The 72,089-nt window shown below is 33.8% G+C and overlaps 2 pseudogenes; both read left to right on the top strand.

Annotated features, from left to right (window-relative positions):
- The first annotated feature begins 39,556 nt into the window (after positions 1–39,556).
- LOC149555710 (putative germin-like protein 2-1) lies at positions 39,557–57,568 on the top strand (annotated as a pseudogene).
- Positions 57,569–57,680: 112 nt separating this feature from the next.
- LOC149555709 (germin-like protein 1-1) lies at positions 57,681–58,580 on the top strand (annotated as a pseudogene).
- The last annotated feature ends 13,509 nt before the right edge of the window (positions 58,581–72,089 follow it).

Genomic DNA, 72,089 nt, shown 5'->3' with positions numbered 1-72,089 from the left:
AGTCAACTGAATCCTGCAACCAAAATGGGCCACGCAGGTCAATAATTTCTTTTCATTTTTCCACCTCATAAAGTCTCCACGCGATTGACCACATCTTCTCAATTAATTGAGCCACGTTCCCAACTTAACCACGATGTCACATAACCATCGACCTTAACTGTTAATGCCTTAGTTAGGCCCATAAGGACATGTGTCCTTCAGCCACTTTCCCACATTGTTTAATTACCTTGCATCTTCATAATGTGATAAAGCGCTAATCGTTGATCTCTGTAAGATCAACGATCATGAGAGAACTTCATTATACTACACCTACCCTTAATACTTCTAGGTCCATGAACTACTCAACATACACCTTAGCATGACCTGGCCCCACCTAGCATCACCTTGCAACTTTTGAAATCAACCTGACCTCACAAAGACACATGGTAGCGAGGCTCTTGCCTACATTCCTGAACATCCTTGCATCATCATAATGCAGGGAAGCGCCCATCGTAGATCTGTTTGCATTGGATGGTGGATCTTGCTGCACAAATAGAGTATCACCTTATGAAACCCACATGCTTTGACAAGTGCCATGACAAATAATTCATTTATTACCCTTGAGAAGAATGATGTCATTATCAGCTACGTGTCATGAAGGGGCTTTCCCGCATTACTTAAAACTCATGCAGTTTCATATTATGAGCAAGTGCCAACCCTTGATCTTTGCTAAATCAACGATCATAATGCCTAAACTATAAAGTATTAATATCATTAATTGACCAACCAATGACATCGAAGGAAATTCAAAACATGCATAAGGAACACTGACAACTCTGCAACAGGTTTGACTACTTCTGACAACTAAGAACTTTCATGATGCACCGAGGTTTGAACGTTAGCAGGGGTATGTGGCGTAAAGGCACTTTCCTGCATTAGGTAAAGGTAGTGCATTTTGAGAAAGTGGGAAAGTGCTCACCATAGATCTTGAATATTTGATGGTGAGGGAATTGCAGGCAAGCAGAAAAATTAAAGTGCATAGTCACTTAGAAACAAGGAAATACATTAAGGTTTCATTTCATTTATTTTTGTATTTCCATGGCATTTTGAATACTTAAATATGGAAAGTGACCATTGGGTGGGATCAAGTATTTGAATTCAAATTTTTTGCGGGGGGAAAATATGGTTAACAGTACTCAAAATTGACCATGCAATTTTAAATCCCAACAGATTCAATGAATCTTACCTAATCCATTCGAACCAAAAATTAAAGGATGGAAGAATCGAGCAGAAAAGAGATCTCCAAAGTTCTATTTAAGGAGTCGCATGCCAAGAAGCAAGAGTTGGTGGTGTGCCAAAATTGTGAAGTGGTTGAAGGGTGTCAAGGAGAAGGCATCTAGGAGAAGGAAGAATAGAGCACAGAGACTCTACTTCAATAAGTGTTCAAAGAAAGAGACATAATTGCATTGGTACATTGAGCATGGAGAATCTAGGAGACCAAGTTTGAAAGGAGGACAAGTTGTTAGAGCTGTATAGATTGAAAGCCAAGCAATGTGAAGAGCTAAAGAGTGATATAAGATTTGCAAGATAAGTTGTGAATTGTAATCAGGTCAAAACCCCTTATTGTTACTCTCTAGCAATTGTATCAGTCAGGGTAAAATCCTATGGAGTTAGGTTGGTTTAATAGCCATTTATAAACTCTTTAACATGGTGGCATTCCAAATGAATGTTCTAAAGTCCTCTAACTAGGCCCACTTCTAACAGGGTGGTTAAATTCTTTAACCAGGTCACTTTTAACAATGTGTAGGCCTTTCATAGGGCATCACTTCAGAAGTGTGAGAATGGAGTAGCATGTTACTGGTGGTTTTTTCCAAATTGGGTTCTCCCATAAATCACTGTGTTATGTGTTGATTCTTTGTGTGTTATGTTTTCATGTTGATTTACAATAACCAGCTAAGTATTAAAGTTTAAAGCTTGGATAAATGATAAGTTTGAAGGGCACATTTTATTTGATGAAAAGTTTGAATTGGAAATTTGGACCCTAGATAACTGATTCACCCCCTCAGTTATTCTAAAACATATCTAACATTAGGTGTCATTGAAGGTTAGAATTGTAGAATTTCTATGGTAGGTAGGAGGACTTGAAGAGAAGGAGCTCCTGGGCAGATCTAGAGGTATAATTTTTCCATTTTTACTATGATCCACAATTTTGTCATTACTAAGGGAGGATGGAAGCATCTAGGTAATTTTTTTAGGTAGATATCAGATGGCCCAATTCCATGCATGATTCATTGATCCTAAGAGATTTTATGATATGTTCAAACATAGAAAAAAAGCTAAATCATATGAACATTTTGTGTACTTTACTAAAGATGTGATTAGGAATGAATTTTCGTTACAAGAACAAGAGATTAGGAAAGAAAAATGGAAAGTATATAGAAAAATTCTTGAATTTATTAATTCTTTAGAGCCTAAATATGATCCCCTAGCTGATGTAAAATATTACCTAGTAATAAGATTGACATGCTTATGAATAATTTTGTTGGGTTCATGCAAATCCTAAATGAGAAGAAAGCAATTTTGGGTCAAGCCTATCCAAATCACGCTATAGAGATAGAAAAGAGATTAACTAGTAGAGCCATCATAAGCCTAGATCAATACACATTATAGAAAAGGGATGGATATGCGGTAGCAAAAAGTGTGCAATCTATTCCTCTCTATTAGAGACAACTCTCAAAGAGCCCACCTGTTGCACCTGTTGCAAGAAGCAAAAATTAGAATAGGGCTCCTCATCCGAGGTTGAAGAATATTCTCCTTCACAAGCCCCTATTTTCATAGATGATGAAGACTCCTTGAAGGAGAAAAAAAAGTAGATAAGAGGCCAAAGGGATGTTTTGATCACTACAATAGAGGTAGAAGAGGGAGCTCTTGCAAAACCCCATATGCCATTGTTAGCTCTCATAGTAGAGGACTTTGAAGGAAAAGAAATTGATTTTGCTGTGGAACAAGAATCAAAGAAAATTTTAGATGATGAGAATTTTGTTAGATCTAGTGTTTTTATTCAATTTGTTTGGCAGAGTAATATTGAGAATTTTGAGGCTAGATGCAAGAAAAAAAAGATAGAACAACCTAATAAACATTATTCTGATATTGAAGAGAAGATCAAGGCCAGCCTCATGGAAGATTTTGGATAGATAAGCCCTTAGGGTGGAGGCAATTACTAAAAGATTTAGGAATCATGATATTTCTTAAATGGGACATTGCTAATGCAATGGTTTTTTATGTAGTCAGGAAGGAAAAAGAGACCCAATATAGTGATGACCACAAAGCCCTAGTCATGTTTTCCATCTACAAGAGAGACAAGGATAGAATTTAGGAAGTCTTAGACTTTGAGCATACATACAGTCTCATGGTCTATAGAGTTGAAGAGGTAGATACTAAAAAGGTGGCCCTAATAAATAAAGAGATTGCTAGCTTTGGTGTAGTAGTGGAAACCAAAGATAATTTTTTTTTTTTATGGAATTAAATGAGAAATTTAAAAAGGTATTAGAGGCATATGATGAAAGGGGTAGATATGTCTACTAGTTGGAGAATAAAATTGCACAATATGAACATCAATTTGGAAAGAGAAAAATATGCAGATAGTCAAGCCAGCTTAGAATTGTTGCTCCTCCTCCCCCTATTCCACCTTTCAACACTATACCACTAGTGGAGATTCTGAGCATGCCTCAAAGGAAATTTTTTTATATAGCTGAGGATCTTGAAGAAGAAAAGGCCAAACTATGGTTGCTACATGTGGAACTAGGAATCCAAGATGAAGATAGAATCAAGAATACCATTATGTATCTAGTAGATAGAGTAGGTTGGGTCCTTTTCTATTTAGATTTTCCAAGACTAGTGAAAATATGGAATGATTTGAATAAAAATGAAGTCACCTTAAGACCAATTTTGAGTAAGTGGATCAATAGGGATAATGCCACCACAACCTTGTATTGCTCTATTATTGATAATTCTGATGATCAAATAGAGAAAATATTTGATCAAACTAATTATCTCCTTGATTTTGGTCATAAGAGGAACCTATTGTAAAGGAGAATAAATCATTTCTTTTTGAAATACCATGGAAAAAGTTTTGATCTTTTTCCTCATGCACTAAATGAAATAGACGAGATAAAAGACAAGGAAGAGTGGGGTAATGAATTGAAAGAAGTAATGAGCATCAGGCTAAACAAAGTAGTAAATAAAGAGAATCACATCTGGTTTTCTAGAACCACTGAGGAAATTGTGCATGTGCAAATATTTTTTGATTATTTCCAACAATATTTTTTTGAATTAAAGAAGATTGGTAAGGATATCCTAAAGAGAGAGTAGGAAATTTTGAGCTTCAACTAGCTAGATGACACACTCTTTGACAAGTGGATGGTAGAATATTCCCCAGCAATACAGTTGTTTCAAATAGTAGTTGAAGGGGAGAATGTGGACAAATAAGTTTCCACAAAAATGGTACAAATAGTTTATAAAGTAAATTAAACAAAAAATATGGAAAAGAAGCAAAAAACTGTAATAGGGGACATAACCACTCAAACTGATGATCTGGTAGAAGAGCAACTAATTATTATAAATATTGAGATATTAGAGGTTGATATTACACATGTAAGCCAAGTGGTCCCACATCTTGGAGAGAAATAGATGGAGCAGGACCAATCATCATATGCAATAGATCTACAAGAATTCGCTACAACAGAGCTGGCCCCTCTACAAGAAAACCAATGAGAAAGCCATTATGTTACAAAAAGGAAAACAAACATCATATTTTGTCTTTTCTTGAGAATCTTTGTAATAATGATATTTTTTTCTTATGTAAATCTTGTTTTCAAATGATGGATGTCCTTTCCCTCTATGCTTGAAGCTTGTTGTAACTCACACTATATAAGTGAGTTCCCAAGGAAAGAGGAGGGTTCAAGTTTTATTCTTTGCATTAGTCTTTGTGATTTTGAGTTGATCCATGTATACTGTAAAAAAATTCCAAAATTGAAGACAAAGTGATAGTTGTTGGTCAATTAAGTTTTTTTTTTATGGATATGATCGCTGAATTGTATACATTTCAAAGAAATTGAATAGAAATATAGAGAGTTAAATTCATTCCAGACCTTGTCTCTTTCCTTGTCTCTATCTTGTTCTCTGCAATCCTGATAGAAAAGTTTGTTGAATTTTAGTTGTAATTCATTATCAATTATATTTCATTTTTCTTTTGTTAATGATCTAATGGATTATGTAAATTCTTAGTATAAATTGAAAGAACATTTTGTTTTTGGGTGAAAATATGATAAGTATAAGATCTTGAAGTGAATATAGATAAATCTCTACGTAAAGTACTAAGATAAGATCTAGTTGTTGGAAGCATGAAAACTAATGATATTCCTATGGGGGAGTATTCTAGATATGTTGCATTCATGATTGAGTTTGTCATTGATGTCAACATAGTAATTTTTTGTGGTATCTGATAGAAGAACAGTGGAAAAATCAAGCTGGTACAAATGGATAGTTGAGTATTCTCACTATCCAAGGTTATGGGAGACACTTCTAAGTATCTAGTATATGCAGTTAATGTTGGATGAAGAATTATTAAGTTTGGAATAAGTTATGTAAGTTATGGTGATGCATGTTCTGAGATAGAGTTTACAGAGGCATCTTCTGGTAAACTTGTTATATCTCTTAGTAGAATTGTTATTTTGAGATTTGAGGTTGAGGATATGAATAAGAAATTTTTATGATGATGTGATTATGCTCTCTAATCATAATATTTCATGTAAAAAAAGTTATTCAAGTTGCAGTGCATAAGATTAATGTTATCGCTAAGTGTAACATGTTCTTAATATGGTCATAAAATAATTAATTGGGAATGTGTAACAACCAACTCAAGGAATTGTTTTATGGATTTAATATAAAGGAAAGACATTTTTATTTATCAAGAATGAGATGGAGAAGTGATTTGTAAGCAACACAAAGAGCAGAATGCAAAATTGAGCAGAGCAGGGTAGAAGTGAAAGAAACTTCATTGTTGAGGTTTTATTGTGTGATCCAAGGTTTGATATTTGGATCTGAGGTATACATGGTCTGAAAATGATTGGTTTGATTGATAGAATAGAGGAACTTAATAATAGATTACTTGTTTGGGCAGTGAGCTCTTGTTGTAATTGAAATTGCATGTTTGGGAAGTGGGCTCTTCTTGCATACTTTGTACTACAACTCCTAACAAGGTTGGAATCCCCTAAAAGGGATTCAAAGTCTCCTTATAGGGACTCTATGTACTAAATGTTGTAATAGAATCCTAATAGGGCCCATCCTCTAATAAGAAATATTTATATTAGTACATCATCTTGTGGGCATCATTCTCACTAGTGTTTTCCCTCTAATCAAGGGTTTCCCTAGTTAACATATCTAGTGTAATTGTCTATGTGCATCTTGTTATGGTTGTTTTTTACTTTGGTTGAATTGATAAGATTGTTTAAGGATAATAAATGTTTTAATTATTGGATAATTGATTCAACCCCCTTAGTTATCTTGGTGGACTATTGTTTCTAACAATTGGTGTTAGAGCATCAGGTCCTTGAAGATAAAGTTTAATAACTTTGGGAGATCCATGGCAAGCATTTTCAGGAAAGATAGCTTGAAGTTCGATGGAAAAAATTATGATAGCTTCAGGGAAAAGATGAAGACACATCTATGTGTATGGATTTGGGATATTGGATCTTAACAAAAACATCAAAGACAATCATTTATTGAGAAATATTTGGAATCTTGTACTGAGAAAGAAAGATATATTTTTATGTGTGACATGAGAGCTAGAGAAGCACTATTTATTGCACTTCCTACAAGTGAATACAATTAGGTAAAGTCACTTGTTACTTGACATTTGATTTTCAAAGCTTTGGAAACTAGTTTTGAAGGTGATGAACATTCTAAGAAATTGAGGCTACAAAATTGGATTTGTGCATTTCAAGATACTAAAATGATGAAAGATAAATTTATAAGATCATATGTAGGCATAATCTTAGAAATCACTATAGGTATTAAATCTCGAGGAACTAAAGAAGATTATGATATTGGTAAGTTTGATGCTAGAAGTGGTGAAGGTATGTTTTTTGGTTATGCATTGAAAAGAAGGGCTTATAGATGTTATATTCAGAGAACTAAGACTATTATGGAAAGTGCAAATGTAAGAGTTGATGAGAAATTTATGATATGAGAAATAATAGTTGATTGCAATTTAGATGATGATGTTGTCAATAAACCAAGAAATGATGAAGCTTTTTTTGAGACTAACAATGATTTGCGGAATGAAGGAGAGTTAAGGAAAGAACAAAGATCAGAACCTTCAACAGAGCAAAGAGTTGAGATAACAACTCCTACTTTGGGAAAGAATATGACAAAGAATCATCCACCTGAGTAGATCATTGAAAGCAGAGATAAAGGCGTGATGATAAGAAGTAGAGTCAATGAAGAACTATGTTTGATATCTCAAGTTGAACCTAAGAATGCAAATGAAGAAAGTAAAGATGATCATTGGAAGCAAACTATAAAAGAGGAATTGGATCAGATAGTAAAAAATGAAACATGGGAATCGGTCCCCAGACTAGTAGATAAGAATGTGATAGGATCTAAATGGGTATTTAGGAACAAGATGAATGAACAAGGAGAAGTTGTAAGGAACAAGGCAAGATTGGTATATAAAGGTTACTCATAGCAAGAAGGAATAGACTATGATGAGACCTATGCTCCTATGGAAAGAATAGAAGCAGTAAGATTATTCTTAGCATATGCAACATATAAGAAATTTAAAGTATATCAGATGGATGTCAAGTCAACATTTCTAAGTGGTGAACTTGAAGAAGAGGTATACATTGAACAACTTGAAGGTTGTCCTTTGACTAATGACAAGGACATACTATGTAGATTGAAGAAATCATTGTATGGCTTGAATCAAGCACCCAAAACTTGGTGTGGAAGGTTGGATAAGCATTTGAAAAATCTTGGATATAGCAAAGGTATGGCAGATAGTAATCTCTATTGGAAAGAAATTGATGATGGACTAATGATATTAGTTTAATATTTGTTGATGATATCCTATTTGAAGGAAATGATGAGGAAACTGAAAATTTTGCAGAAGAAATGAAGAAAGAATTTTAAATGAGTATGATAGGAGAAATAAAATATTTTCTAGGATTGTAGATTGTACAAAATAAATAAGGAATCTTTATTTCTTAGACTAAGTACTTGAAGGATTTTTTGAAAAGATTTGGTTTGGAAACATGTAAACCTATTGGAACACATATGGTAGCTAGAAACAAGTTATCTACAAAGGATGATACACCTACTATTGAGTAGAAGAAATAAAAATTTATGATCAGAGGTTTGCAATATCTAACTAACACAAGGCCAGATATAGAAAATGCAGTTGGAATTGTTGCAAGACTTCAAGTTGATCCCAAAGATTCACATTATGCAACAATTAGAAGGATATTTAGATATCTGAAAGGAACAAATGAATTCAAATTGTGGTATGATAGATCTAATGATTTCACTCTAAGTGCTTATACTGATGCTGATTGGGCAGGCAATATGGATGATAGAAAGAGCACCAGTGTTGGAGCCTTCTTTCATGGAGGAAGATTGGTTTCTTGGCTGAGCAAGAAGAAAGATTGTACCTCACAAAGTATAGTAGAAGCATAATATGTTGCAACAACAAAAAAATGTAATAAAGCTGTTTGGATGAAGCAGATGTTGAAGGATATAAGGATAGAATTTAGTGAACTTATTGTCATACATTGTGACAACACAAGCACAAAAAATATGTCTAAGAATCCAGTGTTTTATTGAAAGACCAAGCACATTTCTATCAAGTATCACATGTTGAGAGAGAAAGTTGTAGAAAAGGAAATTAGATTTAGTATGTGAGCACTAAAGAGCAGATTGTAGATATATTAACTAAGCTTCTTCCCAAAGAGAATTTTGAGTATTTATGAGGTATGCTAGGGGTTATGCCCCTTCCCACATCAGAATAGAAGATTCCAGAATGTATCAGTCCAGTGTAATAGAGCACAATTATTTTTCTAGACTAATGTTGATGCTTCCTATATGGGGGAGTATCTGTAATGGACAAAGTCATCAAGGACTCTTGTTGGATGTTGTTTTTGCATAGTGTCTTTTGACACTTGAGCTAGTAAGAATCAGTTGTTGCAGAGTTTGATGGTTGCTGAAACCTTTGGCATTAATGTCAATGGGGGAGAAGTATTGCATGAAAACAATCATGACAAGAAACATCATGGGGGAGAAGAAAAAGAAAGAAAGAACAAGTAAAACATGTTCAGGAGAAGAAAATAGTTAGGAGAATGATTGATGAAGAGCATTTGAAAAGAAAGGTTAACAATCTTTTGTAGTTGGTATTCTTGGAACAAGATGTTTTTCATCTATGTTGCCATCAATTCCAAAGGGGGAGATTGTTGGAGGTATGAGTGCTGATGATATTCCTATGGGGGAGTATTGTAGATATGTTACTATGATGATATGTTACATTCATGACTGAGTTTGTCATTTATGTCAACATAGTAGTTTTATGTGGTATTTGATAGAAGAACAATGGAGAGATTAAGCTGGTATGGATGACTAGTTTAGTATTCTCACTATAAGAGGTTATGGGAGATACTTCTGAGTATCTAGTATATGCAGTTAACATTAGATGAAGAAATTTTAAGTCTAGAAAAAGTTATGTAAGTTTTGGTGATGTCTATTCTCAGATAGAGTTTACAGAGGCATGTTCTAGTAAACTTGGTATATCTCTTAGTAGAATTGCTATTCTAAGAATCAAGGTTGAGGATATGAAGAAGACAAGTTGATGATGACATGTTTAAGCTTGCTCATCATAATATTGCATGCATAGAATGTTATTCAAGCTGCACGGCAGGAGATTGATGTTATCACTAAGTGTAATGTGTTCTTAATGTGCTCCTATAATAATTAATTAAGGTCTAATAGTCGACTCAAGGAATTATTTTATAGATTTGGTATAAAGTAAGAAAATTTTCCTTTATCAAGAATGAGATTGAGAAGTGATTTGTAAGAAACACAAAGAGAAAAATGAAAATTTGAGCAAAGCAGAGAAAAAGTGAAGGAAACTTCATTGCCAAGGTTTTATTGTGTGATCCGAGGTTTGATATTTGGATCCAAGGTTTGTGACCTAGTCTACAAGGTCTAAAAGTGATCGGTTCAATTGAAAGAAAAAAAGGAACTTAACAGTAGATTAAGTTTTTTTGGGTAATGAGCTCTTCTTGTAATTGAAATTGCATTTTTGGGCAGTGGGCTCTTCTTGCATCCTTTTTACTACAACTCCTAACAAGGTTGGAATCTCCTAACAGAGATTCAAAGTCTCCTAATAGTGACTCTATGTAATAAATGTTGTAAAGGACTCCAAGCAAGGTCTATCCTCTAATAAGGAATATTTATATTAGTACATCATCTCATGGGCATCATTCCCATTGGGGTTTTCCCTTTGATCAAGGGTTTCCCTAGTTAACATATCTAGTGTAATTGTCTATGTGCATCTTGTTATGGTTGTTGTTTACTTTGGTTGAATGGATAAATAATAATAAATATTTTAATTATTGGATAACTAATTCACGACCACCCTCTCAGTTATCTTGGTGGACTATTGTTTCTAACACTAGTAGTAGGTGTTTTGTCTTTGTTAGTTTAACCCAATGGATAAAACATTGGCCATCCTTGTGAGTTAATATGAATGGAATGTTTTTCATAATACAAAATACTATAATCAATCAATCTTTTATATTTCTATTAACCAAGCATGAAAATGTCAGAATGTACATGATTCATGATGTCTAGGGTTTGGTAAAATAGCTAGTTACCATATCTCAAGATTGTTGAATTAGAAGAAATAAGGATCATTAATTTGTTATTATTTGAATTCATGTTATAAATCTTGATTTGAAGAGCAGCTAAAGTTAAATTCCTGAGGTAAACCTGCTTGAATCTTGCAAAATTCAAAGTGGAGAATACTTTGATGTTAGATTATGGTGACTGATCAGGAAAGTATTGCACATACTTCATAATTAGTGGGGTTCCCCCAATTTTTTTTTTGGGTACTATTCGTAGATTCACCATTCGTAGATTCACCACTAAAGTTATGGCTAATTTATGGCCAACATGTTATAACCCTAAAGTGGTTTAATACTTGTCTAAAAGGGTTTAGGGTTGGGTATTTTCATCATGTTGTGATGCTAAATTGCTTTTTGTGGTGGTATTGAGTTGTAAGGGATTACAGATTGTAATCAAGTTGTAATCAATGGATTATAATAATATTGGACTTGTTGTTTGGTGGACGTAGCCCAGGGATTGGGTGAACCATGTTAAATCTTGGTGCCCTGTGTTCATTTTTGTGTGATCTATTATTTTTTGTTATTGGTTATATTTGCATGTAGTTTTTCTTCTATCTGTGGTTTATCCTAACAAGTGGTATCAGAGTGAGGTTGTCTTTTAGTTATCCTCTGTAGAAAAGTCTCATAGTTAAGTGGGAGTCTCACAGTTGAGTGGGAGCAATGGTAGATGAGGGTAAGTTGAGGGTTGACAAGTTTAATGGGTAGAACTTCCATTTATGGAAGATGCAAATGGAAGACTATCTATATCAGAAGGATTTATGGAAGCTGTTGGAAGGCAAAGCCAAGAATCAAAGAACTATGTCAGATGTTGAATGGGATCTTTTGGATAGAAAGGCACTCGAAAGCATTCGGTTATGCTTGACACCATCGGTGGCATTCAATATTACAAAAGAAAAGATGACATAAGATTTGATGAAAACCCTAGCGACTCTATATGAAAGCCCTCCATTTCAAACAAGGTATTTCTCATGAAGTGTTTATTTAATATAAAAATAGTAGAAGGTGGATCTATTGCAGATCATTTAAATGAGTTTAATACTATTACTAGTTAGTTATCTTCTGTGGGTATCAATTTTGATGAAGAAATTAGGGCTCTCTTGATTTTGTGTTCTTTGCCTGAAAGATGGAATGGCTTGGTAATGGTGGTGAGTAATTCTGTTCCTGGATCTAGTACCATAAAATATGATGATGTGGTCGGTGTTGTTTTGAGCGAGGAAACTCGTAGGAAATCCTCAGGTGGATCTACATCAAGAAGTGCTTTGAATGCACAAAGCAGGGGTAGAATGACTGAGAGAGGAAGTAATTCTAGAAATTGTGGGAAATCAAGAGGAAAGTCAAAGGGGAAGAGGTCTCAATCGAGAGTACCAAATGATTGTTGGTACTATGGGAGACTAGGGCAAAAAAAGAAAGATTGCTGGAATCAAAAGAAAAATAAAGAAGATAAATCAGATGGAGACAAGGAGGCAAATGTGGTAAGTAAAAAATCTGAAGAGGATGCTTTTCTTCTATCTTTAGAAAGTTTTGATGATTCATGGGTTTTAGATTCTGGTGCTTCATTTCATACTACACCTCATAGAGGTTATTTCATTGATTATGTCCAAGGGGATTTTGGGCTTATTTATTTGGGGGATAATGAACCCTATCAAATTGTTGGAAAGGGAAAAATTAAGATTAACTTGTAGAATGGGAATCATTGGCTACTACATGAGGTAAGACATGTTCCAAGGTTGAGTAAGAATTTAATTTCAGCGGGGCAACTCGGTGATGAGGGTTGTGTAGTTACTTTTAATCATAAAAATTGGAAGGTTTCAAAAGGTTCCCTTGTAATAGAAAAAGGTGTGAAAGTAGGCACCTTATATCTTTGTACAGGTCATATTGTTCCTTTTACTTTGATTGTTTCAGAGAAAAATGAATGTTCAAGAACAATTGCTGCAGTTGAGCAGGGAGAACAAATAGCTGCTGTAGATTCTGATACATCATTGTGGCACAACAAACTTGGGCACATGAGTGAGAAAGGTATGAAAGTACTTCATTCAAAGAAAGTTTTACCAGGTTTGAAATGTGTTAATATGGATTTCTGTGAAAGTTGTGTGTATGAAAAAAAAAAGAGAGTGAGTTTTGTAAAGATTGGAAAGGAAAACAAAAAGAAAAAATTAGAGCTTGTGCATACAGATGTATGGGGACCAGCTCAGGTATCTTCCCTTGGTGGCTCTCATTATTATGTTACATTTATTGATGATGCAACTAGAAATTTATGGGTTTATTTCCTTAGACAAAAATTTGATGTATTTCAAACTTTTAAGAAATGGAAATGCTTGGTTGAAAATGAGACTGGTAAGAAATTAAAATGTCTCAGATCTGATAATGGTGGTGAGTATTGCAGTCATGAATTTGAAGATTATTGCTCTACCAATGGTATTTGTAGACAAAAAACTATTCCAAGGACTCCACAGGAAAATGGAGTGGCTGAACGCATGAACAAGACTATAATGGAGCGCACAAGGAGCATGAGGTTGCATGCTAGGTTGCCCTTACACATGTGGGTGGAGGCTATTAATACTATAGTATATTTGATTAATAGAGGTCCCTCTACTCCTTTGGGTTGTGGTATTCCAGAGGAGGCATGGACTGGTAAGAAGGTGAGTTATTCTTTTTTCAAGACCTTTGGTTGTGAAGCTTTTGCTCATATAGACTCTGAAAATAGAACCAAGCTAGAAGCTAAATCAAAGAAATGTCAACAACTGCACCAACAAATACTGCACACACTAGTGAATGTTAGATGGTCAAGGAGGAAAATTAGACCTCCATAAAGATTTTCTCCCTCTTTGTATTCTATTTTACTTATTGATGCTGGTGAACCTAAAAGTTATGATGAAGCTATGTAGGTGGATACTAAGATTCAGTGGGAGTCTGCCATGAAAGATGAAATGGACTCTTTGCTGAAGAATAAGACATGGGATCTATGCAAGTTGCCTACAGGTAAAAAGGCTTTACAGAATAAGTAGGTTTACAGGTTGAAAGAAGAGTAGGGCAATAAGAAAAGTCTTAAGGGTAGGTTAGTTGTAAAAAGATTTACACAGAAAAAGGGAATTTATTTTGATGAGATATTTTCTCCTGTTGTTAAAATGACTTCTATCCGTAGTATTTTAAGTCTTGTGGCTACTGAAGATTTGCATTTAGAGTAGTTGGATGTTAAAACAACCTTCCTTCATGGTGATTTGGATGAAAAAATCTATATGGCTCAGCCACGGGGATTTGAGGTCAAAGGTAAGGAGAACTTAGTGTGCAAATTGAAGAAAAGTTTATATGGCTTGAAACAAGCACCTCGGCAATGGTATCTAAAATTTGACAGGTTTATGCATGAGCATGGTTATAATAGGTGTCATTCAGATTATTTTTTTATTTTAAGAGGTTGGATGATGACAGCTACATTATTTTATGTTTATACATTGATGATATGCTTATAGCTAGGTCTAACATGGATCATATTAAGGGGCTGAAACGCCAGTTAGCACATGCATTTTCTATGAAGGATTTGGGGGAAGCAAAACAAATCCTTGGTATGAAGATTTGCAAAGATAGGAAGAACAAAATATTGACAATATCTCAGACTGATTATGTTGAGAAGGTGTTGCAACGTTTCTCTATGGAGAATGCTAAAGCTGTCAGCACACCTTTACCTGGTCATTTGAAGTTGACTAAGGAGATGTGTCCTAAGACACAAGAAGAGGAGGATAAGATGTCCAAGGTACCCTATGCTTCAGCTTTAGGAAGCTTGATATATGCTATGGTATGCACTAGGACAAATATTGCACATGCAGTGGGAGTCGTTAGCAGGTATATGAGTCATCTAGGATTTGAGCATTGGAATGCTGTCAAGTGGATTCTCAGATATTTGAGAGGAACATCCAATAAGTGTTTACACTTTGGGGGCTCTACTACTAATTTACAAGGCTATTTTGACTTAGATTTGGCAGGGGATATTGATACCAGGTGGAGTACTACAGGTTATGTCTTTACTATTCGTGGGGCAACTGTGAGCTAGGTTTCTAGGTTACAGAAGATTAATGCTCTATCCACTATAGAGGCAGAGTATGTTGCTACTATAGAGGTAGTCAAGGACATGATATGGCTTTAGTTCTTCTTGGAAGAATTAGGACATCCTCAGAAGGATAATTATTTGTTCACAGATAGTCAGAGTGTCATTCATCTTGCAAAGAATTCAACTCTGCATTCTAAGACCAAACACATATAGTTGCGGTACCATTTCATTCAGTCAGTTTTGGAGGATGGATAGTTAAAGCTGTAGAAGATACATACAAATGATAATCCAATAGATATGTTGACAAAGGTTGTAACAAGGGAGAAGCTGAACTCCTCTTCAGCTTTGGTTGGTCTTTTAGACTGAACATGAATAAAAGAATAGCAGAGTCCAGGGTGGTTTGATCCAGTGGGAGCCCCATGTGGTAGTGGTATTGCTATAGGATCAGTCTCCAAGTGTGAGATTGTTGTTTAATGTGGAGACTGATCAGTCCCCAAGTGGGAGATTGTTAGATTATGGTGATTGATCAGGAAAGTACTGCACATACTTCATAATTAGTGGGGTTCCTCAAAATTTTTTTTTTGGGTACTATTCTTAGATTCGCCACTAAAGTTATGGCTAATTTATGGCCGACATGTTATAACCCTAAAGTAGTTTAATACTTGTATAAAAGGGTTTAGGGTTGGGTATTTTCATCATGTTGTGATGTGAAATTGCTTCTTGTGGTGGTATTGAGCTGTAAGGGATTACAGATTGTAATCAGGTTGTAATCACTAGATTGTGATAATATTGGACTTGCTGTTTGGTGGACATAGCCTAGGGATTGGGTGAACCACGTTAAATCTTGGTGCCTTGTGTTCATTTATGTGTGATCTATTATTTTATGTTATTGGTTATATTTGCATGCAGTTTTTTTTTTCTGTCTATGGTTTATCCTAACATTTGATGTCTTGTTAGTTGGACCTTTTTGATTTTTAGTTTTCCTATAATGGTTTCTAGATGATTCCTAGGTTTCTTCACATCATAAGAGGTAGTTAAAATCATTGTTAAATCAGGAGCCAACAAAGACAACAAGTCATCTTGATAGATACATTTATTACACAATATAGGTCTTTCCCAAAAATGGAAATCAATGACCATACAATTAAGCAAATTATCATATGTGGGATTAAATATAGGTCCAAACATAATCCAAGAAGAGATCCATATGTCTATAGAAATCCTTGAAATCACAAAAACCTCACATAAGAAAATAACCACATGTTACTCGATATGTCACAAAATGAAAGTGCCTAAATAAAAAGACAAGGATAACTCTTTAGCAAGATGGAATGGATTTTTGCAAACATAGAAGGTTAATCCATGATATGTCCGCATTAGGTAAAAAACTACATAAAAAGAAATAAAATGATTAGTAAGGTTCATTCTAGGAACAACAGACAAGAACAATAAACATATAATATTTTTTGTTGATGCAATATTGCTAAAGAACCCAAGATGCCCTTGCATCAGATGCCTAGGGTAAATAAGAAATGATGTCCACATTAGGGAACCCTAAGATTCTAAGGAAAATCATAAAGATTCAACTCAGCAACTGAGATATCTAAGAACTATCTTCAACTAGTTTATTTTAAACCACTACACTAAATATTCTTTGTAATATTTTCCTCCTGTGCACTCAAACTAACTTTGGTATCCAAAGTTCTTTCAACTCCCCATGTCTTCTTCACAGGATTATTAGTATTTTTAGTTGCCTCTTCATCAAATTCAGGGTACTTACAAATATTTTAAATATTGAAAATAGTTGAAATATGCATGTCTTCAAGTAATTCAATTTTAAAGGAATTTCCAGTGTCATGTTTCCTTAAGATCTTACAATGTCAAAACTTATTTATTTTCAACTTACTATATGTTCCAACTAGAAATCTATTTTTCTTCAAATGTACTATTAATTCATCTCCAACCTCAATTTATTTTATCTCTTCATTTCTTATCTTATCTCTCCTTATAGTCTTGATTACTATCATTCAGATCAAACTCTTCACTTCCTAATGCAAATTCTTCTTCTTCTATACTACTCCTTATTTCAGTATCCAAATTCCTCAACTCTATAGTGCCTTTAGGATTGATGTCATTCACTATCAGAAAAGGTATCTTCTTAGTACTTCTATTTATTGAATTATTATATGCAAATTTTGCTTGTGCTAGAACCAAGTCCCAATTAGAAAGTTGATCTCCAATCAAGCATCTTAACAAGTTACCCAAAATTTTGTTTACAACTTCATTTTCTCCATTTTTGTGTGGATGAAATATAAAACTAAACATAAGATCCATATTTACTTTCCTCCAAAGTGTTCTACAAAAGTAGCTAGTAAATTTAGTATCTCCATCTGCAACAATTGTCTTAGTTAGTCTATGTAATCTCACAATTTCTCTGAAAATAAGATCTACTATGTGTACTACATGTGATGTTTCCTCACAAGCTTATATGAAATGTGTCATTTAAAAAAATCTATCAACTACCACAAAAAAAATTATTACCTCTTTCAGTTCTAGGTAATCCAAGAACAAAGTCCATATTGATATCTTCCCAAGGTTTCTTAGGAACAGGTAAATGTTTATATAAACCCACATTTTGACTAGCTCACTTAACTACTTGAAAAATTATGTAACTCTTCACCATATTTTAAATATCTTTATACAACAGTGGCCAAAAGTACCTCTCTAAAACCAACTTTATTTGACCTTATCAATTTCAAAATATCTTGCAAGTCTACCACTATGTTTCTCCTTAATGATATTATCTCTTATAGATCCTCTAGGTATACACAATCAAATTTCCTTTAAAATAAATATCTTCCTAAATGAAATAATTAACCTATTTATATTTCTCATTTGTTATGAGATTCTTACAAGCCTTCAAAGGTTCTACAAAGTCAAGATTAGTTTCATACAAGTTCTTAAATCATCAAACCCAAGTACCTCAACTTTCACCTCTGTTAACAAATTTCTTCTTTTTCACAAAGCATTTACAACCTTATTTGACTTTCCACTTCTATACATCAACACAAAAGTAAAATTTTACATGTACTCAACCCACTTCATATGTCTATGACTGAACTTATTATGTCTTCCCAATTACTATAAAGCTTTATGGTTAGTGTATAACACCAACTCTCTAGGCATCAAGTAATATCTCCATTTCTTCAAATCTTGAATAATTGCATAAAATTATTGACCAGAAACTGAATATTTCCTCTTAGAATCATTCAATTTCTCAAAATACAAAGCTATAGGATTGTCTTCTTGACTTAAAACAACTCCAAATGCATTCCCACTAGCATCATGTTCAACTTGAAAAACATTAATAAAATCAGGTAAAGCAACCACAACCAATTTTGCTACCTTTTTTTCATGTCTGAAAACTTTTGTTTGCTCCATTTGCCCATTTTAATTTCTTCTTGTTACCTCTCATTTTCTTTGTGATAGCATTGCATAATGAATTGGAATTTTAGATAAGCTTCCTATAGAAACTTTCCAATCCATGAAATGATCTGAATCCTTCAACATTCTTAGGTGTAGGCCACTCAATTATAGCTTTTACCTTTTCAAGATCCATCTTCAAACCATCAATAGAGATCACAAAACCAAGGTACAAAATTTTCTGCTTCATAAGAGAATATTTTTTCAATTTTATCAACAAAATTTTTTCTTTTAGCCTCTGCAAAACTTGTCTGATATGTGGGTAAAAGTACAAAGCTATGTCACCTTTTAGGCTGACTTATTAGAACAATTGAATTTGAGTATTTCTATCTAACGTTTCATTTTTTACACATATGATCAAGATAAATTCATTTTAGCTAAGTTATATATGGTCTCACACTTTTCCAATTGGAAATGTCTATTAAATGTGTGTTTTATACTAGTTTGTATCCAATTACTAAACAAATAAAATTATTTCAGAAAAGTGGTATTTCAATAACTTTTACTATTTTTTATGATATTTTTTTAGTAACATATAAACACCATCTTGTAGAGCTCAGATTCACGAATATTCTCATGTAGAGTTTATAGTGTTTTAATTAAATATAGTATATTGTAATTAAAAAATTCCACAACCACGCATTTTAACACTAAAAAAACATGTCAGTTTTAGGAAAGAAAGAAAATACTAAATCATAACAAAAAAATCTAACTATTATATGACATTCTAGAGGAGAGCGTCCTCTTCTAGAATGTATAATTTGTCTCCTAGTTAGAATAGATTTTTTTAAAAAATGTGGTGGGAGATGAAAACGAACAATTTCAGGTGAGTTGAAATTTTAATCCATATAAAAGAGAAAACATAGGTCTAAAGTAGATTTTTATTTTTTATTGTTCTAGATATATATGTTATCTATAACATAGTCTAAGATCAAAGAGAAATAAGTTTATTTCCATATAGTTTTCTAGTGGGAATTAGATCCATAATTTTTAGCATTTTTCAACACCCAAAAAATTATCTATTAAAATTAGAAAAATATATCAATTCTTATTCCAAATAATTATTAAAAAATATAATCCTAAAATTCATCCATTTCTACACATTTCATTAGTTTTCTTTATTTCCAAACTCAAAATAATAATACCAATTTTTTGTCATTGACGGTGAACAGTTATACTTTTGTTAGCCTTTTCTTTTACATAGGTTTGTGCTTTTACCCATGCATTATGTGTTCCTACTTAGTCTTTCTATAAATTGGCATGTAATCAAGATACAAAATCACAAGTTTACCCTAAAAAAATTTTAGAACCTCATTCATCAATCTCATGAAAGTACTATGTGCATTAGTTAATTCAAAAGGCATAACCAACAACTCATACAAACTCTCAATAGTCTTAAAATAATTCTTTCATTTATCCTCTTCTTTGATTCTACTATGATGAAACTCACTTTTTAAAGCATTTTTCATTGTTGGGACCCAATAAGGACCTAGTTTTTAATATTTCAATGTAGAATCCTCTTTGAACTAAGGTTCAAGGTAGTTCAAAGAGGTTCAGGTGGTTCAAAGTGGTTTTAATTGCATAAGTAGGTTCAAGTCCAAAGTTTTGGTTTGGAGTTTTAGCTTGTCAGGTTTTCAAATGTAGATCCCATGGTCTAGATTTCAAGTTTGGGACAACATATACCAATGCCCATGATCACATTATTAATACCAATTAAGATGTAAGAGATAGGGATGTCAATTCATTTATGTTATATAGCTCGATCAGTTTAGTAGGTAACTATACAAATAGTTTGAATGTTAGCATTGGTGCTAAGATTATGCCTAGTATATTTTGTAACAAAGGAGGTTTGAAGCTCCATCTCTATCCATTAGTAAGGATGGGGATAAAAAAATCAAAGCTATCACATGATACATATGGTACTTGCTTCATGAACATCCACATTCCTCATTTTTTTTTTCATAATTAACATGTGCAGATTAAGGGAATTTTATAAAAAGGCTATTTCAAATTTTAAATGTATGAACCTGTGCTTAAATGAGAAAATAAATGAAGGTCCAAGAAAAGTGTCACTAAGTTTTAAAATGGTTTTTCAAGATGTCAAATTGCATGATCTTTTCCCCCATCTCACACTAGTTAAGTGTGTAAAAGGATCATCGAGTGTGCAAGAGGATCATCAAGTAGCCTTTCATTATTGAAAGTTGTCGTTGCGGAAAACTTTGCAAGCGCTCATCAGAATGCATCATCCATTGCGTGTGTAAGCAATACTCATTGGAGCTCTAAATTTGTAAATGATGCAGAAGTAAGCATGAATCATTTGGCTAAACCTCCAACCTCATCCATGGTCGATTCAGGTCTAATTGACGATGACACAAATGCTTAACGACAGGTTTGATCATATGATCCTGTGGCAAACATATAGATTGAAAGAGCCCTAGCACAAACTCTATGGTCAATATAAAGGTATCTTCCTTATACCATGAGAATATCAGCTCTATCACTAAGAGAGTTGGTTGCAAAGTGATTGATAGAATGCCTGGACACCCATGTTGGACACTGTGTCCCAGCTCGACCATGGTAAAGCTACGACTCACAAATGCCAAATCCATTAAACTTATAAAATGTACACATAGTCCATATGGTTAGATTAGTCAGATGTCAGTTTGGTTCCCATGTCATATGAATTTCAGGATGTCACAAATAAAACAAAAGATGGACGGGAAATGCATGCAATGTAGTTGACAAAGTGCTTGATAGTGGAAGAACTCAATGGCATATAACTTGAGCATATAAGGAGGAAGCCTAATATTTCCAAATGGAGCACACCATGATGTCACGGTAATGATCATTTATGATCTTCATCTTAAAGGCCACAACATTCAGATGCAAAGATGCACTTAAAAGATTTAACAAAGAAATCAAAGATAGATCAAAGTGCACATAAATCCATGAGAAGAAAGTACATAACTTGCTGAATAGAAGGCCATTCCCTCTGTGGTCGAGTCAGGTGTTCAAAATTTTAGGGATGCATAGGAATTATTTGTCAAAATATCCATGTGCAAGGAATCAAAAAAATTGCCCGGGCCAACTGCAAACATATAAAGGAGAATCTTGGGTGCCAATAGATCAAGATATTTGAGATTTGAATGGATTGTAATCCTCACAAAGTCTAAGATTGAGATCATCAGCATGTGTGTGCTAGGAAGTAGAATTTCCCATCATATTGTCAGATAAAGTTTCCATCATTAAATAATATGCCACATATCAAAATATCTATGTTATAAAGGTATTACATTCACATATTCATAAGGGGATGTCTATTATAATTTAAAAGTTTGTAATGTTATACAAAATACGAGCAAAGAGAGGAGCCATTTTCTTATTTTCGAGAATTGGTTGCTGTAATTGCATGTCAGCTACAAGAACTGAAAAGAGAGTTTTCCAGAGGACTATTTAAAGAAGAAAATCAATCTACACGGGGTTCCAATTTTTTCTCAAATTTTCTAGTTCTTTCAAGGAGGGAAAGTAGACCTTAGGGCTATAGGAAGATTAGAGCGCTTGTCTTTTTTCTGAACTGTGTGTTGGGAAAAGTTGTTGTGGGGGGGGGATTTTGGATTTTAAGCATAATGTAAGGGAGGGAATTTTGTTTCTTCCAAATAGTGATTCTAATGCAAACATGCAATGAGATCTATGTTATATTTTAAATTTTAGAGAAGCGAGACTTCGGAGCTAATTGCACACCAAAACTTCAAGTTTGGGTAGTTTTCTTTCCACTGATTGTTATCTTTGTGTAACTTTCAATTTTCTCTAAATGAATTTTAGTGTTGCTGTTTTCTGAATATGTTTAATTTCAAAATGTCTTTGAAGCTTTGATTCTTTGCTTTCTTAGGTTTTCATTCTCTTCATAATGCAACATTTAGGTGAATGAACTTTGTGTCATTTACAATTTATTTTTTTCCAATCAGATTAGCTTTTTCCATATCTATGCAATATTTATGGATAGATGTTTGTAAACCTTTTGTGCTTTCTGGTTAAAAGCATCTGTATTTGTGTTTCTGTGAATTCATTGTATATCATACATGGGGAGCTATACGCAAATAAATTTAGAGGGCACCTACACTTTTTCAATAGCGAAGCGACCCAACTATTAGTGCATATTTAGTCTTCCTACTTGGGCTTTTGAGGTTAATTTGTATTTATTTGTTTGGAGGACAATCTGTTCACTAACAGATTTTTGGTGACTCTATTGGGGATTTAGAAATGAAGATTAGTATTAATATTTGTTTCCTCAATTTTTTGATTATCTCTGTGTGCAGGAGATTGGTGACTCTATAAGACCATGTTGGATATAAAAGTCATTAGAAGATCAAGGCCAAACCCTTCTCTCTCAAAAATTTATCAAATGGATGAAAAAGTATTGTGCAAATTTGTGGACAGCTACAGAGAAAGCATTTCCTAAGCTATCCGAAATAATATAAGTTTGGAAGATGATGCCACATCTTGGCTGTCATGGAGAAGCCTCTATGTGAGATTCCACAAGTTGAAAGAGTTAGAGGAAATGAGAAAAATGCTGCAAATATATTATAAAAGAATATCATAGTTAAGTGAAGAGTTGAAGGTTGATGAAGATGAAGCTCTAGTTGTCTAGGTTTCATCCTTTTGCTTCAATCACCTTGTCATGAATGACTAAGAAGTCCAGCCAAAGTTACTCCAGTCTCATGTTGATCTAGTTTAATAGATGAGAGTATATGTGACAACAACGAAAGAAGGGTAAGCAATAATAATGAAATCTTGCCTCAAGTTCCTTTTTCAACTCATGTAGAAAGTTTCACATGCGAGGGTTGTGATGATCATCTTTTTCTTTAAAAATCTATTGGAATTCTTTCTAACAATGCCCAATCAGAAGATAAATCTTTAAATGTCATGGAAGAGGGTTAGTATAAGGATTCTTTGTACATGTGTGTTGAAGAAGGCCCCATTCTAGGATCCTTTTGTTCTAAAAATAATGCAGCAGTAGATATTATTGTTAATGCTAATTATAAAAATGATGCTTAAATTTGTCTTGAAAGAGATTCTATTGTGACTGAATATATTGCCAAAGAACTGGATCTGGAAACAAAATCGAAGCAAGAGGCCTTCTTACTTCAAGAAATTTTGCAGCCACAAGAAGATTAGATAGGGGTAGATAAAGACTTTCAGGTTGAAAGTGAAAACCATGGCAGCAATGATAATGAAGTTAAAGACAAGTTGTCCATTAATGGGGAAGAATCTCTAGTAACATCATCTTACTTGACTCCTCACAACCATTCCATTCTTTCTGATCATGATGACACTCAAGGAAACATTGATGAAAGTGATCTTAGAATCTTTTACTCTCTAATTTTAGAAAGCTTCGTGTTTAAAATTAATGATGATCATCTTGCTGTGAAATTTCCTATTTGTGCAAAAACTACCAATGATGTGTTACCAAAATTTGAATCTTTTTTTTTTAATGACAAGTCTAAAAGTGATATGACCTATTGTGAAAATAGTGGTCAGCCCATTGAAGAGCCTTTTCAATCTAAAAAATGAAAGTGATATTTGTGATGAGGTAAAGGTGCTTTTGGCTAGAGCTTCTTGTTGTGGTTTCACAATGCATGCCCCATTTTGACTAGAAATGGGGACCCCCTACTTTAATTTTCAATTTTTTGGAACCCTATTCTAGGCTTTGAGTCCTTTTGAAGGTTTCATCTAGTGTCCTAGATCACATCCAGGTCTTGACTAGAAAGCCTAGTTGTCAAAAATCAGAATTTAGATAAGAGACATGTCTTTTGCAAAGTCAAGAGGTGCACCAACACACCTCAACTGGTGCACTAGTGCACCAATAGTGTCTGAAGAGGGTCACAACACCTTTGTTGATGCACAGATGTGCAACAGTGTAGCTACGCACCTACACAACTGCACACTTGTGCAACACCAAAGGCAGGTGGGGTCTATATAACCCCCATCCCTTCACTCTCCACTTCTTATTTTCATTTGCACTTCTTCCCTCACTTTGTTTTATTTACTTTCAATGAGCTCTTCCACTATGCAACACTGAACCTTTTTTGATGTGGCATCTCTTCCTTCTCCTATACACAAAACAATAAAAAAATAAAGTTAAAATGCACAAAAACCTTTTTTAAGGTGTGCTAGTGTGCACCTTATTTCCTCCAAAAATACTAAACATCCTATAAAATAAAAATAGAACCCTTTTAAGGTGCACAGTGGTGCACCTCATGAGGTGTGCTACTACACACCTTAAAAAGTAAACATAATAATGCCTAAATCAAAATGAGGTGTGCACTAGCACACCCCATGAGTTGTGCTAATGTGCAACCCATAGTTTGACATTTTCTTTGAAAATGTGTGTAGCAAGCACACCTATCAGGTGTGCCAATGTGCCAATTTTTGCATTTCAAGGCTTTTAATTGAGTTTTTTCATGTTTTCAGAGCAACTAGGGTTTTGGGTTTTTCTCATATTAGTACTAGGATGTGATTGATAATTTTTCCTTCAACTTCAAACTAATGAATGTCTATTTGTGCAGAATCAATGTCATCATTATTATCCTTCCTTCTTGAAAAAATGGACCAAAACTAGTAGTATTCAAGTTCTAGGGCATTCCTACAAAGCCACAGTTTTAGGATGAGTACTCAGAGATTTAGGTCACATAGATTTGGGCACCTTCTTAACACTATGCAACCAACCCACAAAAAGATCTCAGATGGTATCCACATTGATTCAATCAGGGGCTTGTTAGCACAACATCACACCCAATGTTAGTGTAATCCTTAGAGTTGATTATGACACTCACAGAACATTATGTTCCTAAAGAAAGGGTTGTGAAAAGAATAACTAGAGAGATCATCCTCTATCTATGACCCAAGAACATTGAGAAAGTATTCCATCTTGCAAAGGCAGATCAATTCATTAGGTTAACATATCACCAAGCCAAGAGATGGTATAGGGAACATGTGGAGGAAGCTTCTGAGATCATCTAGTCTTCATACCTTATTGAAAAGATTCCTCTAGGATGCAAGGCAAGAAAGGTGGATATAACACAAAGGTACATGAAGGAAGACATTGGATATTCAATCATTCTTTTGAGTAGAGTCATGGATTTTCTAACTTCATGACATTTGAACATTTGGATGTGCATTTTATTGAGACAATAAAGAAAGTAGAGATGCCACTGGGTTGGGCTTCTACTCTCAGTAAGAATTTGGGTTAGCAGCTAATAGTAGTGAAGAATAATACAAAATTTTATATGACTTCATATTTGGTATACCTGCTAGCTATAAGAGCAATAGATTATCCAGGGCTCTATAAGAGGGGTAGCATGTAGGATGTAAATGCATGGCCATATATTGTATATCCTCAGCTATTAAAGAAGAGGCTTTAAGAGAAAAGAGAAGAATATATAATTGTAAATGATACTTTCATAATCGCAATAATTCAGTTCATAGAAGGGGATTATGTGAAGAGAATATCAGAGGAGGCAGCTGCATAAATATCACTAGTTGGAGCTTATTATATCCAGTTCTAGACATTTACATTTTTGATGGTAGTAGGTACAACTATCGACCCCAAGAAGCTCCATATGTATCCCAATTATAGACTTATTCTCCTAGAGATCTCCCAACAACTCTTGTCTTCATATGATAGAGTTAGAAAGCAACACAAAACATTTTGGATGTGGCCTATGAGTATAGGACCTTTTCAAGTGGATCAAAGGCAAGATATTCCTTCTTTTGAATGTGAATGGGATCAGTATCCCTTGGATGAGTATAATTCTCCTTGATCATATTTTGACAACATTGGGAGAGTGCAATACTTAGCGGGTAAAATATTTTAGCACGAGGATGTAGTCGCAGATCATTGGATGAATGCAATAGATGACTACAACGTCTGAATAAGGGATTATTGTAGGATGACTCTGTATTTAGTAGAGAGGGCTTTAAAGATAAAGATCCCATTAAATATTGTGCAACAAGACTCAAAGGAGCTACTCAATCCATTGTTCAATAGGGATAGGATTGGTGATGAGCCTATCATGAATGTCGAGAAAGACAGAGAAGAAAACTCATACATCAACCATAGGGTGATGCACATCATTAAATTGATGAAGGATTGGATCAAGAAACCATTCAAACTTGATCCAATTCCTCAAATAGTAGTCTAGTGCATTAATTATTGGAAGGGGGAAGCTTTTAGTAAATGAAATTAATTAATATTTTATTTCCTTCTAGAAGGGTGAAGGAAAAGTATAAATAGAGGTGGGAGCTTCATTGTTTAGCATCAGATTATTGTGAATGGCATTTGATAAGAAATTGAAAGTGTGAGTTCCAAATCTATTCTTGGCATTAGAAGACATCTATCCTCTCTTGTGACATTCTAGATGTCATTCCCTTAGGGTTTGGTGTTTGGAATTCCTTATGTATTTGATTTTATTAGTTTGAGAACTAATATTATTTCAGCAGTGGTTCAATCTTTAGTTTGCATAAATTCCTTCTTATTCATATTATATGGTTTCAAAATCTATGTAAAAACATTAGAATCTTTATTAGCAGTTGGTTTAGTCCTTGGTCATTTCCAAGGTGCCCATTATAGTGGTATCATAGCTATTAGTTCTAACATCTTGTGGAGGTCTTATAGGTAATTTAGGATAGCCGAATAGAGGGAAAAGTGTTTGACAAAATGTCAAAAAACTAAAATTAGAAATTAAAAGTGCTAAGCATTTATGTTTGAGCACGTGACATGGGCTTTATAATTTCCATAATACCAGAGCAAGAAAAAGTAGGAGTTTAGACTTGTAGAGCAAACAGGCTAGTTCATCCATGTAGAGGGACATACAATCTGGTCATATATACACAGAGGAGATATTCTTTGAAAAGGACAAGAGTATGGGTGACTGAGATGATAGGGATACAAGACTAGGAAGAGGTAGGAATATTGGTCTAGATTAGGAGGTAATGTTTAGATGGTTACTAGGTACATTAGAGGAGGGGCAACATATGCAATAGGAGCAGAATAGGTGAATGGATATGATGTTGCAGCTTATGGCTAGACAAATGGGCATCAATATTAATCTAGGTGATGCCAAAAATGGAAACAATAACAATGGAGGAAATGACAGCAATAGGGGCAATAATAATGGAACCAAGACACATATAGAGCCACCCAACTATGATGTTGGTGATGTGGGTATTTCAACAGAGTCAGTAGATGTGGGTTTACACTATAGTATTATTGATTCACAATTTGCCATTAAGTCATATGTGTAGAGTTAGGAGTCCACATATTAAGCCTTGTCAAGGGTCGGCGATGCAGCAATAGTTGGATTAGGAGAATGCGGGGATATTATCATATCAACAACTACTTCTGTGTCAGTTGGACCATCCAACAAGGAATTTAGCTATATGCATGCAGTTGTTGATGTGTGTTCTAATGATGACACACATGTTGATGATTATGAGTTTTCATCAACTACAAATTTGGACTAGTTTTATATTGCTGCAGTTAGTGTTGTTCCTATGTCCATATATTTTGATGTGGCTACACCTATTGTTGATATAGTTGGCATGAGTGCATATGGTTCACTTGTAGCTACATCTTTTTCAATGCATGTTGGTGATTATTAGGATTCTAGTCCAATATATATTATGTGGATGGATACTGGGAAGAAGAGGTTTCATAGATCTCCTACGAAGTTGCCTTCTGGTGACATTTTGACTTCTACATCATCAATACAAGTTTTGGGTACTAGGCTATAGGACATGTGGTTGGTCCTAATGATGCTAATTTGTAGTTGGCTTAATGTATACATGGATATCACATGCTACTTCAATTGGGATCCAGGTGTAGATTGGAGTTCATTGTGTTGTTGGATTGCTTAAGGACAAGCAATTTCAAGAAGGGTAGATTGTAATGTCCCCATCTTTTTAGCAACTTAATGGAATTCTTAGCCTTTATGTTCTCCAAAGGCTAATTGGAGAAATAAGAAATTGATTAAATTAATTTCTTATAAATTCATTAAATGAATTAAAAATTAAAAGGTGAATTTATATTTAATTAATTAAATTAATTATTGCATTGCAAGGAGAAGCTTCTACACAGTGCATTAATTATTGGAAAGGGGGAAGCATCTAGTAATTTAATTTTCTAGAAGCACAATTAATTATTGTATTGCAAGGGAGGAGTTTCTAGAGAGCACATTAATTATTAGAAGGGGGAAGCTTCTAGTAAATGTAATTAATTAATATTTTATTTCCTTCTAGAAGGGTGAAGGAAAAGTATAAATAGAGGTGGGAGCCTCATTGTTTTAGCATTAGATTATTGTGAATGACATTTGATAAGAACTTGGATGTGTGATTTATAGACCCGTTCTTGGCATTAGAGGATGTCTATCCTCTATTGTGACATTCTAGACATCATTCCATTGGGGTTTGGCCTTTGGAATTCCCTATGTATTTGATTTTATTAGTTCCAAGGTGTGAGTTGCTAAAAAGATGGGGACATTAAAAAAACTATTTAGTTAGTTAAATATATTTTTCAAAAAGGTTTTTTTTGAACAACTTAAGGAAAGGAAACTAATATCTTAAGCACCTAAATTTTATTGAATTCAAATCTTCTACATGAAACAAAAAAATATAATCTCTTAACCCATACATAAAAATACATTAAAAAATAGATTTTTTTTAAGGATGTTGAAATGGGATTTTGTAACTTTCACTAGTTTGAGTGAATGGATTTAATGCTATGCAAAACATGAGATTGGGAACTTTAGTTTAGTAGGGCATTTTCAGAATTTGGGACTAGGCCTCAATTCATGGGCTCATGAAATACAAAAGGAAGGAAACTATTTTGTCGGTCACTTTGTGGAATGTGTAGAAGTTGATGCAAGTTGGGGTTTTTTTTAGAGGTAAGGTTCTATATGTTGCATTTATTCTTCTTATGTACAGAAAACACTTTCTAGGTGTATAAAGGTAGCAAAACCAACAATTTACATCTCAGAGAATCTTCAATGTGAATGAATATAGGACTATAGAGAAAACGCTATTGTTAGGTATGCTTCCATTTTTTATTAGTGTAAGCATTCTTTTAGCTCTTGAGATTTAAAACTTTACAAATGGGTCTTATAGAGAAATTGTTTTAGTTTCTTGTGGGTCTTGCTACCAACGATTCCTTTGTGAAGTTTGATCTATGAAGAAGCAGTGTTCTATGCCCATGTTGAACTTGAACTTGAACCTCAATGTTCAAAGTTCAAAATTCAGATTTGTTGGTTTATGAGTTCAAGTTCAGTTCAAGCTCAAATTCAAGGTTCAAAATGCAGATTTTGAGGTGTCCAAGTACCACACTTCAATTTTAGTATTTCAAATACAGGTCTTGATATGTAGTTCAAGGTTCAAAGTTTGAAATTTCAAGGTGCAAATCTTGAATACTCCTAAGTTTTGGCTCACATTTCAGTGACTTGAAGGCATATAGGTTCAAAGTTTAGAAGTCAATTACAAGCTCAATGTTCTAGTTTAGGAGTCCCAAATAAAAGTTAAAATATTTTAGATTAATAGTTTGGCTCCATGATTCAAGTTCACCTTCAGGGTTGCAGATTGTGATGTTCAATTAGGAAGGCATTTCATTTGGGATTAAGTACCAAGGAGTACAATCAAGTGAATGGTGTTAATATAGTAAGCCAAAATTCAAAGTCTTATTTCACTTATTACCTCAAACATCAATTTTTAGATCTATGAATATGAGTTGCATGAAGTCTAGAAAAAGAAGCCCCATCCTTGATGGGTTAATTCAACTTGCAATTGAAGTTTTCTTTACAACTGAGAATCTCTATGGGCGAAAATTGCAATGCATGTGATACCACATTGCTTCTTGCTTACAACTTAACCACCTTGGAAAGAAAGTAAAATAATGTTGATAACAACATGGTTAAGTTGCACACTTTGGGAATCCACCTCTCATGACCATGGTCCATTGTAATGAAAATCCTCCATCAATGGACACATGACAAGAGACCTGATACTGGTGATCCACCATAAATAAGTTATTCATGAAGACATCCTCCATTCAATTAAAGATTGATTAAGAATCCTTAATCTTTGTAATGTGTGTGGGAGTGTAGAAAATAGGCATATACTCAAGTTTGTAAATATGTTAAGGGCGTAGATGGTAGAAGCTTCAAGGGGAAGAGTGCTCATAGTCTCTGTTGGCATGAGTGGTGAGTCACAGATAATTATTTTTCTTCATCATTTGACCTTGATGTAGACAAATAGAGGTTGATGTCAGAGGAGTCAGGTCTCATGTGCCAATTGAAATAGATTTAAAAATACTACATGTGCCTAAGAAAAAAAAAAGGAAGCATCCCAATTAGAATCAAACCTTTGATGGAAGTACAATTGTGGAGTTTTCATACTTGTTTGCTTGATAGCATATCATGTCTCTTGCTTGATGATCGACTATTCTTAATTACCCTATCTATGAAGCCAAGTCTAGAAGCCAAAGCATGTAACATATAGGAAGAATAAAGTATCACATGTTGATCACACATGGAGCCATAGTTGGGATGGTATATCTATCATGAATGGAGGACATTTTAAATGCTACTAGTGCGTGAATAGATTGTGCAACCTCACATATTCAAGATGGAGGAGACAACAATCAAATGTTTGACAAAATGCCTTTGAGGTGCTCGACAATTAAAAATACATGGGAGAGTCACAACAAGAGTCATCATGGAAATACATGAAATCCAAATGATTTTCAAAAAGCCCTGATCATCATGACCTTTGGTTTCAAATATTTTTGGAGGGTGATAGAATTGTATGCCAGGTACCCGCATGCTCCCATCCTAATATGCCATGACACTCAAAATTGTCACTAAGTTAATTATGTGTTGCATCCATACAAATTGGAATATGCCAAATGGTGTTAATGAAGAGAAAAAGTTAATTAGTAATAGTACACCCAACTATTGAAGACACAACTGGTCAAGTGTAGGATTCTTTGTTTTCACATGTGCATGGAGTCAAATATAAAGGGCATGTGGTTTAAGCCTATATGTGCTGGTTATCATTGAATTATAGAAAGTAGACACCTAATGCAAGAATACCACCTCAGATTACAAATGGAAATAACCCACAGTGACATTTGTAGATGCAGAAAAGTAGAGCTTTGAGGAGGTTTTTAAATACAAATGCCATCAAAGAAAAATGTTAGAGAAACCACAGGAGCAAGGCATTTTTTCTATGGAATCAAAAGATCCCAGTGGTGTCAAAACAAAAGATCTTTGCAAAGATTATAAAGTCTTCAATATTGAGCTCAATGGAGATTATCATGCATTGAAATGACAACTATAAACAATGATGATTATTATCCAATATAAACGAAATGTTAGATGAATTTTAATGGAGTATTTTAAAGATTAGAAAATTAGAACTCTAAGGGGTGAAAATAAAATATCATCGAGAAGTGGTTAAGGTTTTTAGTTTGCAAGAATCCATTTTGGTAACTGAAAGAGAACCAATGGGAGGAGAAGATAAATATGCCAAAGATGGACAAAGTGTGAGTTCTTCTTTTGACTCTCAATAGTCTTGAGGTTGTAGGAAGGAGGGAGAACATATTTTCATAAGCGTTAATTATAACATGGGATAGATAGAAGGTTTTATTTTTTCACAAACTTGATTGTACGAGCAAGGGCATGATGATTTTATAGTTGTTTTTTCATGTTTTCTTGAAATAAAAAGGAATATTTGTGTCTTGAATCTTGAGGTTGAAACATTAATTTTTCCAATTGAAGCCAATAATGTGATTGTTTCTTTCTCATCCTTGAATATAATCCAGTGATATAATGTCGTGTATGAGTATATTTATAAGTAAGTTGGCTGATAAATTTCTAATTTGTAGAACAAATATTATGTTTAACTTCCTTGTTTCTTTTGTAGTGTAGAGGGTTGAATAGATGATCTTATGGTTATCTTCTCACTTCTTGCTCTAGTTTGTAAATCTAATAATCACACCCAGTCCATGGTCATAGGTGAGTGTTAGCATGCCTTAGTGCCTTTAGGTTAAATATATATCAAAATTTTTAATTCATTGCATATCTTTCAATGAGGGAGTTGTACCTATCAATAAAGAAGAGAGTTATAAATCAATGACAACTCATCGAATTGTTAGTTTATTTTGTTCTTCTTTCAAAGAATATTGAGCCATCCTTTACATTTGTTTCCAAAGGACATATCTATTTACTAACAATTAGATTAGTTCCTGACAATCTTTGAGTCCAACTTGAATGAATCTACAAGGATTGAACTAAGAATAATCAACATCATGTGATCAAGCCCAAGTATAATTTTCAATAAATTTCAAATATAAATGTTATTCCTCACAAGAAATAATACAATTTTTTGAATATCAATCAACATATTACAAATGAAATACCTGATCAAAAGCATGTACTCAAGATGTAACAGTGTTGGATTAAAGCCCTTATATGATCTTGAACGAAATTAAAATTAATCAACATTGGATAAAAATATATGTGTGTAATGATGATAGTGCTTGGTTTTAGCTTGTGAGATGTTGTGTGTATGGATTGAATTTAGATTTCCTCATCTTGGCATTTGATTCATCATGATCATAATCATGGTGATTCACCATGTGCTTGATGACCCTCTATTCTTGAGAAATTTTGATATTAATACAAATTCCCTCAACTATAATCATTGGTGCTAAATGTGAATTGCATATTGCTAAAATCAAATATGGGATCCCTTTTCTGCCATTGAAAATGTTGGTGCTGGTCTGTCTAAGGAAAACAGAAGTCAGAATAAGGAGAACTAGCTCTTGCATACAAAACTCTTCCTTTCATATCTATTATGGTAATCTTGGGCTATCTAGTAAGCCAACATCTCTCTGTGTCGACAAGCCTAGTCAAGCATCTCACTATCCATTGGCCAACTCCTCTCTAAATTTTTTGGACTGATTCATCATTTCACTACTATTGGTGTACCTCATAAGTACTTAAACTATTGAATTTAAGATCAAAATGAAAATCTAATTTTTTTTTCTAAACTCCAATAAATTATGCTATTAATAGCACTAGTTATTTTACAATGTTCTTGTAAATAAATTAGAAGTTAGACACTCTCTTTGAGTTGGCTAATTGGTATGCTTTTGATTATCTATCCAAATGCTCTTTAAGTTTGAAACCTTGATCTTGTAATATAGGAAAGTCAAAGTTATTAAATAGTCATCTATCTTTGGTATATTTGTGACATTGTTAAATTTATATCTTTGTGTTGTTGCTAATCTACATTCACTATGATCTCTACTGCTGAAATGTGACTCATATGTAGACTCATTTTAAATGAATCAAGTCTATGGAATAAGAAATGCATATCTTATTCGAAATATTTATTTTCCATACTACAAGTACCTCTATGTAGCTCATTTGGTTTCATTATACTCATGATTTAGAAGACAATACATTATTGGGTTGGCAAGTGAAGATCGAGGCACAAACATTTGAGTCACAAAATCCTATGTTAGACTTTGTGACTTGAGGTCAAAAACTAATTTTCAAGGAATATTTTTTTTCATTGGACAAAGCTCTTTCTATGGATCTCTCATCTAGGCACTTACAAAATTTGGGACCTTAAAAGCATTTCTAGAAACTGTCTAGCACCTAACATCCAAAATTGTGTAGAGGCTTTTTTTTAAGGCATACTTTTTGATCCATTACATCAATCACATACTATAATTTACATAATCAATGATATTAGTTACTAACTTAAAGAGGTAAATGATGTTGTTAGTTATTTGAAAAAATTGAGCATTGACTTCTATGAGTTGTGGGTCTACATACAATAAGTAGTGAGTGTATCATTCTCTCTCTCAAAGTTTTGAATTCTTTTATAAAGAGAATAAGACATAAAAGAAAATTAGTTTTATCTTCTACAAGTACTATTGTACTAGATGATATTAGAAATTAGAGTTGTAATTATGCTTAGTAATATTAATATTTAAAATAAAATAAAATTTCAATTTATATTCTTACTCTTTATAAAAGAATTCAAAACTTTGATTTATAATTCATTTTGCAACATTATAAATTTGTTTAAAAGAATTCCTATCATGCATTTTCTTTTCCATCAAATGTTTTATAGAAAAGAAAAAGATATAAAAGCCTACGAAAAATACTAAAACCAATCATAAAAAGTAAAAAGGAAGAAAAAAATGTTTAGCAAATAAATCACTGCAAACCATAGGTTATAACTTCTTTTCACACTTTTACAAAATACAAATTAATTTTGAATTAAGTGAAGTCAAAACATTAGTTTCTGCCTTATTAAAATAGGAACTAATAAATTACACGAGAGTTACTACAAGGATTGAAATATTACAAAAAAAAATCATGTAATAGTTACTTCATTTGATATTCCAAACCTTCCTCCAGAAAAAAAAAAAAAAAAACCAAAAACAAAAAACTTCATAAAACTAGTAGAGAAAAAGAGAGGATGGTATCACAAGTGCCTTCAATCCAAAGGCCTTTTTATTTGATTCCTATAATGGATACAAATTCCGATCTTGTAATTAAATGCAAGATTAAATCATGAAAAATATTGTATATGCAAAAATATAATATAAAATGATAGAAAAATGAACAAGAAAAACTCATAATCTAAAATTGGGTTCATCTTTGTTATAATAAAAGAGAATGTGAAGTAAAACAAGTAATTATTTTTGAGAAGATGAGTTTTATAATGATATAGTTTTGCTGGTGTCAAAAGTGATAATACAAGATGCATCATAAAAATATCATCAATTTTATGTGTCTAAAATTTTCACCTCTTGGAGATGACACAGAAGTAAAATAAAAGTTATTGTTTTAGAATAAATTAAGTATATGTGCATGATGAATTGGTTAGATTCCCTAGTAATTTTGGTACAATGAGAGCTAGGATGCATCCTTAAGAGAGTAGGTGGATTTCCAAGAGTTGTGCAACGTTTGAAAAGGAGAACAATGTTGAAAGAGACAAGCAACGTGTTTTGATTAGGTAAATTAAAGAGATGGGAATATGATTATATGCAAGGAGGTTGGGATGGATAAATATGAAGAAATAATGTTCATAAACATAATGAGATGCTTGAAGAATTATGTAAAGCGATATGATTTGTGTATATTAGAGAAGAATAATGAAAAATAATAAGGTTTGATGATTAGGTATGGTGGATGAGAAATAAATGTGTGGGATCATTAGGGAGATACTATTTTCTATTGAGAAAAATCTTTACTATAACACCTAACATATGCATTGAGTGATATATATGATACCGCAATGATAGTATACCTAGTGTGGAAGGGATTCATATCCAAAAATATATATGAAAAAAATTCACCATGATATGAAATCATAAATGTAAGCTACAAGAGAAACACACTCAAGAAAACATACAATCACAAATACTAAAATTAATAAAATAATTTATTTATTTGGAACATTATCAAGTTGAAATCCAACTATTGATTGATTTGATGATGATAGTGTTATTGATGTCAAGATAATGTGTCTCATGATTGGCATTGATATATCCTAATAACAATGTATTATTTGAGGGTGAGTTCGTGGTTTGGATTTCAGCAAGATTAAGGATGATGATTATGGATGTTGTAGATTCATGTTGGGACACTTATTTAGATATATTTCAAATTTCTATATGTTTCCATTGGTGCACTAGGAGCTTTGGACATTTGATTGGGTGCATGAATTATGGTTGGAACACTACGTTCAAAGTCATATGTTGAAGGACTGAGTATCCAAAATCTAGGATTATAAATCTATGTTGGAGTCAAATTTTATATAGTTGTTGTAAATCAGCATATTTTATTTAGGAAAAAATCTATTCTAAAATCAAAAGTATAAAATTCACAAAACACTACAACTTTAAATGATGACAATTAAAATAATATATGATTACATAAGAAGACGATATAAGGTAAAATTATAATTGTTATATCAATCAAATTACATTACATAATTTATCATAATACTATAGTAAAATAAACTATTTCTTTTGTATAACTTTTTTTAATTATGAATAGACATTTTCCATTAATTTTAATTTAAATTGTATAACTTTAAAATATTATTATTTTAATAATAATATAACTAATTAAAGAGACAATATTTGAGAGTTTGCAAACTAAAGGATAATTACCAATTGATTATTAACAACTTCTTACATTAACAAATGCAATTAAAATGATGATGATGGTGACCAAGGGGAGTGGTGCTAGGGTTTCAGCTGACTATGATGATGACCAAGGCGAGCGGGGGGGGGGCGTGGATAATGACAATGATGACAATGAGGAATGTCTTCTTCTCCCTTTTATAGTCTTGAACTATGTTGGGGAGATCTATGACATGACTTTGGACTTTGGCTGTGTTGGGTAGATCTAGATAGGGTAGATCTGTGATGGAGTTTTGGACTTTGCCTATGTTGGGAAGAGTTTCCCTAGGGTTTGGATCTTTGGCGGCTTCCCTATTAGGGGGGGTAGGTTGGGAGATCTTTGTATCTCCTGCATCTAGCATGTGCTTATGTTTCTATAAGGCTTGGAGTAGTGGTTTTTGTGGGTTTCATCCCCTAGAGTTAGGTGTGTGTTTGTCTTTGTTGAAGAGCTAGAGAGGCATCAATTAATGAGACAATCCTATGATCCTTTGTCCAGGTACCCTAGTGGTCCTCTCAAGAGCTAGTTATGGTCTAGTCCTAAAGAAGATGTGTTTAATAGCAAGCTAGTAGATGTTTCTATTGATGGTGGGGGTTGTTTGCTTTGCTTTATGATCTTACAAGGGATTTTGGACTCGTTTGTTGTGGGTGATTTGGTTCCCCTCCCTTAGAATCAAATTTTAAGGGTTTTATTTTTTGAGAAGGGGTTCACGGTTCTTTTTCAATGTTGAATATTGGGAATGTGTTGCCTCTGGTTTAGAGGCATTTGGAGGCCATTGTTCTACTCGGAGGGGGCCGTAATATGGGGAGGATTTACCCCTTGGTGGTGTATAAGCCACTTTACTTAAGGTTTGTTGAGTGGAGGGTATTTTACCCTTTGTTGACACATGGGCTTCGTTTGTGGGTTTTAGAGGCGACTCTCTTCACTTTCATCCTATTTTCTATTACCTTGAATTTTTTGTGCTCCTTTGTTGGGATTTTTTTGTTTGGATTTGTGTCAAGGGTTCCTTTCTACTGCTTTCTCTTATGGACCTATTTGGTTTAAGGTTGTGACCCCTCTTGTCTTGCTTCTATGGAGGTGAAGCCTACCCATATTGAGGTGGCGTATTTATCTAGGGCTAAGTTTGATGGGACTAGATGTGATGCTACTACCCCCATTTCATTGGCGGTTAAGGTCCCATTGTGCTTTTTCAAGTGGTGTGATGTGGAGGACTGGCTAAGTGAGTTTTTGAGCTCACCCAAGTTGTAGACTTCAAGTTTTCTGGTTGCTTCTTCTAGGATATTTTTGACAAAGAGATTGTCTCCTATAGAGGTGGAGTTCAATCTTGTGATTTTTGAAGTGGAGGTAATCTATATTGAAGGACAAGGTAGCTAGGCTATCATAAGTGATAGCATGAATGCTTGGAAGTCTCTGTTTCCCAACATTGGTGTTGTGATCTTTCCTCCTCTTGCTTCTGTTGAGGTGGATCCCTATGCTATTGTTGGCTATGGACCTTTGGTTATGATGGTGAAAGAAGAACAACCTATCTGTTGCCTGAGGTTGGTTACTGGGTCTCTTGAGGATGTGCTTGTTTCCTCCTTAGTGGTTATTTTCTTCTTGTGACAGTGTGGTTGGTGTTAGTTTTAAAGGGCTCATTTGGGTCCTTTGGTCTTATTTTCTGTTCAAGAATGCAACTAGTATGGAGGCTTGTCCTATGTTGATTTTAGCAATGACTACTCAATGCGTGCTTTCTTTGCCAGATTTACTTGCTCAATTGCCAAGCCTAGGGAACTAAAAGTCCCAAAACTCAATTTATCCCACATTGATGAAGGAAATAAAATGGAGGCATTTATATAGGCAAATTGACCATCAAAACACCTTTCGCATGACAAAACCCAACAGAGATCAGCGTTGATGGTGTATGTTATACAGAAAGGTCATAAAGAAGCCATTGACGGTTTGTCGCATTGAACCTTTGTTTTTGACAAAGATATGCTTCAATTGATTTTTTGTTGATTGTTAGACATGGTTTTGTTAAAATATTGTTTTACAGTGTCTAATGCCTACTATTTGTTCCACATGTCAGCACCCTCTTGATAATTTCTTCAATAAATAAAAAATTATCATAATTGTAATTATATTACAATAAAATTATATCTATATCTTTGTATAATATATTTCTATTTGAATTCTTATATCTTTGATTTGATGATTTCTTTTCCAAATGACTATTTTGTTGCTTGTTGACTGACTTTACTTCGCCTCCTTTCTGTTTTATGCTACCGTTCCATGTTATTCTGGCTCCACGATTGAATTAGTTCTTGTTTGTTGTCCTTGTTGGATGTCTCCCTAAGTCATTTTGATCATTACGTCTCAATCCTCCTTTCTCGCTAACGGCCTTTCCTTCTATTTTTCGTCGATTTAAAGTTCGTTCTGGTTGTCCTAAAGCGTACGTCTCTTCGTGGGATGTGGTCATATTTCTCAGCTTCAAAATGTGGTGCCTTGATGTTTTTGTCGTTTGTTTTTCGTTTTCACATTTTTGTCGTTTCTTTTGTTCATTTGAAGACTGTTTTTGAGATTTGTCGCAGAGTGAAGATTCTCCCTTGCTTTATTGTCGTTTTGTTTTCCTTCCTATATGTAGCCGTCTCTTGGTTCCTTACGCTCAGTCACTGCTTCTGCTTATTTGGGTTATCATATATCTGAACAAAGGTCGTTCTTAATTGATATTAAAAGGTTTTACGCGGCTTTGCAGGCATGACTGAGAGTTTCTTTCTCAGAATCTCCACTATATAATGCTTCACGATTCAATCACATTCACAGTACTTCTCAGGGTTTTCTCAGCTGACATCTTCTTCTTCTTCGGAAAAATGGCAGGCTACATGCGGTTGAGCTTTATTTTTCTTTGTGTTTTTATAAGTTGTTGCAGCGAGCGTGTGGTGGGAGGAGATCCGGATTCCTTGCAAGATTTCTGTGTTGCAGACAAGCAAGGCCCAGGTAAACTCCGATGCACATGGAATTTAGTCTTCTTTTAATATCTTTTTATGTACTAAGAAAATATGAATATGAATATGAACAGTTTTGGTGAACGGCTTCTCTTGCAAGGACTCTAAAATGGTCTCAGCGGAGGACTTCTTCTTCGGAGGTCTCGGAGGAGAAGGGAATACGAACAACGCTGTGGGTTCCAACGTAACTGCGGCTAATGTGAACCAGATAGCGGGCTTAAACCATCTGGGTATATCGATGGTCCGCATTGACTACGCTGTGGGCGGAATCAATCCCCCTCACACCCACCCAAGAGCCACTGAGATCTTGGTTTTACTCAGAGGAGAACTGTTAGTGGGGTTCATCGACACGACGAACAAGTTCCACAGCAAGATGTTGAAGAAGGGAGACGTGTTTGTGTTTCCAAAGGGGTTGCTTCATTTCCAGCAGAATGTGGGGCACAGAAATGCAATGGCCATCGCCGCATTGAGCAGCCAGAATCCAGGAGTTCAGGTGACTGCCAACTCTCTCTTTGCAGCGAATCCTGGCATTCCAGATGGAGTATTGGCCAAGGCCTTCCGCAGCGATAACTCCCTCGTCGATTTCATTCAGGGCAAGTTCGCGTGATATAGCTCCCTATTACCATTCCTTATTTATCATTCCCCATTCTTAATAAATGTTAGAGGTGGCCATGAAAGCTAATGAAATAAGATTGATGATGTTTATTTTTGTTTTGTGTGGCAGAGTCTTATTCAGAAACTCGTATCTGTTATGCAATTATTTGGGGAGTTAAAAGCAATTATGAATCACTTAATACATGGCAACTACACTATGGTTAAAGTAATCTTAAATCAAATAGCATTCAATTTTTATATGGTTAGTACATAATTCTTAAAATTAATACCAAATGAAGGGTTTAATTATGTATGGATGACTTAAACATCACACACTAAGACTCGATTCTTAAATTAAAAGTGTGGTAAAGTGTGTGATGTGTAAGGGTGTAATGCGAATAGTTTTGACATGAAATATCATATATTTAGAAAAAAAATAATCATTTAATTTTTACCCTAAACTAAAAATGGCTACACTAGAGGTTGCTCATACTTTGATATAATTTATTTTCTTCAATGTTTTCATAGTTATAGTCAAACAACAAGTGTTGCTGCAGCTGATTTGTTGTATGTTCAAACATATTGCATTGTCATACATATTATTATATTTTTCTTTTAAAATTTAAATATAAACTCATCACCATCCATCGATATGTCCCATCAGCAAAGTACTTGTCCTCTTTCCAAAAGAAGTTTAAGAAAGAAACTATTTGATAATAGGAGGTTCGAGAGAGAGCATAATTTGGGACGCCATCTTCCTCGTTGGCGCTTTCATGTACAACTAGTATAGAGAAGATGAAAACATTAAGAAGTCATAGTAGATTATCGACAAAATGCTTCAAATATGTGTTATCTCACTAAATGCAATGATTAGGAAAGTTGAAGAAAATAAATTTAGTGAAAAGAATTTAAAAACGCCCTAGCAAGAGCGATTTGTAGGTGCAAAGTTGCATCCATCAAAGCATAATGGATGAAGATTTTTGTAAGTGTGATGATAGATATGTAAGTTATTAAATGAGAAGATTAAATTAATCACAAAAGACAAAATATAGTGACACAACTATTTATCATGGTTCAACAAAACTTTGCCTGCACCCACACTTGAAGCAAGGAATAACTATATTAATGAAATATCTGATACATAACAATACATGACTACACAAGTCATTTATAGAAAGTTCATTGAATACGAAGAGACAAGAGGGAGAAGGAACAATCATGACTATTGGACTTCATATCCCAACAATGTCCCCCATGAAGTCCAACTGGCACAACCATACATCATGGCATCCCTTGCTTCCTATTTCGCACCTCCAAAAGAACAAAGCCTAGAGAAGACCTCAATGTTACCAAACCTTGCTCCAACACACTATGGATGAGTCTTCTCCAAGTTACATTAGAATTATAAATATCTTCTCTATAATGTGGCCTGTGCTTCACATAATTTGCATCATTCTAGTTCCATTCCTTGTTGAGTAGTGAGTGAGAATTATAAAGGTTGTTGAGACTCCTCTATTAATAGAATTAAAAATCACATTGATTAAAGAAATTGAATTCCCTAAATCATGAACATAAGTGTCGATTATTTGCTTCCTCTCGTGACTTTCTCTTGAGCCACCCAAGTCCATAGGTATTAAACCATCTTGTATATTTTCTTTTATGAAGCTAAGATCAACGTGAGTTACATCTTCTCCTTCATTAGTTGTCCTTTCATCTTCTTGCTCAACAAGCTTTTTGTCTAATCCTTTACATTCTTGCACAGAGAAAACTGAAGTTAATGCATTCCATTTTGCTTCTACTACTACAATCTACAATAGTAAATCATCAAAGTCCTTATTTTTTGACATTTCAAAGGCATCTAGATTATGCATAGCCTTGAGCTCCTAGCTCTCTCCAACCTCCGTGAGCTTTATAATCCATGTGCTCCTTAGGTCTTTAGCTGCTAGGCACCCAGAACCCTTTTGTGATTTATTTTTACAAAGTGGAAACTTATCTATGAGAAAGTCATATATTTTTGCAAGAAAAAGGGTCCTCTATCAAGTAAACCTCAACTTCCTCATCTTCATCCTGAAATGCTTCAACATCCTCCTCTTCACTCCAATCCAAATTTTTAAGAAATTGTTCAATAATAAAATCAGCATCATCATCTTCTTCCTCCTTCTCTTCTCAATACAAACTAGCTCTAATACCAATTATAACTTATTAAATTAGAAAATTAAATTAATGAAAGAAGACAATATATATTGACATAACTATTTATCATGGTTCAGAAAAACTTTGCCTACGTCCACACTCGAAGTAGGGAACAATTATACTAATGAAATATGTAATACAATACAATAGATGACTACACAAGTCATTCATAGAAAGTTCATTGAATACAAAGAGATAAGAGGGAGAAGGAATAGGTGTGATCATTGGACTTCATATCCCAACAAGATATGCAATTAGGTAGCGAACCCAAATGGTTTGTCAAAATACCTTAAAGAAATACATTCTTATCACATCATATACACAAAACAAAACTGTTGAAACATTTAAAAAAAATCCAAGCATATAAAATGGTAAGTGAAGGGAAAATAAAACAATCTCTATAGAAAATGGATTTATTGAAAACCTTTAGAAACTATTTAAAGCATATGTAATTGGAGAAGTAAAGAAACACCATATGAATTTTCCATGAATTTCTTCTTTATCTATGGTAGCAAGAGGATTTTGAAACTTTTTTTTGGCTTCCTTTAAAACATAATAATTAAGAAATTCTGCAGATGTAATAGTTGGAAATGTTGATAGAAAAGTGTGCAAAATGTGGGCTCGCAGAGTATATAATGGAATGGTTAAAAAAATTCCTCGAAGAAAATGTATGTGAACAATTTTCCAAAATGTCTAAAAAATTAGGATATGAAGCACCTCACAGAATTCACAATGGACATATAGTGTCTTAAGAGTATACCTTTCAAGGTGACATCGAAAGATAAGAAATAAACTTATTGCAGAATGTGTACAAAATGAATTTCTCCTCCAAACCTATTATGACTATCTTGAGGACACCTAAAACCTTATTATTGAGGCACCTTTTAGGCCTATGGTAGTTGTGTAGGGATGCTTTTTGGTGCTTACATATCATATATGATTATAAGTGTAAGAACTGTCGTTGCAAAACCAATGACACATCAACAAATCTCCATTAAATGTGGAAAGTCTCCCTTGGTCAAGGTCATTGAACAACTAACATTAGTTTAAATAATTTTCATTAAAATGAATGAACTATCCATTGGGCAAGGTCATTGACCAGTCAACATTAGTTTAAATAATTTTCATTAAAATTAATGAACTACTTACTATAGTTACCAGATACCAAAATACTGAGATGGTTTGAATAGGATGACCAAGTTGTTATGAGCTCCAAAAACCTACTCAGGAACATAAGGTGAAAATATGTAGGAGTGCTTTACTACCCTACCATGAAGCTATTAAACTTCCTAAGAATCTTTCTTGACATGAAAGATACCCAGCCCGACATCAAGGAAGTCTAAACAAGAAACTAAGAGGAGAGTAATGGAATCATGTGGTAACAAGGAAATATATTCCAAAAACATTCACAACCTCTTAGACATTCATAAAGCCACAACTAGGTCAACTTCCTATTTAACTTAATTAGACGATTTTTTTAACCCTTCTTTCTAACTCACATCATAACCATGTGAAACATGTAAGATAAACACTACAAACCATTTCAGTTGAGACTTTTAAAATTGATTTGAGTTTCTCTATCCACACATAGGCATTTCATAATTATTTTCAAGAAAGATACTCCTTCCTTTAGAAAAATTAACACAATCAACATTCCATGTAATAAAAGAATGGATTCTCAACAATTGAAGTAAAATTCTAGTTCATTATTGAATTACACAATCTAACATATATGTACATAGCTATACTAATAAACCATTAAATCCACTAATGTATGTAAGACCTCTATGCTTGATAGTTTGAAGTTTGTTCACACACTAACAACATCTTTGCTGGTGCTTAAATCATTCACTCATATATAATGCTAGATAACCTAATATTTTTATACAATGCATTGAAGTTGTCAACACACAAAAAAGGAAGAGACACCCACTATACTTTTTTCAACATAGAATACTTTTCTCAAATGCCTACACAAGTTAAGCGAAGATTCCCCAATTCAGGTAGCTAAAACATTAAGTAGTCTAGCTATCCATGCTAGAAACATAATCTATAATACATAACCAAGGTTTATGTTCCTTCTAACATGGACCCATAAAAAATACACCTACATAATAGTTAGACTTCTAGCAAACTTAGAGTTCCTAAGAATTCTAAAATAGTTTGACAGGCACAGTGACTATGTCAACATAGGGTTAGACGGTTTCAAAACCCATTATGCCTCTATGAAGAAAAATGTTTAGATTGTACATTAAGTTTAATGTCAGGTATCCAATCTAATTTTTCCATGTTTATATAGTTTTGTAGAGTCTCTTATTTTTCAACCAAGAACAAGTCAATAATATGCCCATCTTATCATATTTTCATTCTATAACTTTGAGAATTTCACAATGTTCATTAGATCACATTTGTCTTTCTATGTATGGATTCGGTCAAACATTGAGCTCTTGCCATAATACCGATTTTAGACCCCATGTTTACTTATCCTTCCATTTCCTCCCACCCTCCATCTTTTTCTCAACCAAACATCTCAACTGATATAAAAATAAAGCAAAACATAGTTGCCAACTCCTCTAGTCTCAGTAATTATTCATTATATTTATTAACCATTTCTTAATAAAATTTAACTAAATGTACATAAGCCAATGAGTCAATCACCTTAATACATATCATCTCTAGCTAATCTCCTTGAATGTTTAGCCTAGAGGCAAAATGCTAGCACAAATGCTTAAAGATTTGCCTTTAAAACCCATCTTTTAAATCTGAGTAATTAATTCTCTATACTAACATCTAGACTATTACAAATGAAAAATAATAATAATGCTTCAATTGTGACTATTAATTATTGGTAGTTGGATACCTATTATTTTTGACCCAGAAATTACAGTAGGATTTATGGGTCACTTGGACAATTGTTTGTCGTTACCTAAAAATAACAACATTAGTTATGGGTAGTTTGGACAATTGTTTGTCCACTTGCCAAGAATTAGTAAATGGTTTTTATTTAGTGATTTCCTTTTTGGGCACCTTGCAACCAATTCTATTATTGGATGGTGAATTGTCTTATTCTCAATCATTGGTTTGATTTAATCTCGGTCGTTGGTTTTCTAATAGAGTAGTATAAAAAGGGTTCATTGGGTCATTCAGAAAGAATTTTTTTTGTAGAAGCATTTGCAGTGATAGAAAATTGTCTTGCAGTGTTAGGAAGGGTGTAGTGTTAGCATGGGAATAGTAGTGGGAGAAATTAGGAGGTTGTCAGAGTTCTGCAAGTGAGAGGTAAGAAATTTTGTATCTCTTGATTTGCTGAAGTTTAATATAATTCCTCATCTGTAGAACTAGTTTTCCCTTAGGGGTTTTTCTAGGGACAATTTGTTTTAAAATATTGTGTTCATTGTGTTGTGAATTTCTTTCCCTATTTTTATTGGTGAAGTTGTAGTTGTGTTATTTTTTGATATTAGTTGGGAATTTATTTCTAGTAGTTTAATAATCATTTATGATAGGAGATTAATAATTAGTGATTGCAACAATGTTAATTTTCACATGGTATCAGAGCATTATTGAGGGTAGAAGAGTTTTTCCCTAGGAAAGAAATTGTGATCTCTTTAGATTTATTATTTCTTTAATCCCTTGAGCTGGCTTCAACTAGTTTGAGAGATCAAGATAGATTGGATGGTGCCTTGAATTTTGGTGTCTAGAAGGCCATAATTTCTTTATTGTTGGAAGAGAATGGTATCAAGGATTATGCTACTAGTGTTGTACCTGTACCAACAAATGCACCACAACTTGCAACATATAAGGATGATGCCAAGATGAGGAGGATACCATCAGGGATCATATTGTTCCACATATCTCAAAGCTAGATAATACAAATAAGATGTGGGATGCCATTCTGAATCTGTACTAGAATGCTACCACCAATAGGAAGATGATTCTTAGAGATAAGCTAAAGAATACCCTGATGAACCAAGGAGAAAATGTTACAAGTTACCTCACCAGGATTAGACTTGTCGAGGATGAGTTTCTAGCTATTGGAGATAGTCCTAGTGACGACACACTAGTGAGAATAGCCCTAAATGGGTTTACTAAACAATGGAGTGTCTTTGTTCAAGTTGTTAGTGGACGAGATACTTTACCGAGTTGGGATCAACTATTGATTGATTTCACTTAGGAGCAGTTTAGACTAAGTCTTTTCAATGGGGCCAACAAGAGTAAGAAAAATGAGGTGGAATAGGAGAAAGTTTCCTTAGTAGGGAAAGGGAAAGCAAAGAAGGGATCTAGTAAAGGATCAAATTCACAAAGTGAGAAGAAGAAGAAGGATCTTTCTAAAGTCAAGTGCTTTTGATGTCACAAGTTTGGCCACTTTGTCAGTGATTGCTCAGAGAGGAAGAAGGGTAAGAAGTAGGTGGTAGCTTCAACAAGTGCGAAAGAACTCTCTAGTAGAATAGAAGATGAGTTTGTACTCATAGCTTGTATGGTTAGCTCAACCTCATAGTGTGTTTGGTATATAGATAGTGGGGTGTCATTTTATATGACAAGAGTTATAGAGTACTTCTCTAGTTAAAAGGAGGAGGACACCAACATCTAGATATCTATGGGAAACTTTTCCAAAATCAACCCAGTTGGGAAAGGTACTATTCAATTTCAGAGGGAGAATGGAAAGATAATTACACTTCATGATGTGTTGCACATGCTAGGCTTAGGTATGAATTTAATTTATGTATCTGTTCTTTAGGATAAGGGGTATAATGTACTCTTTAGAGGGACAAATGTGTTTATTAAGCACAAGAATTGGAAATCACCGATAACTATTGGAGCTAGGAGTGGTCACCTTTATAGGTTACAGTTTGATACTCCTAAGGCACTCATGAACAATAGTAATCCTAGAGATGTTAGACAGCTATGGCATAGGAGGATGGGCCATATTCATCATGGAGCACTTAATTTTCTTTGAGAGATGGTGATAGGTGTGCCAGAGGTGAGCATAGAGCATGATGATGTATGTAAGGGATGTGTGTTGGGGAAGTTTGTAAAATCATCATTTCCAAGGAGTGGCCCTAGATTTGAGTGTGATCTTGATCTAGTACATATAGATGTTTGTGGACTGATGTCGATGAAATCTCTCAAAGGATATGAGCAGTATGTTACTTTTATTGATGATTTCTCTAGGAAGGCTTGGATATACTTCTTGAAGACCAAGGATGAGGTTTTTAGTCGATTCCAAGAGTTCAAGGCTCTTGTGGAGAATTTGATAGGAAGGAAGATAAAGGTTCTTTAGTCAGACAATGGAGGCGGGTACAAAGGCAATATCTTCTAGGAGTTATGTATCAGAGAAGGAATCAAGAGAGAGTGGATTGTTCCTTACAATCCACAATAGAATGGAGTTGCTGAGAGGAAGAACCATTGTATATCGGAGGTAGCAAGGGCTATGCTACATGACCAGGATATGCCCCATTACTTATGAGAAAAGGCATGTAGTACAATAGTCTACATTTAGAATAGAGTTCCACACAAGGTGCTAGGGAAGATGACACCAAAGGAGGCTTTCATAGGGAAGAAGCTAGATGTTAGCCACTTAAGGACATTTAAGAGTTTGGCATATTGTCATATTCCTAGAGATACACATACAAAGTTAGATTAGATTGTAGAGAGGGGGTACTTTTTTGGGTACAATGAGACCTCAAAGGCATATAAGATTTTCATTCCAGGGACTAAAAGAATTATTATCAGACGTGATGTCAAGTTCATGGAGGACAAGGCATTCAAGAGATCTAGAGATTTGCCTACAAATGATCAAAGTGTGCGGCCAACAGAAGCTCCAACGCCAAACCAAGGGTAGCAAAGCCCAAGTATAATTACTAGTACAAGTGTAGGCTTAGGTTGTTAAGATTCATAGAGTATAGAGCATTAGGTCTAATAGGAAATGCATCTAGAGGATTTAGAGGTTGACATTTCATCCTCTACAGTTGGTAGCAGGAACCATGAGGTTCTAAATAGAAAAAGGGATACTCAGGAGTATTTGGGAGCTCTTAGGAAGAGTACTAGATAGTAGAGACAACTAGCCAAGTTCAATGACTATGTGGCATTAGTTAGTCAGTTGGTAGATAGTGAGCCTTCTAGCTATCAAGAGGCTATAGAGAATTAGGTATGACAGGATGCTATGGTTGAGGAGCATTCCTCAATAATGTAGAATGATGTGTGGGAGGTAGTTCCTAGACAAATAGATAGAGTATTAGTTGGATCAAACTAGATCTATAAGATAAAGTACAATGAAGATGGTAGCATCGAGGGGTTCTCTTAGAAGGAGGGATCAGGAGTTGTATCTTGGTTCAATAGGAAGTAGAAGTCCGTGGCTTTGAGTTTAGTAGAAGTAGAATACATAGCTGCTAGCATGGAAACATGTGAAACTATATGGCTTTGGAAGTTGTTAGTAGCCTTGTTTGGTCAGAAGGTTGAGACTACTGTGATATATTGTGATAATTAGAGTTGCATCAAGTTGTTTGAGAATCCAGTGTCTCATGATAGTTCTAAACATATAGATATCAGGTATCACTTTATCAGGGATTGTGTACAACAAGGTATTGTTCAGCTACAATACATACCTATAGAAGAGTAGGTAGCAGACATTCTGAAGAAGGCTTTGGGGAGGGCCAAAATTATCTTCTTCAGAGATAATATGGGTGTCATGTAGAACAACTTCTTTGCTAAGAGGGAGTGTTAATTATTGGTAGTTGGATAGCTATTATTTCTAACCTAGAAATAGCAGTAGTATTTATGGGTAGCTTGGACAACTGTTCGTCCTTACTTGAAAATAGTAGCATTAGTTATGGGTAGTTCGAACAAATATTTTTCCACTTGCCAAGAATTAGTAAATGGTTGTTATGCAAGGATAATTATTTACTAATTTAGTTATTTCCTTTTTGGGCACCTTGCAACCAATTCTATTATTGGCTACTGAGTTGTCTTAATCATAGTTGTTGGTTTGATTTAATCTCAGTCATTGGTTTTCTAATAGAGTAATATAAAAAGGGGTCATTGGGTTATTTGGAAAGAAATTTTTTTGCAGAAGCATTTGCTGTGATAGAAAATTGTCTTGCAGTGTTAGCAAGGGCGCAATGTTAGTGTGGGAATAGTAGTGGGGAATATCAACGGGAGAAATTAGGAGGCTATCAGAGTTCTGCTAGTGAGAGGCAAAGAATTTTGTATATCTTGATTTTTTGAAGTTTAATATAATTCCTCATCTATCGAACTAGTTTTCCCTTAGGGTTTTTTCCAAGGACAATTTGTTTGAAAATATTGTGTTCATTGTGTTGTGAATTTCTTTCCATATTTTTATTGGTGAAGTTGTAGTTGTGTTATTTTTTGATATTAGTTGGGAATTTATTTCCAACAATTTAATAATTGTTTATGATAGGAGATTTGATAATCAATGACTACAATAGTGTTAATTTTTATAGTGACATTTAAGATTTATTTGGAAATCATGCCTCGTCTCCAATGTCTAATCCAACATCCACTCAAACCCCCAATAGTGAGAAGAAAAATTCCTTCTCTATTCAAATCAATGTCCATGAAAATATGGTGTTTATGGATGGTTTGAGAGTCTATGTGATAAAATATTCAACTATGAAACTCAACTTACAAGTAGCCTCCGACCGTGTAGAGATCTAGTAGCTTGGCAATATTATCTCATTGCATAAATAACGTAGGTTCAAATCTTGATGAACACATATTCAAATTTAATGTTTATGCTTATGCACTTGATGCCATTTAACAAATGTAAAGTCAAGACAATTGTACTATCATTTAACTAAACATTATTAAAAATATCACCAAACTATTAAAAAAATACTGTACCTCTTCCTGACATCCAAAATTTTATAATAACAATATCTCTTTATAAATGTGAGAAACAAGAAAAAATATAGAAATCTCCATTTTGAATGCATGTTACAATAATAGCCTAGCAGTTATTCCCTCTACTTTTTCTAGCCTTACAATTTGTAACATGTATCCATCGTACATTCATGCAGACAAATATCAAGTCCTAAAAATGTAAACCAAAGACATAGTAGCATCATATATCATAACAACCATATGTCACCAAACAAATAAAATATATTTTATAAAAAAAACAAAAAAATGAGCAAACACAATCTCAAAAATCCACTTAAAGCAATTGTGTATTACAAACACAATACTAGGACATATTTTGTTGTCAACATGAAACAGGAGTTTCATTGACATGGTTGCACTTCTTTAGAATATTTTTCAATTGGTCTTACTCAAGATGGTGACATTTATAAGGAAAGTGACCATCCTCTTATGAATTGTGGAAAACAATGGGGTGGGTTGTAAAAATATAGATTGCGATCCTATATCCTCCAGCTAGCTCCCTACTCTCCATTTCTGCCCTTTTCTCCAAGATTCATAACTATTTTATTATAATCCATTTAGTTTTTAAATCCTCTTTTCCCATGTAACTAACCTCACCATTATTTACCTAGTGGCTTATCTAATATTCCAATTTACTTTTAATTATATCCACTTGTAATTTATGTGGAAGAAATCTAGCAGGTTGTGACAATAGGTTTGACAATTTTTATGACAATGTTGTATTTCATTGGATTTTAAGAAAATACAACTTATATTCTAATAAACATCTATGTAAAAGTTTAGGAGTATGGTTGAGTAATTGAAGGTGTTGAGTGCCAATTTTTTTGTGAAAATGATTGATGATGATAAATGAAATAATCTACAAACAACTATGTTGTGAACCTGATATTATGAAGAGAGGAGATTATAGATTTTTGTCAAGAGTTGTAGTCACAATAACTGTGTTAGATGCATATATAAAGTATGCGATTAAAACAAAAGAATGCTAACTTTTTAAAAAGAAATATTCAAAGAAGGCATCATCTCAAGAGATAATAACATTGGATTGGTTTTGTAAAATGCCTCATAGCACCTTCTCATTTCGTATAAATTCAAAGCATTCTACCACTATCAAGCCTAAAATTGGAACTTGTGTACATAGCTTCAATGGCACAATTGTAACATGTACCATATTTCAAGTAGTCAATTCCGTGCCTATTCATCAAAAAAATATTAGCATTTTAGTTGTAAGGGTTATGAGTAAAGACCAAGCTTGATTTTTCACTTCTAATAACAACTTCATATTAATCTGATCTAAGAATGTTGCATTTTTTTTCAAGGACATTGTTGATTTTTCTAAATTACAATATAATGCAATTAGTATATCATAAAATCATATAAATACCATAAGATTTTCTACAAAAAATCTAGTTTTAATCCATCTTTGATTGGAGAGGATACAAAATTTGTATACAATGTAGGCAAGTACACTTGTATAAAAGTCATGATGTCATGTTTAGAACAATATGCAAGATGTGACAGTGTAGCATAGTGACATAGCTCGAGAATCCAAGGGTACCCCTATTGGAGGTGATCTGAATCCTTACAAATAACCACATAGCTGAAACACAAGAACAATGCAAGATGCGATACCAATTCTCAACACTTTAGTCAAAAAATAACTGTTTACATGCAATGTGCTTGGTTGTAAGGCCTTCTAGGTTAGGGCCAAATATAATAGAAATTACAAAAATAATTATGCAAGATCCCTCAAGATCCAACTCAATCCTAATCCTAGCTAGTCCATATCCACACTTTGGTAGAAAACCCCAAGGAAGATATCAACTTGTGCTAGCAAGCCCACCAAGAAATCTCTTGGTTTACCAAGCCTTAGCTACTAGCCCTTCTCAAAATTTTCTCCAACACTTCATCCTCTTCTACAAGTTGGATGACTCTCTACAATTTATCCTTAAGACTCTACAAAACACCCCTATTTATACCCAATTAAGCCACAAGTCATTACTAGCCCATTACAAATTAAAATAAACCATTACATTAAATTCCCATGCAACCCACAAGTCAATTGCAACACAAATTAAATACCTATACACAAATTAAATGCCAAAAGTTGGCTCACATAGAACTCATTTACCATAGAGACCAAAATGAAATCGAGTGTTAGAAAAATCACCACCGAGCATCAATAGTCCACCAAGCATAACCAAGCTCCATCAAACACTGATCCAACTCGAGAAACACTAATGCTAAGTCCCATTGTAAACCTAGCTTACAATATCTATCAAGTGCCTGAAGCATCGCCAAACGCCTCCATTAAATGAGTCACTTGGTTAACACAACAACCATGAATAGCTTAGAATCAACCGAGCACCACCTCTTCACTAACCAAGTTCTCCAATTCCAAAGCCAGAATACCCCAACATGCAGGGTTTCCAACCAACCAACATTGCTCCTACATTAAATACCCTAGGTTCAAAAAGATATTCTTAATAGTAGGAAGAACATATTCTAGGATTTGGCACATAAATCCCAAATTAGGTCTTCACATACATATCCTCCAAGTCCTCAACTTGTACAATGTTTCCGTTGATCTTCTTCTACTTCTTCACATCCATCCTTGGTGTTCCATAAGTCTACCTTCCACACTAATAACTAACCCTCTTAGAATCCTTCATCTAAACTCGGTTGTCAATAATCATGTTCCTTTTATCGAGATCTTCCTTCTGCAAATGAATTAGGGAATGCTTCCTGCCACCTTTCTCAATTAAAAACACATTCTTGACACAATCATGTACAACCCTTCAATCATACTGCCAAGGTCTTCCAACAAAAATATGACAACTGTTCATGTCCACAATATCACACAACCCAAATATTGTTCTATTTTTTGTGAAGCCATCCCGCTACAATGAATGCATATAGATGGGAAGTTTTACCCTAGGCATGGTCCCATTTTCATTTCCCACTCTTCAAAAAACTTGACATCATACCCAATTTATGAAGTCCCTTAAGAATCCCCTAAGTGCATAAAAGTGAAATTCATAAAAGTGATGAAATTTGATAGACCATTTCTCATAATCTATGACAATTATAATGTATCCACAATTTGTATTCAAAGTTATCCTATAGGTCAAATGATTAACCTTGTATTCTAGAAAATATTCATAATTTGTATACAAAAAAATACTTTAAAACATCAATAATCCATGTTGTTTTTGTAAGGAAACATATATTTTTGTCAATGCCAGAATCATCAGATGCATTGAAGAGAAAGCTACAATGTAATAAAAATATCATTTTTTTGTTATGGGGACAAACTACCACCAAAACCATGTTTAGTTGGGTGGATTTATCCTAGGTATGGTCTTATTTTGGCTCCCCACTCTCTTAAACACTTGATGCTATACATTCCAATAGGTCAAATGATAAACCTTGTATTCTAGAGAATATTCATAATTTGTATACAAAAAAATACTTTAAAACATCAAGAATCCATGTTTTTTTTGTCAATGCCAAAATCATAAGATCCATTCAAGAGAAAGCTACAATGTAATAAAAATATCATTTATAAATTATTATGGGCACAAAATACCACCAAAACCATGTTTAGTTGGGTGGATTTATCCTAAGTATGGTCTTATTTGGGCTCCCCACTCTCTTAAACACTTGATGCTATACATTATGATGATGTCCCTTAAGTCCCCTAAGTCCAAAAACTTGCAAAACTTTGATGGACTATATGTCCCAGTCCATGGAACCTCCAAATTCCCCATTTGAATTTATAGGATTGTGAGAGGCCCTTCTACAATTATGTATTTACTAATTTAAAAAATCCTTGTGTTTATTTGTAGGGAAACAATATTTATCTTGATGTTAAAGTTGTCAAATGAATTCAATACATACAAGGTAGCCAAAATATCACTCTATTTATCGTGGGGCCAAATTGACACCACAAATATGTCTAGTTGGGAAAATTTAATCTAGGAATGGTCTCATTTTTGGTACCAAATATTCAAGAAACTTTATGCCATTTCCTATTGATGACTTCCCTTAAGCTCCCTAAGTTTATAAAAGTGACAAACTTTGTTTTAAGCCATTTCTCCTAATCTACGACACTTGTGATGTATATAATATTTGAATTTGAAGGCATCCTATAGGTCAAATGATATTTTTTTAAATAAATAATAGCTATAATTTCTATACAAAATCATCTTATAGGAAAAAGACAAGGAATTTTATATCCTAAAAGGTAAAATTAATAATTCCATCAGTTATATTGAGTTTATCTTCAGTATGAAACACCTAGTCTATCCTATGAGAAATGGTTAAAGAAAATGAGATAAAGAAAAGCACATGGAAATTTAAGATCATATTTAAGTACCATGATAAAGTAAAAAATCAACTAGATCACTTTTTTCACAAAAATATGAATAGGTGTATTAGTTGTATTGCCATAATAAATGAAGAAAATACTCTTACAAAAGGTGGGTGTGGGAATAAACCATTTTTACATAGAATGCAAAGTTTATTTCATTAAACATGATATGTTAAGAAAAATATAGGGGAAGAAACACTTTAAAAAAAAAGAATGCAAAGTTTCTTATGTGAATGTATTGGTAACCAATTGAAGTAAAAAAGCATCATAAAGTACTATCATAAAGCAAAAATTTTAATTTGAAGTAAGGAAAAAAATAGAAAGTATGCAACCTTGAACACATACATCTCCATATTAGAAATTGAAAACATAGGAAGAGGTTGGAACATATATTAAAATGTCAATCATTATTGTTGGGACAACCGTAGGGCTTCAAAATTTAAAAGTGACCAATTTGAAAAGTGGGCCAACCCTTATATCCAAAGCTACTAAGAAGATACATAAATCTTTAAGCCATGATGTTTTAATATTTATATTTTCAATTTTGACATTTTCTTTGACAATGAGAATGGAGGGAGTAGATACCTTGCATTTTGATCTTATATTGTCATCTCCAAATTTTTATTAATAATTTAAACTTTAAAACCCACACACTCTAGAAACTTCCTATCCATGATAATGAACTCCTCAAAAGACTTTTCATTGTTCAAGTCTAGTGTAGGGTTATCTCCCATTAACTTCTTCGTAAACCCTAACTGTACCACTTGTAGAGAAAAATCTTTATCATAAAATAATATTGACCTTTCTTATAAAAATATTAAAGTTCCAAATACAACATTATGCTTTAAATGAATCTTCTAGTATTCCCAACTTATATGTGCTATGCCAAGATAGTAGGAATTTTTAGATTCACATCCATGCAATACTTGAAAGGAATTTCATAGGAGAAATACATCAATCAAAAAGAAAACAAAGACCACTTCTCATGCATCCTTAATTGAATAGTGTGTATGATGTGATAAAATCACATCAACTATTGAAACAATAAATTTTTCATAATTAATTTAAAAGATATACTTAGAAATGGTGAAAATGAATAAATTAAAAAATCCTAATTTGTGACCGCAAGACTATAATTGACCATGTTCATCTTTTCTCTCTTTTGAAATAAGAAAATTGAGTACAAGTTTCATATACTATACACTTGGTATTGGTAAATGATTTTGATAGTTCACATTGGGTTTACTTGGTCTAGGATACTATTTAACATTGTGAATAAAACCCCATAAAAGCTTTACTTAGATTTGGATTCTACAAGGTACTAGAAATTGGAAATGAATGGTTGAAACTTTCCTATTTGATTTGATAATCAGGCATTAAGATTTATTGACTATGTATAATTTTCATATTAAATATGATGAGGACATGATTGCCCTATTATTGGCTATCAAATTTAGATTTGAGGTTTTAGAATAATTTACTAAATAATTAGATATTTTAATTATTTTGATTGCCAAGGAAATGTTAAAGGGAAAATTCTATTTAATAAAATAAGTATAATTAATTTAATTGATTAGGGTTGAGATGACGAATCCAGTTTAGATGGAATTTGGATGATGTCAAAAGTAGTGATGTTGTACACATCATTAAAATATTGACAGTTTTATGTGTCAATGTTCTTTACCTTTTTGAGTTTGCCTCACATTAAAAAGAGGAGGCGTCATCATTTTGAAATCAATAAAACATATGATCATAATGAAGTTGCAACAAGCCCTAGTGATTTTGCTGGAATGAAAGTAAGGAAATGGGTTATTAATGTACTCTAAAGATAGAAAGTAGGTTGACAATACTAGAACAATCTATTAAATATAGAATGAAGTTGAAAGATACAAGAAATGTTGTTTGATTAGGCACAAAGAGATGAGAAGATGGTTATATACAAGGAAATCAGAATGGATAAATATGAAGAAATAATGTTAGTAAAGGGAATGATACATTTGAATAATTATGCAAAGGGATATGACTTTTGTGCATCAAAAAAAAGGATAACACAAAATAATGTTGTTAGATGAATGAGGGTGATTGATGGAAGTGAGTATGTGGGAATCATGAAGGAGATTTCAAATTCTTTGAAAAGACTTCTTACTATAGCACCTAATGTATGTCCAATAATATAACAACTTCTAATGATAGCATGCCAAAGTGTATGAAAGATGGATATCAAATCAATAATATAGCCTAAGATACTATGATGTAAAAGATTGCAATGATGTTTATCTTGAAGCATTTCAATGATCTCATGAAGAAGCAAGCATGCATACATAAGCCATATAAATAATAAATAATAGACAAATAAAACCTTTTCCATGTCAAATTGAAATCCAACAGCTGATTTGAAACTTTAAAATAAATTATGTTAAACTCCTAATTTGATAATAGGAACCATTCAAAATTGCTTTCAAACCATCTCATGTCTACTCTTGCCTTCCCCATAGTGACTTTACTGGATTGCCCACGTGTCTTTGTTGAACATGTACTCTGTATGTCCAATTCATTTTGGTTAATATGTTTGTCCAATTGTCGTTTGTTTGGTTCTTTATTTGACATGGTGCCTCTTTCTGAAATGGGTGCTTTTGAAAACGTATTGTTTACGGATAAGTCTCTTTGCAGGGAACCCATGCTATGCAATTTATGCCTTTTGTCGTTTGTTTTTGCTGTCTTACGTTCGTTCGGCGCCTGATGACGAGGTTTGGAACGATAGGTTGAATGAGTTATCCAGTACTCATATTAAAAGGTTGTACGCGGCATTGCAGGCATTACTTTGAATTTCTCGCTCAAAATCTCCACCATATAATGTCAAATCATGCTTCGCAATTCAATCACATCCAGTACTCTTCTCAGTGTTTTCTCAGCTGATATCGCTTCTTGTTGAGAAAAATGGCAAGCTACTTGCGCTTGAGCTTCATTATTCTGTGTGTATTTATAAGTTGTTGCAGCGAGCGTGTGGTGGGAGGAGATCCTGATTCCTTGCAAGATTTCTGTGTTGCGGACAAGCAAGGCCCAGGTACAAATCTGATGCACGTGAAATTTAGTCTTCTTTTTTATCTCTTTTTATGCACATGTCAATGTACTAATCAAATATGAATATGAATATGGACAGCTTTGGTGAACGGCTTCTCTTGCAAGGAGTCCAAAATGGTCTCAGCGGAGGACTTCTTCTTCGGAGGCCTGGGAGAAGAAGGGAACACAAACAACGCTGTGGGTTCCAACGTAACTGCGGCTAATGTAAACCAGATAGCAGGGTTAAACCATCTGGGTATATCTATGGTCCGCATTGACTACGCTGTGGATGGAATCAATCCTCCTCACACCCACCCAAGAGCCACCGAGATATTGGTTTTACTCAATGGGAAACTGTTAGTGGGGTTCATTGACACAACGAACAAGTTTCACAGCAAAAGGTTGAAGAAGGGAGATGTGTTTGTGTTTCCAAAGGGGTTGCTTCATTTCCAGCAGAATGTGGGGCACGGAAATGCAATGGCCATAGCCGCATTGAGCAGCCAGAATCCAGGAGTTCAGGTGACTGCCAACTCTCTCTTTGCAGCGAACCCTCCAATTCCAGATGGTGTTTTGGCCAAGGCCTTCCGCACTGATAACACAGTCGTCGATTTCATTCAGGGAAAGTTCGCGTAATTTAGCTCGCTATTACCATTCCTTGTTTATCATTCCTCATCTGTAATAAATGTAAGAAGTGGCCTTAATCTTGAAAAAGCCAACGAAATAAGATTGATGATTATTATTTTTGTTATGTGCGCCTTAATCTTGTCGAGAAACTAGTATCTGTTATGCAATTATTTGTGAAGTTAAAGCAATTATAAATCACTGAAGTAAACAATGCTAAAATCAGTTATAAATCAAATAGCGTTCACCTACGACATGGTAAACGCATAATGGCTAAATAGTATGGGCTTCGGAATGATTTGATCTTGAACGGGTTATCTTGGGTGGTACAATTTGTTTTAAATTTTTCTCTTTGTTTTTGTTTTGATACGTAAATTTATGTTTGCTTTTATCTCATGTTACCACATAAGAATTTTTTTTATTAGTTAACAATTATTGAATAGTTTCTAGTGGGTAAATAGCCAAGAGGGGGATGATCATTTAGTTACATTAGAGGAGAAAAACTTCAATCAAGAAGGTTATGAGAATTAGAAAAACAAATGTAATTTTTGATTGACGGAGAATGAATGATTCTCTTTTATCATAATGATATCATATTGTACATAAGTAGACTTTCAAATTGGAAGCCACGAATGGTAGGACTTATCGGAAGAGGAGGGAATGAAACTACAGATTAAGAGTAATGGAATACAATAGTTAAAATGCAAACAAAAAGGTATCTCCATATTCCACACTAGTAGCCATTTATTTTTGGGTTAGCATATGGTGGCCATAATATGGGACTACCCTTTACTACTTGTGGGAGACACCTTATTAGTCTAAAAAGATCTCTTAAAATTTTGTATTGGGACAAGTACTAGGACAATGTCAAGAAATGAAAACTCCATTAGAAGTTGAACATGATTGCAACAAGAATGGATTCCTTTGGAGGAAGATTAGATAGCTACGATAAATAATAAAGATATTAATTTTTAGAGTTCAAAAAACTCAAACATTGGTCATTTTGATAATATCAGGAAAGATGATACTCAAAGTGGTTAAAATTTCTATGAGGGAGAACATCATGTTCATGTTTTATATTTATAAAGATTGCAAGTATAATGAAGTGGAATAAAAAATATGTGTTGGAAAAGGTGAATGTGCTATTAAAGAAAACATTCAACTTAAAAAATTGTATTGGCTATGAAAGTGGAGACTTAGAAAGTGCTTAAGATTAAATTGATATTGCAATGAAAGAATTGAAGGATGTTGGTGTTACAAATGATCTAATGTTTTGATAAAGTAATGAGGGATAGGATATCAACCCTTACAAAAAAATTAGCACCAAGTCCAAAGACATAAATATAAGGTCACATGAAGTGATGACTATAGTACAGAACTAGAACTACCAACTACAAACCAACAGAAAAAAACTAAAATATACTAACTAGGTTGGGATGCAAAATCAAAAACCCAACCAAGGCCACTAAGGCCAAAAAGACAAACCAATTTTCCCAAAAAGAAACAACTAACAACAAGGAACCAATAGAACCATCATGCACTATCCAGCAAGCACTGAACTAGCTACACCAAACCAACATACATCACCCACTAGAAATGAGCATCATAAAAAACTAGACACCAAGGAACCAATACACACCCATGAGAGTGAATCAATACACAAGGCTAACCAACTACCTCTCCAACTCTTTGAGCTACTCCATGAAAGAGAACTTGGGAAGATGGGTAGAGATAGTCTCACTTCTCCCCTCAAAGGACACCAAATTACCATCAACTTTTCTTGAGGTTTTTCCCCTGTGCTTCCTCTTCATCAAACTTTCTTCAATTGATAAGTAGGAGATAATTTCCATAGCAAGTCAAATCATGATATTTCTATAAGGATTTAACTATCTGATTTCGAGTCAAACTCATTGACCCATATTTCATGAGTAGTGATTCAACATGAATCCATCTCTCATGAGAATAAATGGAACACTTAGCACTCATTGGATCTAGGTGATGCTCATAGGGGTGAAGCACCGTGACTTCTTGGGAGGTCACCCACCCCAGTACTACTCTAGCCTAAGTGCACTTAACTATGAATTTTCCTCCATGGTTAAACCCAAAGCTTGCAACCCCATTTGCAAAACCTTCACCAAGTGTTGTGCCTTATGAACCATTCATTAGAAAGCCCCTTAATCTCATCAATTAATAAGTGGGAGATAATTTCCATAGAAATCCAAATTATGATATTACTATCAGGATTTAATTGTGTGATTTTGAGTCAAACTCATTGACCCATATTTTATGAGTAGTGATTCAACATGAATCCATCTCTCATGAGAATAAATGGAACACTTAGCACTCATTGGATCTAGGTGATGCTCACAAGGGTGAAGCACTGGGACTTCCTAGGAGGTCACCCATCTTAGTACTACTCCAACCTGAGCATGCTTAATTGCAGAGTTTCCTCCATGGTTAAAACCAAAGCTTGCAACCCCATTTGAAAAACCTTCACCAACTGTTGTGCCTTATGAACCATTCATTAGAAAGTCCCTTAAGCTCATTAATTGATAAGTAGGAAATAATTTCCATAGCAAGTCAAATTATGATATTCCTATCATGATTTAACTATGTGATTTTGAGTCAAACTCATTGGCCCATATTTCATGAGTATGTTGATTCAACATACATCCATCTCTCATGAGAATAAATAGAACATTTAGCACTCATTGGATCTAGGTGATGCTCAAAGGGGTGAAGCACCAAGACTTCCTGGGAGGTCACCCATCCCAATACTACTCTTTCCTAAGCACACTTAACTACATAGTTTTCTCCATGTTTAAACCCAAAGCTTGCAACCCCATTTGCAAAAATTTCACCAAGTGTTGTGCCTTAAGAACCATTCATTCAAAAGCCCCTTAAGCTCATCAATTGATAAGTAGAAAATAACTTCCACAACAAATTAAATTATGATATTGCTATTAGGATTTAACTATGTGATTTTGAGTCAAACTCATTGACCCATATTTCATAAGTAGTGATTCAACATGAATCCATATCTCATGAGAATAAATGGAACACTTAGCACTCATTGGATTTAGGTGATGCTCACAAGAGTGAAGCATCTAGACTTCCTAGGAGGTTACCCATCCCACTACTACTTCAGCCTAAGCATGCTTAACTACGGAGTTTCCTCCATGGTTAAATCCAAATCTTGCAACCCCATTTGAAAAACCTTCACCAAGTATTGTACCTTGTGAAACATTCATTAGAAAGTCCCTTAAGCTCATCAATTGATAAGTAGGAGATAATTTCCACAATAAGTTAAATTATGATATTGCTATTAGGATTTAGCTATGTGATTTTGAGTCAAACTCATTGACCCATATTTCATGAGTAGTGATTCAACATGAATCCATATCTCATGAGAATGAATGGAACACTTTGCACTCATTATATCTAGGTGATGCTCATAGGGGTGAAGCACTGAGACTTCCCGGGAGGTCACTCATCCCAGTACTACTCGAGCTTGAGCGTGCTTAACTATGGAGTTTCCTCCATGGTTAAACCCAAAGCTTGCAACCCCATTTGCAAAACCTTCAACAAGTGTTGTGCCTTATGGACCATTCATTAGAAAGCCTCTTAAGCTCATACAATTAAATCACACAAAATCACACATTTAAATCCTAATCCATATAGCCATTATCATTTTTTAAGAATCAAAATTGTTCTAGAGGCTCCTAAGGGTGACAAGGGTAACTCAACTCAATCACTAGGGAGGGAGAGTTCATTTTGGATCCCAAGGAGAGGGGAGTGAAAAATTGGGTAAAATTTTGCAGGGTCCATTTAGTCTTCATGGCTGAGGAAGAGCCATTTTTAGAATCCTTAAAGACCTCCACAATTTCTTCCTAAGTGTCATGGGGTCATCTTGTTTATATTTCAAACTTTATTGGTGGTAGGTTGGGGGGGGGGTGAAGAATCCAAATAGTCAACCTAGAGGTAGTATTGGGAGTACCAAGGGTATAGGCTTTCTTCAGCAGGGAAGAGATGGTAGGGAAAACCTATTAATTTAGCCCAACTACAAGGTGGGGGGAAGTATGAGGAATTAAATCCCTATGATACTCATAAAACCTATATAGGAGACCTTGGTGTTTAGCAAGAGAACCCTTAATCTTGCATTTTTCCATTGAAATAGAAATTGAGGAAATAATCTAGAAAGGAAAATAGAATGAAACATTCTTCCAAAAATTATTGAGCATCGAAATAAGGTGAGAATAGAACAATTTGTACCTTCCCCCATAAGTGATGAACTGGATGAGCACTTTAACCATGTTCTTCTAAACCCCTTTAACCACTTCTCTATTTAACATAGAGTGGAGCCTACAAATCTTCTCACCTAGGTCTAAAAAATACTCTAGAGCCTCCTTGAAATGCATCTTTGTGTTCTTTAGAATATTCACCCGTTCCATACTTGGCCCTGAAATGGTTGAAAGTGACCTCAACATCATTAGAAAAGAAATGCAATTAGAAGTCATCTTTCCTACATCCTTTTTGAAAACAATTGGTTAATTGTGTATTGTCTTTGATGTTACAGAAAATGTCATATCTTTGCCAGTTAGTAAATTCCAAGATCACTTGGGTGATGAAGATAGTTTCCTCTATGTTTTAAGAATTCAAGAGTTTTCCTAGTTTAGAAGACAATGTTGACCAAGTTCACTCAGGTGACAAAGAAAAGTTCATAGAAGATTGAGTATTAATCGAGCTCATTCAATTAATGAAAGAAAAGTTGAATTGAACTAGTGTTAACTAAGCTCACTCGGTTACCAAAGGAACTTTGTGAAAGATACAATGTTAATCAAGGTCACTTGGTTAACAAAAGAAAATCATTTTTGAGTTAATGCCTATCGAGCAAGGTTGGCTGATGAAGGATTTTCTTGGTTTGGCATATTGAGTTCAATAGATTTGTTTGTTGGTTCTAGCCGACTAAGGAGATGAACATTAATTATTCTAAGTTATATCCAAGTTGACTTGATAATATATATGATATAAGTATAAGGTCAACTTGAGGACTGAATGTGAAAAGGAAAATAGAAGAATAGAAGATTCTTTGAGGAAGCGAATTTGAAGGATAAGCAGAATATCCTTGTGGAGCTACAAAGATACATTCTATCAAAAAAGATCAAATATACAAGCCAAAATTGAGGTCTGTAATAAACAATTTAGTTGCATTAGAAATTAGGTCATCTCATTATTACTCTCTAACCATTGTAGCAGCAATCTAAATCTCTTAATAGAGTTGTCTTAATAGCTATTTCTAAATACTCTAACAAGGTGGCATTTCTAGATTGAAGTGTCAAAAGATCTCTAACAAGGCCACTCCTAATAGGGTGAGTAAATACTCTAATGGTTTCACACCTAGAAATGTGTTTTGTAACCTTTAATAAGGTTGAATCCTAATAGGGCTCACTTTAGAAGAGTTAAAATCAGTAACTAGTTGTAATTGGTGATTTTTCCCATATTGGATTTCCACATTAAATCTTGGTGTCACTTGTGTTGATGCTATTTATTTTATGTGTATGCAACTAGGTTAAATAAGATTAATCAAAAATAATATCTTAAATATTTGCATGTTAAGCATTTTCCAAGTTACAACATTTACTAGTGTAAACTGAGTGCCTGTGTGTTTGCCAGTCATTAGTATTTTCATTGAAGTTTATATTTTGTGTTGACATCTAAGGGATATGGGATTTTTTTTTGTGATAAATAATTCACCCATCCCCTCTTAGTTACTTCTCCTAAATCTTCAACAATTGGAATCAAAGTTTCTTGGTGCTTGCAGAGAAGGTTTTAAGGACCTAAGCTAAAGATCAGGATGTCTTACAGAAGGGAGATTCCCAAGCTAAAGCAAGATAACTTCAAGGCATGGTAGGAATTCATGAGGTTGCACTTGGAAACTATTGGAGATTTAGGGTTAAATTACCTAGACACCAAATACATGACACTTTCTAGAACTATGACTATTGAAGAAATTGCAGAAAAGAAGAGTCATAACATTATGATGATTAATATTGCTTCATCTCTCATCTACACAAAATTTGATGAAGTCAAAGATTGTGGAATTACTTATGAAATGTGGATCAAGCTAAAAGCCATCTATGGAGGAGATGATAATGTAAGAAGAGATAAAGTTGAAAGTCTTAGAGGATAATTTGATCAAGTAAAGATGAGAGAAGATGAGAACATTGAAAAATACAATGACAAATCAAAGCCAATGTTTGTGCTATCAAAGCTTCAAGAGGAAAGATTAAAGATGAAATAGTGGTACATAATTTTCTTACAACACTTCTTCCTATATATGTAATCAAAGAATCAAAAATTCAAGAAATGAGATGCAATCTAAAGAATGATTTAATATTGGATGCAGTAGTTGGAAGATTGATAGCATTTGAGCTAGAGAACTATGATAATTATGTTCCTAGTTCTAGCAATCTTGTGTTTGCATTTGAAGCCAAGTTTTCACTCAAGAAGAAAGCTAAAAGTCAAAATCCAAACAATCTAAAAGTGAAGAGGAAAATAGTTTTGAAAATGATCTTGAAACTATTGAGGCATTACTTGCAAGAAGGTATCCCAAAGGCAAAGGAAAGTACAAAGGTAAAATTCCTTTGATCTATTTTGCTTGTGAAGAAGTTGGACACATTGCCATAAGATGTCTAAATAGAGAAGACAAAGATGAAAAGAAGCACAACAAGTACAAAGGAAAGAAGGATTTCAAGAACTTCAAGGACTACAATGAAAAAGGTAAGATATATTTTTTGATGGCTAAAGATTCAGGTAGTAGTGATGATGATGAAATGGTATATATTGTTGTAAAAGATGAATCTGATGATGAAGGAGATAAAATGATACTTATCTCTCATGTTAGCAAAAGTGATATATGGATTATTATGAGTGGTTGCTAACATCATATGACTAGTGAGAAAACAAAGTTTGAACATATGGAACATTATGATGGTGGAAGTGTGAGATTTCAAAATAATGAACCATGTTGCATAAAAGGAAAAGGTTGTATCTCACTAACCAATGAACTTAGATGTGATAATGCTTTTTGGGTTGAAGGAATAAAGTATAATCTATTGAGTGTGGCATAGTTGAATAATATTGGATTCAAGGTAGAATTCATGAATGGGAAGGCCAAGATGCTAGATGGAAAATGAAATCTGGTTGGATCTGGTAACCAAACAAAAGGTAACCTATTCTACCTATATCTCAGTGAAAGTTCATGTTTCATTGCTCACATAGAAAAAAACTGGTTATGGCATAAAAGGCTATGTTATATGAACTTTGATAATTTGATTAAGATAAGAAAAAACAAAAGAGTGAGAGGTATTACTAGTCTGAGGAAACCTAATATGGGCATATGCAAAAATCATCAAATTGGTAAGATGGGCAAGACAAGTTTCAAAAGAAAGAACTATCATTCTAAAGAATTCTTGGAGCTAATTCATATAGACTTATGTGGACCTATTGCAATTGAGATTCATAGTGAAGATATGTATTTTATTCTTTTTATTGATGATTATTATAGAATGATGACTATAATGTATTTGAAAGATAAGTCTAAAGACTTTCAAAAATTCAAGTGGTATCTAGCAAGAGTAGAGAAAGAAATTAGAAATAAGCTAAAGTGTTTGAGGTTAGACAGAGGTGGTGAATTCATTTCCAATGAATTTAATGAATTTTTCATTAAAAGATGAATTAAAAGACATGTATAAGTGCTTGTACACCACATCAAAATGGTATAGCTGAAAGAAGGAATGTATCCATCATGGATTGTGCAAGAACTTTGATGATAGAAAATAATGTCACAATCAAATACTAGAAGGAAGAAATCAATACTAGAGTGCATACCTTGAATAGAGTACAACTAAAGAAAGAGTCAAATCAATCTCGTTATGAACTATGGTATGGCTACAACCTAATGTAAGTTACTTGAAAGTATTTGGGTGAAAATGTTATATCTTGAAGGAATTTAGGAAAGGTATGTCAAAGGTGCTAAAGGCATATTCCTAGGATACTCCTACAAAAGTAAAGCATATAAATGTTTGAATTTATCCAATCACAAGATCATAGAAAGTGCACATGTGAGAATTAATGAGTTTGCAAAAAAGTGTGAAAAAGAGAGCAGCAAAGAACCTAAGGATTACAAAAAGTTTATCTACTATGAACTTGATACATTGCAAAATTAAATTGGAAGTCAAAAAACTTCATCTCTTGAGTCTCCAAAATCTCTAGAGGCTACTGAGTTGCAAACAATACAACCTAAGTCACAGTTTGAAAGATCTAAGTCATAGCCAGAAGCTACTGAGTTGTTGCCAGAGCAAATCAAATCTAATGGACTCGAGTCATGTAGACAATGGGAACTGAGCTTGATACAAAAGATCACATGTGAAAAGGCTAGTGGAACAAGTTCTAAATCTAAAGTACCTATGTTAGAAAGATATTTCATAAGATACCATGCACTTGATCAAATCATTGGAGACAAGTCAGATGGAACAATGACAAAAAGAAAATTGAAAGGTACATGTTTTCTCACTAAATTTGAACCTAAACTGGTTAAAGATGCTTTGGATAATGATAGTTGGATTGAAGCTATGAATGAAGAAATATAATAGATATAGAGGATTAAGACTTGGACACTTGTTGCTAGACCCAAGGATAAGAATGTAATTGGAGAAAAGTGGGTTTTTAGAAGTAAGCTAAATGAAGATGGAGAAGTTTCTAGAAACAAAGCAAGGTTAGTATGCAAAAGCTATTCTCAAGAAGAAGGTATTGATTATGGTGAGACTTTTGCTCTTATTGCAATATTGAAGGTGTTAGAACTCTACTTACTTATGTTGCACAGAAAGGATTTAAAAGTTTATCAAATGGATGTAAAACATGCATTCTTGAATGGAATTCTTGAAGAGGAAGTTTACGTAGAACAACAAGAAGGTTTTGTAGATCCTAGCAAAAGGGATATGGTTTGTAAACTGCACAAGACATTTTATGGAATCAAGAAAGCTCGAAGAGCTTGGTATGAAAGACTTCATAACTACTTGATAAAGATTGGTTTTCGAAGAACAAATGATAACAATAGCCTGCATATCAAAGAAGGACCATACAAGAAAATTGTATTGGCTGAAATCTTTGTAGATGACACATTGTTTACTGGAAATGATGACCTATGCAAAGTCTTTTTAGAAGAGATCAGTAAAGAATTTGAGATTTCCATGTTTGGAGAGATAAAATTCTTTGTTGGATTGTAGATCCAATAGAAGAAAGATGGTATCTACATTACTCAATCCAAATATATCAAGGAGATACTAAAGAAATTTGGAATGGAAGATTCAAGATGAGTTGGAACACATATGTCTGATGGACATAATCTTTCCAAGAATTATGATTCCAAAGAGGTAGATCAAACCACATAAAGATCAATGGTTGAAAAATTGCAATATGTAGTGCACACAAGGCCTAATACTGCATTAGTGGTTGGTATGGTGGTAAGATTCTTAGCAAATCTGAAGGAAAATCACATGATGGTAATCAAGAAAATCATGAGGTATCTAAAGGGTATTGAAGATTATGGATTATGGTACAAGAAAGGAGGCAATCTAGATTTTAAAACCTTCACAAATGCTGATTGGGTAGGAAATGTTGATGACAAGAAGAGCATCAGTGATGGAGCATTCTTTCTTGGTAAAAGACTAGTGTCTCGGACAAGAAAGAAGCATAACTGTATTTCTCAGTCTACAATAGAGGCATAGTATGTGGCAGCAACAATTAATTGTTCTAATGTTGTTTGGTTCAAGTAGCTATTAGCAGGTATGAAGACAGAAATCAAGAATCCAATGGCTATCTTTTGTGATAACACTAGTGCAATTAATATATCAAAGAATTTTGTGATGTATACCAAGACCAATCACATTGCTGGGCGAATGCATAAAGTTGGGTCACAATTTTGTGGAAGTCAAATCCGCAAAATGAGACCTCTTAGAAATGGGTACCCGATTTTAAAAATCGGGCACCCGTTTTTGGCTCAGGTGCCCGACCCTAAATTTAAAAAATGGGCACTTGTTATTTTTAAAAATCGAGTACCCATTTTTTATTTTCAAAAAACGGGTCCCTGTTTCTCAAAAAATAAAAATTTTGAATTTTTAAGAAACGGGCACCCGTTTAAAAAAAATAAAAAATGGGTACCCATTTTTAAAAAATCAGGTACTCGTTTTTAAAAAATTGGGTACTCATTTTTTACTTTTAAAAAATGGGTACCCGTTTCTTAAAAATTTAGTTTTTTAAGTTTTCAGTGGAGTTTACATGTCGCTTTTAGCTTTTCAAAATGGGTACTCGTTTTTTGAAATTCAAATAATGGGTGCCCGTTTCTTACAACATGAGGCAGGATTTTTTTTTCCTGCCTCGGATTTTGGTTTGGGATAGGCTTGGTGAGACCAAGCCTATGCCTTGGCCTCTCAAGATTTGGCTAAGGCATTGAACTGACAAATTCATGCCTTGCCATAATTTTTAGAGGGTCTTCCCGATCAAATTTTTTTACGAAACAAAAACCCATTAGAGCTCTCATTGTTCTGATTTCAAAAATATAAATTTTATAGAGTTATGATTTTATTTACTATTTGTTTATTATTTTTTAATCAAAAGTGGTACCTAAATGTAAAATAGCAACGTTCACTAAAACTCTAATAACTTTTTTATTTTATATTTTTTCTTAAATTAATTTATATGTCATCAATCTACGTTCAATTATTTTGAAGTTAAAATTTTTTTTTGAAAAAAGTGAAATTTTGATCAAATTATGGTGTCCGTACATGAGAGGTTTCAAAATTTTCCTTTATAGCCAATTTAAAATTAATTAAAAAAAAAATACTCATTAAAAAATTCAAGAAAAATATTCTCATCAAACTTTGGTGTGTCAAGTAACTCCATTTAAAAGGATTCACAAAAATTCATTCATTTGTGTCAAATTATGGTGTCCGTACATGAGCGTGGTATGGTCCTGAAATAGGCATTTTGAAAAAGTGGCTTTTAAAGATCCATACCAAAAAAAATAATCTATCATATGGGTATACAAATAAATTACATATTCAAAAAGAATATTCCAGGCACTACAATTTTTATTTTTGAAGTTTTATAATATTTAATCTCTAAATGGCTCAAATTTTAGCATCAATTGACAAAATATTTCAAAAACAGGAAAAACACTTCCACTTTTTGGCCAAAAGTGAGACCCAACTTCTTGCACTGACCTTGCTATAAAATATCATTTTCTAAGAGAATTGGTGTAAGATAAAGAGGTAAGATTGGAATATGTGAACACTAAAGAAAAAATTGTGGACATATTCACGAAGCCTTTACTTGAGGATGCATTTTTGTATCTAAGAGGTAAGTTAGGGGTCATTCCCTTATCTGAAGGTCATTAAAAAGAAGTTTAGTGATGAATCAATCAGAGCATGTTGAAGATCAATCAGCTGATGTAGTTTTGAAAAGGGTATATTGCATATGAATCAATACATGAGGTACACTAATATTTATTGAATACTGTCTTTGGCGTGAGATCTCAAAGAGGGAGAATTTGCTATCATATTCATAGAAATTTTATAAAGGGAGAATTCTGTGATGAGGGAGAATTTGCTTGAAGATGTCAAAGAGAGAGAATGAAAGAGACAAAGTTTGCTGATAGAGGGAGAAACTAAAGGTAGAGGGAGTTCACATTGATAGAGGGAGTTCTCATGGATGAGAATCATAATTAAGCTAAGGATAGTTTTCTTACTTTATTTTTTCTCTAAAATATTATTGTATTATGACATGTTGTGTTGCCATCAATGCCAAATAGGGAGATTGTTGAAAACAATTGGTTAATTGTATATTGTCTTTGATATTACACAAAATGTCATATCTTTGCCAGTCAGTGTATGTTGAGCTCAATCAAGTGATGAAGATAGTTTCATGTGTCTGTCGAGCATTCCAAAGTTTTCTTAGTTTAGAAGACAATATCAATTGAGTTCACTTGGGTGACAAAGAAAAGTTTGCAGAAGATTGAGCGTTAATTGAGCTCACTCGGTTAATGAAAGAAAAGTTGGATTGAACGAATGTCAACTGAGCTCACTAGGTTACCAAAGGAACTTTGTGAAAGATGTAGTGTTAACCGAGTTCACTTGATTAACATAGGAAAAACGTTGCTGAGTTAGTGCCCACTGAGCAAGGTTGGCTAATGAAGGATTTCCTTGTTTTAGCATATTTAGTTCAATAGATTTGTTTGTTGGTTCTAGCTGACTGAGGAGATGAGTATTAATTATTCTAAGGTATATTCAAGCCAAATTGACAAGGTCTATGATATAAGTATAAGGTTAAGTTGAAGGTTGAATGTGAAAAATAAAATAGAAGATGCTTAGAGGAAGTGAATTTGAAGGATAAGAAGAATATTGTTGTGGATTTGCAAAGATGTATTCGATTAGAAAGGATCAAGTATACAAGCTAGAATTGAGATCTATAATTAGAAATTCAATTACATTAGAAATAAGGTCATCTTATTGTTACTCTCTAACCATTGTAGTAGTGATCTAAATCTCTTAACAGAGTTGGCTTAACACCTATTTGTAAATCCTCTAACAAGGAGGAGTTTCTAGATTGAAGTGTCTAAAGACCTCTAGTAAGGCCAGTCCTCATAGGGTGATTAGATCCTCTATCAAGGTCACACCTAACAATGTATTTTACAACCTTTAATAGGGTTGCCTCCTAATAAGGCTCACTTCAGAAGAGTGAAAATCAATAACTAGTTGTAATTGGTGATTTTTCCCAAATTGGGTTTCCACATTAAATCTTGGTGTCACTTGTGTTCATGCGATTTATTTTATGTGCATGCAACCAAGTTAAGTAAGGTTAATCATAGATAATATCTTAAATATTTTCATGTTAAGCATTTACCGAGTTACAACATTTACTAGCGTAAACCGAGTGCTTGTGTGTTTGTCGAGCATCAATATTTTTAGTAAAGTTTATATTCTGTGTTGACATCTAAGGGATCTGGGATATATTTTAGTGGTAACTGATTCACCCCTCCCCTCTCAGTTACTCCTCCTATATTTCCAACAGTCCTATGATTCCATAATCTTCTAAGAGAGCTCAGAATTACAACCCTTCATTCATGTGATATATTTAGTCATCCCTCCATGCTCAAAGGTTTCTCACAACTCTCAATATGATATTCCCCCCATTATCAGGCTGAACTTAAAATACATCCCCCTATGAGCTTCTTATCACTTTCCATCTACCTACAATACTTACAAACTTTGGCTTTTATACTACTATGTCAGAACAGACAAATTGTGTTTCCAAATTTGGAACCCTTTTGTAAATGTTCCTACACTTGCCAAACTATTTGTAGCATGATTACTTTCTTGATAGGTGTGGCAAAATGGCACCTTGTCAATACTACTTAACATGTGTCTAATCATGTTGATGACATCTTTGCCATTCCATGGAAATTTTGCTCATTTAGAAAAAATGTTGATTATGTTAAGGGATAATCCCTCAATGATCATTTTTAAAAAAGTTAATGCTCGTTAGTAGGATGACCCCATGATAAAGGGAAAGTAAATATACCTTGTAGGCCATTTGAATTCACAAGTT

This window comes from Cupressus sempervirens, chromosome 5 (assembly GCF_028749045.1).
Source record: "Cupressus sempervirens isolate cs-2001-9-10 chromosome 5, ASM2874904v1, whole genome shotgun sequence".
In the NCBI taxonomy this organism is placed as follows: Eukaryota; Viridiplantae; Streptophyta; class Pinopsida; order Cupressales; family Cupressaceae; genus Cupressus; species Cupressus sempervirens.
Note: the sequence above shows the minus strand (reverse complement) of the source record. Positions and strands in the feature narration are given on the sequence as shown.